The sequence below is a fragment of the Betta splendens genome, chromosome 1 (genome assembly GCF_900634795.4).
Source record: "Betta splendens chromosome 1, fBetSpl5.4, whole genome shotgun sequence".
Taxonomy (NCBI): domain Eukaryota; kingdom Metazoa; phylum Chordata; class Actinopteri; order Anabantiformes; family Osphronemidae; genus Betta; species Betta splendens.
The window spans coordinates 7,385,975-7,443,823 of NC_040881.3; the positions used below are offsets into that span (position 1 = coordinate 7,385,975).

Below are 57,849 nucleotides of genomic sequence, written 5' to 3' on the forward strand. Positions count from 1 at the left end.
AAACAAGACAATTCAGTCACGCTAAGAATACAAAAACACCAATTTGAGAAAAAATCCCATCTGTAGCTTTTTGAAGAGTCACTGGGCTCCACAAATAGGCGACTAACCGCAGTCTGAGTGTGTGTGTGTGTGTGTGTGTGTGTGTGTGTGTGTGTGTGTGTGTGTGTGTGTGTGTGTGTGTGTGTGTGTGTGTGTGTGTGTGTGTGTGCGTGTGTGTGTACCTGATCAAACGTCTAGCTTTAGCTTTTCATCATCGGCCTCTCAAGTGGTCAGAGGGGAGACGAAGACAATTAGACAACATGTCAGCGTAATTACTACAGTGGAACGTACAGTCCTTCACGTATACTGAACCTCTTGGCTTGTTGCACGCAGGGACGCTCTGCTGCGTGTGGACATGCGCCTTATTTTGTCCATCTGGCACCCTGGGCTCCGCAGCTGTAAGGTACAGGGCCTGGCTCATATCCGGTGCTGAGCTGGCAGTGGAAGGAGGGGTGTTAACAGGTCTGGAGTGTGAAGAGTCATCACAACTCCCTTCCTGCTGTACTCTTCCACTGCTTCGGTTTCCTCACACACAGCATGGCCAGTGTGTTGTTGTGCTTATGCGGTCCGGCCTCTGGCTTTGGGGAGGGGTCCGTGTGAGTATTTGTGTAATAATGACTGTATGTATTTACATGAAAGGCGTCCCTCTCTACAAATATAATACGTCTTTCTTTCCACCGTGGGGCCCCTGACAGGTGGTGTCCCCCCGGGTCTTGACAGGTAATTACCCCCAGGTGCTGTGCGTGTAAATATGTATGCAACAACCCGCCCTGGCGACGAGGGCAGATCCAGGGGGCCACCGAGGGCTAATGCAGACACGCTAGTACTGGTGTCACCTTAGGGACCACCGCAGCTTTGATTTGACCCGGGCCCATCAGCCGCAGTCCAAAGTAGCAGGAGGGGAAACACATTCTGCAGTTGAGCAATGCTTTTGTCAGCAAACAATAGACAGAGCCACAGATATGCCGTCTGTTTTTGAAGGCTCGGCGAAAAAGGAGGGCAACAACCCTCCTGGGGTGTTTTTATGAGGAAACCTAAAGAGCAACAAGACAGGAAACGTGCATGTTGGGAAAGATAAAACCACGCTAACACAGCGCTGCTCTCCCTGCACAGGTCGGCGGAGCAGCCGCCTTCAGCGGGACTGGCATCGTTTGCTTGCATTTGACTCCAGGAGCCATGTTTGCAGCAGCCGGCCAGAGCCGAGGTGTTTTCCGTCCCGTCCCTTATCGATCGTGGACCAGGGCGCGCGGGCGTTTCCCAGCGCGCGGTCACATGAGCAGCGAGACTGCGGCGCTGCGACGGCTGCGGGCCTCGGCAGAGAATGTCCCACACACGCGCAGCTGTTTCTAATCGGTAACTCAGCACCGATGGATGACCTACATTCTGCTGCTCGCACGTCTTTGAACCCGTGGCCCTGCCAGACTCAACCATGGGGGAAGGTAGAGGCACGAAGGGAGAAAAACAAGACGGAGCCGGGGCTGGAGTTCAAGAGGGGTAAAAAACAAGAGCGAGCGAGCGAGAGAGAGAGAGAGAGAAACTGGCTCCGTGTTTGTGTTGTTCTGGCTTGTGCATGTGTAGATTTAACACATGGTTACATGCTGTGCAGCTGTGCACACCTAAAAAAGAAAAGGCGCCCTCGTAAAGTCCCGGCCGTCCGTTTTCTGCTCCTCTGGATGCACTTGTCACGCTCTGAAAAACCCTCCTTTTTCAAAATTGCTTTTCTTTGTCGACACCCCGCCGTCCATCAAACTTTCATAAAGTTGTGCTGTGCGCGTCTGAATGAGTGTCCCCTTTCATTACGGCTGCAGTGCATCTCGCTGGCATTCCTTGCATGCAGAGGAGGGGTACGACTGCGTGCCAGGGGTCCCCTGGTAATGATTCGTGGCAAAGATCCCGATCCACTCACACTCCCAAACAGGACGCTTTCCTGGGGTCCGAGAGCGGGTGGGAGGTGTGTGTGTGTGTGTGTGGGGGGGGGGGGGGGGGGGCAGCGCCCAGAATGCTGCCGAAACAAAAGCCGTTAGCTTTACATTTACACAAACTCCGCCTGAGAGAGAGAGGAAGGAACTGGAAGTGGGTCACTGTGTCTCAGGACTCCAGAAAAAAAGAGAAAGAAAACAGAGAGCGCTGGAAAAAGCCGAGCGAGACTGAAAAGTGCAGCGGCAGATCCACGCGAAAGAGCAGTAGCAGCTAAATTTGCTTGTTTTGGACTGAGTCAAACGCGAAAAAGCAAACAGGCGTCTGCAAAAACGAGACACTCTCGCGTTGTGTCACCAAAGGCAGGTGCGACGCAGCAAAGCGCCACGTTTCAATATCACCCGCTCCCTTTTCATAGACACCGTATCGTCACTTTCTCTCTAGAAAATCGCCAACGCGCCACGGAGGCACCAAAAACACAGAGCGGGCCTGTTTTTCTCTTTCGCGCCCGTTTACGCTGCAGCAGCGAGACATGAACCGGTCTTTGAAAGTGTGTCAGTGACCTTGAGCAGGACTGGAGCTGCGTCCGCCCGCTGCAGCAGCCGCCGCCGCTCAGGCCCGACGGGCCGCACGGTTCTGCTCAGGGTTCTCTGTTCCTCTCTGTGCCCTCGCGGACCTTTCATTCTCGGACGCACCGCAGCTGCTTCAGCGCCACAGATTTTTTGGTCTCAGTATGTGGAATTTTTCTCACACCTTTGACCTGGGAAAAAAAAGGATTCTATTTCAATGCATATTTTACTCACAGACGGAATAAAATGGACAATAAAAAGCAATTAAATATGCAAAATTACATTTCCAGACATCCTTATTTCCACTTCTCAGCATTTTGCACTAGCTTCCACTTCCATTGACACTAATGTTTGCTCCAAACAGTTCAGCTCTGGGTGAAGTCGCCTCCAGGGCCCTGATAAGAGGCCTTCTCTCTACTAATACTGCTGATTTCTCCTTCTCCGCTGTTCACGTGTTTCTTTCAAATCCCATTCCCTATGTTTTTAAGTGCGTTAGTCCTTGTGCCGCCTAAACACACGCTGCAGTGTTTACTAGTTCAATCCTTTTTCCACCTCAGAGCAAACAAGAATAGCAAAGCTTAAATCTGTGGATTATCGCACGGCAACATGTTGTTTGCTTTGTTGCTGGTGACTCTGTGAGGTGAAGCTACAGGTTTCGTGCTGAGGTGAGAGACGTCCCAATCTGCCTCACATGTCTCTGATGCCTCACTCATCAGCGTGATCATCACACTGGGGTGGGTGTTGTGGTCTCTCGTGCCCCTATTAAGTGAACTATGGTTGACTTGCAGGGGCTTGTTACGAAGCTGTGTTTGGCTCCTGTCTCCAGTCCGTGTGTGTGTGTGTGTGTGTGTGTGTGTGTGTGTGTGTGTGTGTGTGTGTGTCTGTGTGCGCGCGCTGTCAGTCACACGGGCTTTCTGCTGGTATGTAACCAGCGTTCGTCTCCTGAATGGACTCAGACTTTATGCCTCCCTTCATGTGAAAGCAACGCGGCCGGAGGATTATTTAGTGGGTTTGAGGGTGTGCTTGCTTTTCAAGAGTTAGTGACTCACAATGCAACCGTCGCGTCTTCGCGGAACCAAACACCACAAGCTGATTGGGCCCACACCAGCGCAAATGTGTTTTCCATTGAATTTCACATGCAACCAGATGAAGACGCATCCTGCAGCGATAAGGCAGAGCGGTGTGCACTGTGAGCACCGGGCCGCTGGTTTTCTGCGTATTGACAGCGCGTGGCGTGTTTTGTCTGCGGCACAGGGATGCGCCGCGGCACATATTGACTCATGTTTGCAGCCAGATTAGTGCTGTGATCCTTCACCAAACGCCGGCGGCCTGGTTTGGCGTCCGCCTCCTTGTCGCGTTGCGGAACAGCGGTAGCACGTTGTCTCAGGGACAGCTGATTTACTGGGATCATCACAACATGCCACAGGTACGCTGAACGCGCTGATCCACCTGCGAAACAGGTGGCAGGTGGTGGGGGATTTTCTTGGGGATAAACGCTGTGAGGGTCTGTTGCTCCCTGTCAGGTGCTATTAGGCCCGTTTTACATCAGACACATGGAGGGTCCAACGTCATCCGCTCGTAGGCACCGTTGGACCCGTGTTACTCAGACAAATCATGGTCCACTGTAGCTGTAGATCACAGAGTGAACGCTGAGTATTTAATTTTCCATGAGCTTAGTTACACATGTCTGCTCCCAGTGTGCAGAGCTCCTCGGTCCCCAGAGTTTAAAAGATTCTTATCGTGCCCTCGTCGACTTCCTTTCATACCGAGAGCTCATTTTATAAGGAGGAGCTGAACCGAACCAGTGGCAGCAGGTCAATGAGGGTCAAGACGAATGATGATGATGATGATGATGATGATGATGATGATGATGATGATGATGATGCAAGCAGGTCTGAAAGGTCAGAACGCTAAATTGGCAAGTTGTGAGTTTCAAAGAGGGAAACACGGTTTGGAAATAAGACGTGAGCCGTCATTCGAGCTGCTTCGTCAGGGCTGAGTCTGGGCTGTTAAACTGGACTTGAATGACACCCGTCGCCCCGGCAACACACACAACAAACCTAAACAAAAGCGACAGACTTCACTTTTCTGTCAGACTTCCCCGGGAGAACTTTTCTCACTATATAATAGCCTTCGTGGAACATGTGAGAGACTTGTTTAGGACACAATTCATAAACATGAATAAATACAAACTGAAAACCTAATGAGAAGAACCTGCAAAAACAAATTAATTATCAATGTGTCTGCGTGTAGAAACAACGTTTTATTCTAATATAGTTGGTGGTAACATGTGGCATTCTTTTATCCAGTGAACACAATTACATCTATCACTTTAACTGATGATGGTGCTTTACGTGTACAAAGCCGATTAACAAATTATATTCTGGCCTCTGTGTGAAGAAGCAAATTGGAGTCAACAGAAATTACAGTTTGATGACAGTAAAAGTGCCCGGCTGTGTGCGATGAGCTGAACTTTAGCACCGAGCGTTATCTAGAGATCTTCGGTTGGGCGCTGCGGTAAATAAGGACGCTCGGCTTTGCATGTTTTAGCATACTGTACCAATTACAGCAGCCGCAGGGCGACGGGTTAGCCTTCAACCCGCATGCGTTATCAGAGGGACCAACACACGTGGCTGACGTTAATGCCGCCTTATAGCTGCAGGATTGACGGCCATAATGCAAATATGGAATTCTGCTCTTCCCTTCGGGGACCCGCTGTGCACCATGCTGTCATTTAGAGTGACATTTTTAAATGTCACATGTCCACAAGGCACAGGATGTGACTTGACAATGTGGTAAGTGCAGGCAGATGCATGATGTTTGTGCAGCACCACGCTGCTTTGCATTTCCCAGCAATGGCAAATTAGTGCTTTGCTTCTTTCTCCGTGATAAATACTGTATTTACAGAGAAAAGGGAAGTTTGAAGTTGCATGGCTTGCTGCTTATTAGAGTGACATCATGGCCTTCTGAATTATTTCTTCCTTAATTAATATAATATGTGTTGCACCTGTCCCCCAAAAGCTCTCAATTGTTTATGTTTAGATAAAAATGAATGTTTTTAAGTGGACATTAATGTGAATGTGTGGCACCGGTCTGCTTTGTGCGTTGGATTGTTGCATTGTGCATCAGCTCTGTGCAGAGAGGAGCTGTGACTCAGACAGGAGACGTGCTGCTTCGCCACAGCTCATGTGCCACTTTGCGTTTTGTGTAACCAATACCTCGGGCTGCGGGGAGGCATCAAGCAATTAGCAGCGGCAATTACTCCATACTGTAAATCACATGTCCAACCTCACGGTGGAAAGGAAAACAAAACATAAAGCGGGTTTCATTTTGAATTTCCTCTAAATTAATGTGGCACACTCTGGGTTCTTTTACTGCCAAGCGTTCCTGTTTCTAACTTTTCTGCTTATTACAGTAAGTGGTGACAAACCCATGTGATGTGGCTACAGCCATTCTGCTGCTTCAACACACGCTGACCTGCAGAAAAGTACATTTTTGTCTAAATAGCCAACTTCTATCATCAGGTTGTTGTTTCAGTGTGTGTGTCGGTGGAGACATCTGACCTGCAGTTAGACAGGTGTCGCCCATCTCTACCCTACACACATTGAGATGGCATGTTACAAACCAATTAAAGTCTTTTACTGGTTGTTTACGACGCCTCATAAACACTAACGCGCCTCGATCGTCCATCCTGGTTTGATCCAGGTGCTTTCATGGAAGCAGCTGATCAAAGGTATAAAGTGGGAAAAACAAAAAGCAAAAGTAAAGCGGTGGAAATACTGAATAGCCACACACGTACACGTAACCTGACAGGATACAGTGTCTGTGGATCCAGCCGGTTCCTGACGTGAGCGGTGAAAGCACCAAAGCTTGTGACATGCTGCCCTCTTGTGGCGACTGATAACGATGTCGATAATAATCCTGTGTCAATGAGCTCGTGAAAGTCAAAGGATAAAATCAATCAGGTGCAAAAGCTTGCTTTATATGACCGGTTAATAGCCTCTCAATAATATTGGACATCAAAAAGTGATCCCATCATTCTTCCATGTTTAACTAACCTTGTTTGTCTCTTTCCAGTAGTTGTGTTTTCTCTCTCTCTCTCTCTCTCTCTCTCTCTCTCTCTCTCTCTCTCTCTCTCTCTCTCTCTCTCTCTGTCTTTCTCTCTCTCTCTCGCTGTAATAATAATATAAAAATAATAATAATGCTATACAAATAAAATTAAATTTAATTGAATTGAAATTTTTCTTTACATGTTCAGGTTCAACAACAGAGGATCTATGCAATAATGGGGTCTGAATTGCAACACGAATATGAATGCAGCACTATGTTCCGTGAACTGCTCTAGACTACACGGAGTTCTACTGTTTCCTAACTAGAAGTTTGTGTTTGGGTGCAGTGATGGAGCCTATGGAGCGGCCTCTGTGCGTCTGTTGCTGGGAGCTCCGGCGGCCAATCAAAGCCGCAGCGCTGCCGTACAAGCAGTTTGGGGGCTGGAGGAACATGACATCATGCAGAGTCCCGGCCCTCTCTGCGAAAGCCGAGGATGAGCCGTCGCGTGCCCGCCGCGGCAGACAACGGGAGACGGCGGCGCTGTGCGCACCGATAGTCCGCGTCGCGTCCGTTCAATCCAGCGGGAGTCTGACCGTGGGTCCCGGTGTGCGCAGCGGGGGGGGGGGCTGCGACGCGCATCCGTCCGTCCATCCGGGGAAATGGCGGATGTGGAGGACGCCCTGTGCGCGGAGCGGGACGGTGATGGGAGCTGAACTGCCTGCGCGCTCCATTTTCTCTGTGTAGCTTGGTAGTCGCCCGTCGCCATGGATCCAGAGAAGACGCTGACGTTCTGCCTGGGGCTGAAGAGGGCTGACGAGGTAATGCACGCGCCGCTGCCAACAGCTGGGCTCCGGTGATGCAGCGCAGCGGCACGCGTCCCTCGGCGCACGGCCCGTGCTGCTGTTGACAAACATCTGGGCCAGAGACAGAGGCTGCGGCTTTGGCCGTGTTGTCGAGTAAACAGCTGCATTTTACACCACTGCAGCAACTGTGTGTGTGTGTGTGTGTGTGTGTGTGTGTGTGTGTGTGTGTGTGTGTGTGTGTGTGTGTGTGTGTGTGTGTGTGTGTGTGTGTGTGTGTGTGTGTGTTTTGGGTATTGACAGAACTTTGTCTGCAGGTTATGGTTGTTATGGTATTAATCCCAGTGATAGTTGGGGCCTCATCTTGTCAGATATTAGACTCATTTCTTATTTACAGAAGTGCAGTGTTGGCAAATCTGATGCACTGAGGATTAACACCTGTAGTAAAATACAGTAACATACAGTAGAGTCATGCAGTACTACAGTACATTCTGTGTCAGTGTCTGTTGATAGTCACTTATTTACATATGAATTAGATGATACACAGTAGTGTAAGATGATAATACACACTCAGTTACAGTGTTGGTTGCTTCCATGGCTGCTTCAGTTCACCTCAACACAGTATCAACAGAGTGTGCTGAAGTTCCGTCTGAGCCTGCATCCCATCGATGCCGCACGCTGACCTTCGCCCCAGTCGCGTTTCCGCGGCGGCGTGACGTCACCTCCCCACCGTGGGCTCCCCTCGTTCCTCCCCACGCGCGAGTTCTGGCGTAACGTCGCGGCGCGGCGGCCCGTGGGCCCTGTGGGCCCCCGGAGCAGGAAACCAGCCGCGGTGAGGCCGCGGTCTCCCGGGACCCCTGCACGACCTGTTCACGCGCGCTCAGAGAGTCAGCGCCGTGCGCTGAACCCACCGCAGGGACCTCGGCTACGCGTCGAGCTCGACAGCCTGCAAAAGTAATGAGCGAACGCACAATTTGGGGAAGCTGCTGTTTGTCCGTGTGAGAAATGCAAAATAACGAACAGACCTTGCTTCTCACCATGAAACCTCCGCAGCCTCTGATCTGCATCGGTACCACAGAGCGCTGAACGCGTGTGCGCTGCTTTATTCTGTCATGGATGGGTTTATTTTGCTGTGCCCCGAGTGTCCTTGAGCACATAGTGCTCTTTTTTTTTTTTTTTTTTTTTTTTTTTTTTTTTTTTTTTTTTTTTTTTTTTTTTTGTTTTGTCCAGCAGTTAAGCAAGCAGCATATATTACGCTGAATGCCATATTGTGATGGACAGCTTTGCTTTAACAAGAAGAGTATATATAGAATATATATACTCTTCCTGATTTATGGTTTATTTAATGGTTTATTTAGCTAATCCAAAATGTGTGTGATGTTGCTGTGTTGGTGGACAGGTTAGGTTTCTGCTTTAGGGTGTGTATGCGGGAGGGTGGGGGGGAGGGGGGGTAAGGGGTGCAACCAGCTGCTGAAACCAAGCAAATCTGTTAAGTAAACAATCGGAGCAAAAAAAAAAAAATAAAATAAATAAAATAAATAAGAAGCATGGATGTACCTTAGGCTAACACATTCATAACTAAACAATTTTTGTGCTGTGGTTTACCTTGGAGATTAATACTAATACCAATAATAGTGCTAAGGTATGTGCACATACTAATACAAACATATACATACAATATACATACATATGTGCATTATTATACATATCCCATACTACTTAATAAAAGTCATGACATACAACACCACAAATTCCATATTCACACATTATTCATGTTGGTAGTGATAAGTATCAATAATACTTACAGTTGGATTTGGAAAGTGTCCCACTACAAGGTTAGTAAGGCTGTAGCTTAACATTATTCACCCAAAGGGTGAGGCAGACGTTGGTGCATGAACAATGCCACTTGTGGAAGCCAGGGTGATGTGAGGGGCTCCACCACTACGCCCATCCAGCAAGCAGAGGAAGGAATCCTAGCAGCCAGGGAGCACACACACCTTCAGTTCCAGGAGGGCAGGTGTTGCGACCCAAGCCGCCCACACAGAGCCCCCCAGGCAGAGCTGCAGCAGCCACAGAGACAGCACCCGAGGCCAGAGTGGGCCACCGTGGGTCAACGCTGTCCGCCCCATGAGAACCAGGGGCAAACACTCCCCCCGGCGGGAGGGTCGGCCTGAAAGAGTAGAGCCCGAGGACCCACGGTCCGTAGGGAGCCCGCCAGAAGATGCCCCCGCGCCCAGAGTGGGGCCCGCCCCCAGTCCACCACCCCCACACGGGCGGAGCGGGGCCTACCCTATCGGCCCGACCTCATCCCCTGGCGCTACAGCGGCCTGCAGCACAAGGCCAGCAATTGGTGGGGTCAGCAGAAAAGAGACCACCCAGGCAGACGATCATCGTACCCCGGGCGAAAAACCGGACCCCCCACACTTCAACCGCACCACACGCATACCAACTCACACAAACACAGATGCACATGTGCAACACACATCATCACATCAACACACACACACACCATAGACTCTCTCACAACAAACTAGTCAATCATACGTGAACCAATGCACTCTCAGATACATTCTCCCACCCACACCATTCGCTTGATCACATTCGTGGGGAGGGTAGGTCTCCGGCCTGCCGTCCATGTGGCCCCAGGCAGGGACCGCAGCTCCTCCCGAGCCCCGACCGACCCCCCCCAACCCGGAGGAGGCAGAGGGCAGCAGAAAAAGGCACCCCAGAACCCTGCAACCCAGCTTGGACGTGAGTGTGTGGAACTAAAGTGCACTGAAGGTGGGTGACACCTCCAGGAGCACAACCGCTGGCTGACGGTGTGTCCCCCGGACAGTGCCCCCCCGCGCCCTAAATGTCTTTTTGCAGTTAAAACTGGGTGGTGATCTCTCCATCAGGGCCAGTGGCCGAGGCCACAACTGGCCTCAGCCCCAAGCCCCAGTGAAAGAGCCCACCCCCGGCCCTAAATGTATGTGTATGTAGCTAAGTATGAGGAACTTTAGGAGATACCCAATTCTCCGGGGGGTCCAGCAGACAGAGCCATCAATGGGAAGTCTACTGGCCCTCCCGGAAGGAGCCCCCAGATTCCTGGACAAGTGTGTATGACTAATGCAATTAAAACTGCAGAGCATCCCACTTGGAAGGGACGGAACCACTTCCCAGTAGCCCTGGTCCCTCCATCAGCAGGACGCCCCTTGCAGACCTAAGTGGATGAATGCGGAGAAATGTAGTTGGGAAGCAGAGCTCCAGGGTCCGCAGAGCCAGGTTCCCGACTGGCTCTGCTACCTATCCCACCACCCCCCACAACCCCCAGCCACGAAGGGACAGCCGAGACCCAGGGACCGCAGTACTACTGCCCAGGCGCCACACGCAGCACAGCCAGAGCCATCCTCACCCTTCTTTCACACTTACCCATTCTCTCGCTCAAGTATGCCCATGCTCGCCCCGTGTAGTGTGACACTCAAACCCACACACATACTCTGCGGTTGTGCATTGAGGGCCAGCTTCCGCCCAGGGCCCAATGAAGGTTCTAGCCTGAGTAGTCCGCCAACCCCCCCCTGCAACAGGCCCGAGCAGTTACCAGAGGGCGTCGGACCGCTAGGGCAGGCAGCGCCCCACCCGAGCAGGGGCAGCGCCCCAGGGGGAGAGACACCCCTCCGGGCACAGGCAGGCACCCCCAGAGGGAGTCCCCCGGACGCAGGTTACCCAGGTCTCCACCCCCAGGTCCGCCCCCGCACACCGGCAGGGAGGCCCGCCTCCGGCTCTCCGGAGACAGGCACACGCCAACCCTCAAAATGGTCCCACCCCGGCACAGGGCCGCCGGTCCCAGCAGCCACCCACACCCCCGCCGCAGGGGACCCCTGCGGCCAGCCCTGAGTCCCACCAACCCGTTGTCCCGGTTCTTTAGGCAGGCAGGCACCACCAACCACCAGTCACCCCCCCACCACTGTGCCAGACATGACGCAGCACCCGAGCCCCACGCATCCTTACCTGGAAATGGAATCAATCAGAGTATAGTTTTGGTCATTGATTTGATGAAGCAGACAAATGTGTCTAAGGTGGTATAATCTAACAAGCTGTTCAGGTATTGAGTAATGCTTAATTTTTTTTTAGTTTTCCAGTTCATGAGGATGATTTTCTTTGCGACACAGAGGGCAGAAAGAAGTGTGTGTGATGAGTTTGTCTCTAGATCAAGCCCACTTAGATCTCCTAGAAGACAAAGTGCAGGGGCTGCTGGGATTGGACAGCTTAACTGGGTTGACAGGTGTTCACATACTCTTTGCCAAAATTGCTGCACAGGTGAGCATGACCAGAATGCATGTAGGAATCTATCTGCTGTGTTATCTGTACAGTGAGGGCAAATATTTGAGTTTGTGAGACCCATTTGGAACATCCTTTGTCCTGTATAGTGAGTTCTATGAAGAATTTTGTATTGTATTAGTTGTAAATTTGTATTTTTTGTCATTCTGAATAAATTAGAACATATGTTATTCCAGAATGTGTAATTAGTGGTGATATTGAGATCAGCTTCCCATTTAGAGATCGGAAGGCTCACTGTCTGGTCTACATTGGAAATTAAGATATAGATTTTGGATACTGTCCTTTTCCCTGATATATCAATAAATCGCTCTATTACTGGTGGTGGTTGCATGTGGATGGCAGTATTCTTACTTTTTGCATTAAGTATTGACTTTAGTTGTTGGTATTCTAAGAAATTGGCACTAGTGATTTCATAGTGAGACACTAGTTCTTCAAAAGAGGTAAACTTGTCTCTTGTGAAAACATGTTTCAGATGTGTTATCCCTTTGATATGCCAAGTTGGAAAGTGTATTGCCTTTTTGTTTTGTATGATGTCTGGATTGTTCCAGAGAGGTGTGTTTTGGCAAAGAGTAAGCGAAGACCCATTAATTTTAAGAAACTCCCACCAGGCTTGCAGAGATGCTTTTATGCTAATGTTCTGGTAACAACTATGATGTTTGATTTTGGTGCTGATAAAGGGCAGATCTGCAACTTTAATATTTCCACAAAATGTTTGTTCAATGTCTATCCAGGAGGAGTCTGCTGGCATGGATTTTATCCATTTGTGGACATGGTTCAGTCTATTGGCCAAGAAAATAGTGGTGGAAGTTAGGTAGTTCTAGGCCGCCGCAGCGTCTGGATTTTTGAAGAGTTTTTAAACTAATTCGTGGTGGCTTGGTTTTCCACAAAAACTGTGAGATGTAGGAGTCTAATGTCTTAAACCACGCCTGGGCTGGCTGAGTTGGAATCATTGAAAATATGTAATTAATTTTTGGCAGGATCATCATTTTTATGGTGGCAATTCTTCCCATAAGTGAAATGGGTAAGGACTGCCATCTTTTGAGGTTGGCTTCTATTTGTTTTAATAGTGGATTGTAGTTTAGATCAATAAGCTCTGATAGCCTAGACGACAATTCAATGCCCAAGTATTTAATGTTTCCTGAATGGAGTGTGGTAGAGGAGATGTTAGTCACCTTAAGGTTAAGTGGTAGCACTATAGATTTGGTCCAGTTAATAGAGTACTCTGAAAGTCCTGAGAATTCATCTATGAGGCTGATAGTTGTAGGAAGAGACGTCTGTGGCTCAAGGAGAAACAGTAACACATCGTCAGCATATAAACTTATTTTATGATTTACTGATTTGGTCGATATTCCAGTAATTCCTTCATGCTGTCTTATTGCTGCGGCTAGAGGTTCAATAAATATTGCAAATAGTGATGGGGACAGTGGGCAGCCCTGTCTTGTCCCTCTATGCAGATTAAACCTTGGTGAGATCTGGTTGTTTGTTCTGACTGCAGCGTTTGCTGAGTTGTATAATATTTGGATCCAGTCTATGAATGTTTCCCCAATGCCGAATTTGTGCAGAGTGGCTAAAAGAAATTTCCAGTTTACTCTATCGAAAGCTTTTTCTGCATCTAAGGAGACGATGGCTGTCTCTAGTTTATGGATGGTGACATAATCAATTAAATTAATTAGTCTGTTCATATTGTTTGTTGACTGTCTACCTTTAATGAAGCCTGTTTGATCAGAGTGAATTATATATGGAGTGATTTTTTCTAGTCTTCTAGCAAGTGCTTTACACACTATTTTTAGATCTACATTTATTAGTGAAATTGGTCTATAACTCGATGGGAGTGTAGGGTCTTTCCCTGGTTTTTGGAGCAGGCTTATGAAGGCAGAATTCATATTTGTGGGTAATGAATGTTGTTGTTTAATTTCAGCTAACATTTTGTAAAAGCTGGGTGCCAGCATGGACCAGAACTCTTTATAAAATTCAGTTGGGAATCCATCTGGTCCTGGAGCTTTTTTATTGGGCATCTCCTGCAGAGCTTCATGTAGTTCTGCCAAAGATAACAATGAGTCTAGAGTTGTAGATTGTTCTTCATTTAGCTTTGGCAGTTCTAGTTTATTCAGAAACGCCTCTATGGCTGAGGTGGGTGGATCTATTTGGGACGTATATAACTCTTGGTAAAAGTTTTTAAAGGTATCATTTATTTCATGGGGATCACGAGTAATGTTGCCTTCCTTATTAGTTATTGAATGGATGATTTGTTTCTCTTTATTATTTTTTAATTGGTTAGCTAGAAATTTACCACATTTATTAGCATGGTCAAAATTCTCCCAGCGTAATTGGTCTATCTGAAACTGAGTTTTGCAATCAATTATATTATTTAATTTCAGCTTTAGATTCTTTAGGTCTTCTAGGACATCATTGGTTGGAGAGGCTGCATATTTAATCTCTAGAGATTTTATTTTTGCTCTAATTCTAATTCAAGTAACATGTCCTTTTTTTTCTTGTGTGATGAATATGAAATAATTCTACCGCGCATAACTGCCTTCCCAGTCTCCCAAAGAACACAGGGTGAGATTCCGGTGTATCGTTGATTTCTATAAAGGTTTTCCATTCTCTCCTGACATAACTGATGAAGTCTTGATCATTGAGTAATGATGTATTAAACCTCCAATTCCTGGTTGATGGTGTGGCTGTCTTAATCATCGAAATGGACATTGGTGCATGATCACTGATTGTGATAGAGTGAATATTGGTGTCAGAGACATCTTGTAAGACTGAGTTATTTACTAAAATATAATCTATACGGGAGTGAGAGTGGTGAACTGGCGAGAAAAAGGTATATTCCCTGGATGTAGGATGAAGAGAACGCCATGTGTCACAGAGACCAAAGTCATCCATGTACTGTTTTAAGGTCTGTACTGATTGCCAGTTCCTGTTGCTCACAGCTTTGCTTAGCCTGTCCAACTCTGGGTTAAATACTAAATTAAAGTCCCCTCCTACTATAAGTTTGGAACCAGAGTGAGCAGACAGTGATGTGAAGAAGCTGTGAAAGAAAGAGGGGGTCGTCAGCATTAGGGCCATACACATTAGCTATGCAATATTCAATGTTTCCTATCAAGATATTAATGATTATATATCTCCCTTCTGGATCTACAATGGTATCGTTATGCGTAAAGTTAATCTTTTTATTTATCAGGATGGCGACCCCTCTTTGTTTAGAATTGTAACCGGCTAAGTAAGCATGTGGGAACTCTGCTGATGCCAGAGTGTAATTTATAATTTTGGGAATATGAGTTTCCTGTAGTAAAACAATGTCTGCTTGTAGGGTTTTCAAATGGTTAAATATTTTAAATCGTTTCTCCTTCTTATTGATTCCACGTACATTCCAAGTGACAATCTTCAGTGGTGTCATATCTTACCTGACTGCTGTGGATCACTAGTCTTGTGTGTATGTAGTGTGACAGACTTTAGGTGTGTGGCTAACCTTAAGTACCTGTGTATTCTGAGTTGTGTGTTATCTATGTATGTGCACGTGATTCCCCTGTGCAGTAGATGTTTGTGTGTGGCTGCTGGAGGGCTACATAGCTGGCTGACTACGTGGGAGAAGAATCGAGGAAAGAAGGATGTACACAGTGTGGAGTGAAAGTAGGTGAAGGAAAAAGAGTAAAGGGAAGGAAAATTAAAGTGAAAGGAAAGTGGGTGATTACGTATGGTGAGCGCTTTGCAAAGTGTGTGAGTGAGTGACATTAGAATGACAATAAACATTTATATGAAACATCTGCGAGAGAACGAGTTTGAATACTGGATGTAAAGTTATAACACATAGTTGCATTACATCTATTGTTTTTTTTTAACAAACCTTATACATTAAACCATTGTTTTTACATACCACCTGCTAGTACAGCCACGGAGTTGCTTCCCGGTCCCGGTAGAGCTCTCCGTTGACGTACAGTTTGTCGACGCTGATGACGGCCCTGCAGCCTTCTGCCATGAACCTCTTACGGATGGGGAACAGTCGGCGGCGGCGGTCGAGGATCTCCTTGGGGAACTGGTCGTTGACGCTGTAGTCGGTTCCCTTCAGCTGTCTGCCCCGGCTCTTAACCAGTTCCTTCTGCTTAAAGTCATGAAACTTGGCAACGATGGGTCGAGGACGCTGGCCATCCGGTCGTCTTCCTCCTAGTCTATGCGAACGGTGGAACGCCATCTTGTCGACAACTTCCGCTGGGATCTTCATCTGTTGTTTAATGAAGTTTTTAATTGTGGTTTCCGTGTTTTCCTCCGCCTGTTCTGGAATCCCCGAGAACACCAGGTTGTCCCTCATGCTGCGGGCCTGCAGATCGATGATACCTTCTTTTATTTTTTTATTTTCGGCCGCTAGCTGAGCCACATCCTCCGTCAGGGACTGCACCGTTCCTTTCAGGGCCTCGTTCTCGGTGGCGAGAGAAATCACCTGCTGCTGGCTAAATTCCAGGGAGTCGCGGAGGGCCATAAACTCTTTGTGGAGGAGTTCCACTAGCGCCAGACGTGCGTCGAAACTTGTTATTTTTTTTTCGATGGACTCCAGGATGTCCGTGATGTTTTTGTCCGCCGAGCTAGCTCCAGGTGACTCAGGTGAGTCAGACGGACGGGAACGCTTGTTTGGAGCCGTCTCCTTTTTCCCCATTACCAGACGCTCGAAGCACTCGTCGATGTACTCGAAACTTTCTTCGATGTTATCCAGAATGGTAGGGTGGTTGATTATTTTCCGAAAAATAAGGTAGTTATTTATTTAAATTGGCGGATAGTTTGTCGCGCTGTTGTTTACTACCGGTGTCGCGCCGCCTTGTTGAATTTCTCGTGCTGTTCTCGCAGAGTCTCGCGTTCTCTCACAGCATCGCGTCTCCTCTCACAGCATCGCGTAGCATAGTGCTCTTTGAGTGGCGCGTAATGTTTTGGTATGCAACGGTAGCGGAGCTGTGGGGGTGTGATGTACTACAAGGTGCGTGAACGTCTCCACGCTCACCGGCAGCGACTGCGCTCATGTTTGTGTGGAGTGTGGAGGCTCATTATTACTCGGTGCATTATAAATAACCATTAGTTGTGATTCTGCTGATACACACACACACGCACACGCACGCACGCACGCACACACACACACACACACACACACACACACACACACACACACGCACACGCACGCACGCACGCACGCACACACACACACACACACACACACACACACACACACACACACACACACACACGCTGACATTTACTCAGGCTGCGTCCTAAAACCTGCAGACTGACGGGACATCAGCCTCCAGGCCAGTCTGTGCTGGGTTCTGTCAGAACCTCTGTTTAAAGTTAGTCAGACGGATCAGTGCCGCCCGCCTGCTTTCTTGACCCACAGTGGAGATACAGTTTGTGAAGAAAACCCACTGAACACCTTCTTGCAGAGTGTTTGGCAACGAGCACCGTCAGACCAGACAGCCTTTAAAGGCCCTTGTCCTGAATGTGCTCTTGTTTTGTTGAATCATTTTGTTTCAGTGTTTCTTCTTCTTCTTTTTCCTTTTCTTCTTCTAGATGACCATGTCTCTTCAGGGGCTGCACGGAATCACGACCACTCCGGTAGGAGGCTCAGCCTTTGTTGTACTGTACTGCCAAAATATTTCTAGCGTTGCATAATTAAAAAAAACAACTCTGTCCATATGACTGAAGACAGCCTTCGGGTGTAAATACAGCAGTTGCCATGGTGATGCATAAGCGTTGTTAGCGCTTCCCAGGCTGGTGTAGTAGCGACGTACAGGAACCAGATTCAGCAGCCTCCTCCTCCTGCGTTCTGGAGGAGCCTGAGACGCTGGCTGTTCATGATGTGATACATGTTTAATATTTAATGTTCCTCACTCGCTCGTCTTCTGTGCACTGACTTGCTAATAATGAAGATGTAGCTCACAGGTCTTTCTGTGTCCGGTTGTAGGTGGCTGTTTCTCTGATGATCACTGACACACAAACAGACGATGCAGAGGTGTGACTTTTTCTCTTTTTCCAGATTATCTGCACTAAGCAATGACAGACAGTCAGTCAGTCGGATGAATATCATGAGGCAGCGTTGGCTCAGAGACAACTGCTGTTGTGTGACCCCAAATCCTATTGTTCTGTCAAATAAACTAAACTAAACCGATTCTGGTTTTTCACATTCATGTAAGCGTCCACCACACAGTCGGCTTTAGGATCGATTCCGATCAGAATCTCCAACTTCCAGCTCGCCGTTGACGCGAGCAGATGGAGTCGCTCCGTTGTCATGGAGATGCTGCAGCTCTCCATGACAGGAGCATGAAAATCGGAGGCCTTTGAAACACGCTCGCGTTAAGGGAGACGCCGTAGCCTCGAGTCTGATGGCGATTGGATGCTCGCATGTCATTCATCCATTCATCCGGTCCGTCGGGAGGAAGCGCCGCAGCGTTATCGGCCCCGCTTCCCACCGTGACTCTGTGATTCGTCCACCAGGCGGCGAAGGAACAGGGGGGCTCTGGCAGCCAGCCCGTAGTCAGCCCCAAGTACTGTCCTGGAGTGAACAACAACCCGGGTTACCTGTGTGAAACGGGCCACTGCTGCGGAGAGACAGGCTGCTGCACCTACTACTATGAGCTGTGGTGTGAGTCCACACGCCGACCCCCATCACGTGCTGAATGAACACAGGCTGCACAGGTCACACGCATGTGACCAGGCTTGACCTTATAATAGTGAAGGGTGGACGCTTGCTTCCCCTCAGGGTTCTGGCTGCTGTGGACGGCGCTGATCCTCCTCAGCTGCTTGTGCGCGTACCGCCACCGCAGGGCCAAGCTGAGGATCCAGCAGCAGCAGAGGCAGCGGGAGATCAACCTGATCGCGTATAACGGCGCCTGCAACTACCCGTCCTCCATGCTGGACCTCAGTGAGTTCCCCGCGGGCCGCGCGCTAGTCGCTGTGGTGGGATTGCTTGAGTATTAGCGGCTTTACGCTAGCGGCTCTGTCTCCCGCAGGTTTCCTGGCGTCCTTCAAGTTGCCCTCCTACGAGGAGGTGGCGGCGCAGCCCAGCACCCCTCCTCCGCCTTACAGCTCCATCTTCGCGCTGGACTGCGGTGCCCTGGGGGCCCCGGGCGCTTCCTACCTCCGCCAGCCCCACCGGCCCCCCTGCCCCCCCTACCTGGGCCCCGGCTCCAGCGGCCTCACCTCCTCCCAGAGCTCCGACTGCACCAGCTGCTCCTGCGACTCGTGCTCCCTCACCTCCCCTTCCAGCGCCTCCTTCTCCGTCCGGGTGACGGAGGAGACGACCACGCCCGGCGACGCGGCGGCCGACGGCGCGGCGGCGCCCCGGTACGCGGCGCCTCCGTCGCAGGTTCGGCCTGACGTCATCCCTGCGGCCGCTCCGGATGTCATCCCCGTGCAGAGACGCTCCTCCGGCGGCAGCGACGCGGCCTCGCCTCTGGCTCCGCCCCTTTCGCTTCCTCTGCACTCTCGCCCTCCGCACCCGGCTCGCCTCCCCCTCTCCCCCCTCATTCTGCTGTCAGGCCACCTCCACCCCCTTGGAGTCACGGCGTTTCAGAAAGACAGAGAGGAGGCCCCGACCCGCGGCCCGGCCCACAGGCTGGCGCCGCCTCTGCCTCCGTTCCCCTCGAACGTCACCGCCTTCGCGCACCGCACCAGCAAAGAGGAGCGAAAGCGAGAGAGAGACGCGGACGAGGAGGAAGACGAGGACGAGGACGAGGACCACTTCCGGCACCGGCGGCTCACCGGGGACTCGGGCATCGAGGTGTGCCGCTGCCACGTGAGGAGACAGGAGCAGGAGGAGGTGCAGAAGGGGAGGGCCGACCCGCTGGACTCCCTCCGCTCCACGGCGGCGCCGCGAGGCCGCGGCCGCTCGCCGGCGCAGGGGGCGAGCGAGGCCGTCATCACTGTGGAGTCGTCCTAAAGGCCAAACGCGGGAAAAGTGGGACGTCTGTGCCCAACAGCGTATTTACAGATCGAGACTAGGAGGTGAGAAGACGAGTCACTGAAGGAAGGCCATGTTTCCCAGTGTTCATAGAGTCTGAAGGTCTCCATATACAGCGCTTTGGTTTGTAGTTTAGGAACAGGCGCCTTGTTCTGCTAATGAATTGCGCTTTCTTCTCCCACTCATACGAGTAGCTCTGTGTCAGCACACTTCCCCTCTTTACTTTATATCTGTGTCCTCTGTGTGATGCAGCGTCAGGGAGTAACAGCTGAGCTCCAGCTCCAGTACAGGGGCTCCAATGACAGGTCACAGGGATCATAAGAGGGTTGGTCTATGCTACGTACTAAAACCTTTAGCTTCCTGAGTAAACTGGTCACAGGTTTATTATTCAAATTCAAACATTACTCATAATCATGAGCTATTTATTAATTAACTCAGTACATGCTGTATTTTCAGAAGAGCAGCTCCACATTCGCTGCTACATCGTCCTAATTTACTGAACTTTAACACTGGAAGAGTTCTGGTTCCTCTGATTACATTTTACATTGAATATAAAAAATAATGCTATGACTTCATATATTGTATGTTGAATTTGCTTTCACCAGCCAATTTCTCTGCTCCTCAGAGGAAACGAAGACAGACGGCAACTATTGTAATATTCTGAAGGCGTGCGTGTTTTATATATTGTTTCTTATGTGGTTCCCTTTAGAAAGAGGGACGCAAACACATTAAAGTGTGGTTGGCAAAGCTTTACAAAGGTCTTATGATTATATATTGTTATTCCAGACTGTTAGATGAACACACTTCATGATTACCTGACTGTTTGACCTGTGTGCACGACCGCTCGCTGCCATTTTTCCTCCTCTCACAGACTTTTGAGTTTTTACAAGGCAGAAGCTTGAAGCCTTATTTGTTGGCGTCTGTGGAAGGAAACGCACGGATGTTGTTGGCTGGCAACTTTTATAGCACAAACATTTAATATTCGAGAACCCATCGGGAAGATCTGCCCGATGCGGGATTTAGGAAAGATGACGTTGATTTGGCGATTTCTGCGTGAGTGTGTTGAGTTTTATATCCTCGATTGGTGATTAGAAATGACTACTTTGTAGTATTCGCAGTACACGTGCTCAAGAATAGATGTTTTAGACGGAGAGGAGTTCCCGGTTTGCGCCCGTCGGCCTGTGTCTCGGTGGCGTCGTGTCCGACTTTGTTTTTCTAATGGAAGTCATGGTGCCTACATGAAAACTGACTTTCTGTTCGACATCAGCAGTTCGTTTTAGCCCCGCGTGAGACTCGCTCTTGCAAGTTGTATTTAGCAATAGTACTCACTTTTTTCCTTATTCTAGTCGAAGCTGGTTTGGAGGAAATCAGTCGTTGTAAAAGAAGACACTTACCTCGTCTTTACTGATTCCTGAGCTGCGCTGGCCGGAGGGCCTTGATTGTACATAACACAGCATTTTGGCTTAAGGCGTCTCCGAAGTGCAAACTCAGAGCCTGTGGTTTTGCTCCGACCCCATGTTGTGCCTCTTGAGCGTTACCGTCACAGTCCAAGCGCCCGCGGCCCAGAAAGACGACCCCCGGGCCTCGTTCTGAAGAGAGTTCCGAGGTTCTTGTCCGTCTGTGTAGAAGCGAGAGCATCCGTCCACTGCAATAAGTAGAACATGAACAACCCGAGTCGCATTGTTTCCTCGTTCGTGTGAAGATGACAGATGGGAATGATGTGTTTCATTATTGGTCTTTTACCTCGGTTGTCTACATACGTTGACTGAAGGGTTGTCTTATTCTTCCTTTCAGTAAATTATAATAAACATTAATTACCGTGCTCCATTGTTTGGTAGGCGGAGCAGAAAAACTCTAAAAGGTTTACAAACTTAAGCACCACATTCACTTGGACAGTGATTTATCACCTTTAACAGAAAACCTGTTCTTGTCTTATTAAAGGTAACAGTATGTAGCTCTGTGACTCTAATATGAGGTTTTCTGTGGGAGGCACAAACTGGGGCTTTTACTCTGATTTCCCATTGAAGCCAACCTGGCCTGAGTTCAGTGTATATAGGAATTGTTTTATTTCTGTTGCCTCGTCTGCAGCTAGTTTGTATGTACATGTACAGATAAGAAGCCCAAACTTCACCCTTGTTGCCGCCGTCGGCCAAATGCCTGAAATAAGACTGTTACCTCGCCGAGTTTTGACTGCAAAGGACTGTTTACTTCTCCTTATGAAGATAGTATTTACTCTATATTTGTACTGACTTTATTTTGTAATGGTAAGAACTGATGAATTGAAATTAAACATATATATATGAAAAACAAGCCCGCGTTGGTACGGCCAGAAAAAATAGGACAAACGACCAAACCCTGTTGATTCAGGAAAACTGAAGACTGTTGTCTCCTTTCGCTCCTGCTTCTCCCACGCAGCAGGATTCCAGCAGTATCTGTGCGTGACTATTTGTGGAATAGTTCAGATTAATATTAATACACAGCACGGTGTTCGTTGAGGGTATCTTTGTGCAATTACCTGCAGCTCTACAGTGTGGTGTACGCATGTGCGAGAGAGTTATCGTCAGTTGTGTTGTCGTGATGTTCCAGCGCTGTCGCTTGTTATTGAGTGTCGTTGGTATTTGTTAACGCGATCTTTGTCGATATAAATATCCAGACACTTTTATTGTCATCATGACTATCAAGTTGGTTTTGTATCTTGGTGTATAGCATAGATTTATGATGCGTACCCTGGTGTAAAATGCAAACAATGAGATGCTGTCATATTTTTTTTTACTTATTGTTTTGTTGCACACGTTTCTGTGCCGAGGAGGTTGGGATTTATTTATGTTTATTCCATCGGAGGGTTTTTCACTGACCCTTATTGAGATTTACCACGTGGAACATTTGTGCTACTTTATTCAACAAAAACGATGGAGTTTGTGTCAAAATAAACACTGACAAGTGCTACCAAATGCATGCGTGTGTTCTTTGTCAACGCTGTGCAAACATGTATATGCAGCTGTACTCGGCAGCGTGGAAGGAGCTCAGAGCACCCACTCGGCCGTCGCTGTGACCAGGCTGCTTCGACTTCTCTGGAGTAAGACACAGGGAATGGGAGTCTGACGTGTGAATTTGTGGAGCTGACAATCACACGTCGCATGCATCAAGTCCTCACACACTGCCCTGACAGCACCTGTCTTTCCTTATCGTTCTTCTTCTTCCAGAAATTGCATTTAATATTTTACTAGAAAACATTACTTATAAAGTGATGTTATTACTTATATGAAAAGTTGGTTGAACAAAATTCACCCAATCAAATTTTTGGTTACTGGTCTAAGCATGAATATTAGGTGGGCCCAGGTTTATTACTTGGGGCCTGTTAAATGGGGCATGCATGTTGCAATAGAGGTGCAGTATTTACTGTGATTCAGTTTTTATTTTTCCAAAACTAATATGCATTTTAGCCACATCATATTGTGGAAGGGTATTCCAGGCCTGGTTAAATTATAATGGGTTTAGACTAAATTCTGACTGAAAAAAGGAACCAGTAGCTCCTGTTCTGAAAACGCTGCAGATGACGTAAAATCATGGCAACTGCTTCTAAAATTTAAATGAGCTTCATAAATTTACAGATATGTGAGTCTAATAAATTACTCCGTGCTAATGAGGAACACAGTAAGGCACTGCCTTGCGTTCATATGAAGGCAGCGCCACCAAGTGGTGAGGGCTTTAATGACAGCACGAATCGTATTTTGTCTCCCGTGTTTACACATAAACAGGACGATCCAGCCTGAGAGGTAATAATGAGGGCGAACACCCAGCAACACGAACAAGGATAATGTGTACGAAGTCACAAAAATGTAAATAGAGTTCATACAAACTCCACGTGTGCGCTTATTCAGCAAGTAGAAGCTAGTGCTTTCAACGTAATAAAATAATTCACAGAAGTCATTACAATTTCATGTTCAAGCCGTATATTTTCATTACGGTGTAGTACATTCTAGAGTTGACGTTTCCTACGCAATCTTGGTGCTGCTCTCTGATTGGCCAGGGAGGACCAGCACCCACCCCCCTACCGACCACTCCCCGTTCGCCTTTCCTCCACGTGACTCCGCTCGGCTCCTTCTGCAAAGTTAAAAACACACTTTGTTTATTGTGCAGGCTGTTTGCTGGGCTGCTCTCCGACTAATTAACCTGCGTTTTTCAACTCATCGCTTTGTGATTTTTTTTGGTCGTCCCAGTCGTTGAAGCTGAGAAGACCGCTCGTTGACATCAGCGTTTCAGGCTGTGTAATTCATTTTGAGCTTTATTCCCGTTTTTGTCCTGGCGGAGACCGCGCAGCGCAGAATAAAGCGATCCCATCTATTACCTGCCACTTGTCCACGAACTTCTCTGACAACACCGTTTGTTGTGCGGACGTCTGGCGTGCAGGTTTTTCGGGGTGGGGGGGATTTGTTGCAGCTGAACGCAGCTCGACGGGAGGAGCGCGTCGTGAGGACTTTTAAATCGAGCGTTTGGAGAGCGCCATGGCGACCGAGGTGAAATCGTGGTCCGCCGCTCCGCAGGCAGAGGGTGAGTGAGCGATCGGAGGTGCGCTCCGCCTGGTTCTTTTTGGTGCAAACCCCGCTGGGCCTGCAGCGCTCTCCCTTATCTATTGTCCATGCATGCTCCACCATGTGCTCGCTTAACGCCAGACGCACGCACACACACAGCGTAGCGCTTGCGCAACAATCCGTGCACATTGACGCAGCTTTGCGCACTCGACACAACAAGCGTGGCCGAATTCCATTTATTTCCCGAAGCCTTTTAGCAACTTTTATTCGGCGTTAGTTGACGTACTGCTTTTGCATTTAACCCTTTCGCGTTTCTGATTGGACGAGGCCAGAACGCTTACTTCCGCCTTGACAAGTCGTTGTTTGCACACACAGGCGCTGCTGCTCGGCGCATTTTTATACAGCGAGGCTTGTTTTTGAACCAGTGAACGCAACAAAACACAGACATGTTACGGACCCAGTTCGTCCTTCACCTGAATGTACCCCCTATGTGTCAACTTCTGTCACCTGAGGAACCTAAACCTTTATGTACACAGGAAATATTTATCGCATGAAATGGGATCATTTTCTGATGAGTTAACTGCCCGTAGGACAAATGGGCTCTCCATTTCATGATCAAGAAAACGAACAACAGGATGCCGTTTATTAGCAGATAAACACGGATGTGTACTTCCACCGGTCACAGTCACACAGTCGTCATCATTGAGCATTAATGAATGTGAATAATTATCTCGATCATTCATATCGCCTCTTCGCGGTGGCTTTTGTGATCGTGGCATGCTGGGATCCGAGCTTTCCTCCGTCTGGTGGTGACGTAGACATTTAACCTATAAGAGCCAGGAGGAAAGTCTTACATAATGTGTGCTGTGCGTTTAAATGTTGCATAAGATGAATATGGCGAGCTCAGTCCTCCAGCAGTTACAATGTATGAGGTGTGGTAAACACGACTGGACGACGAGATCTGCACAGCGATAAGTGCCTGTAACGCACCATGTGCACACAGCGCATGGTGCGTTGCAGGCAGGTTGTTAAAGCGTGTATGTGGGTCTAAAAGCAGCCAGTGCACAGACGGGCTTCGCTGACCCTCTTTCTCAAGGAGGCACGGCCACGCTTCATCGAGCTGATGAGTTGATCCACGCAGCCGGTCAAAGACTCCATTGTCTGGGCTGGAAGCGCAGCCGATTCTGAAGGAAAACAACTCCATTAGTTGCGAGTCTGTCTGGTCACTGAACTCACCAGTGTGGTACGAGATGGCATAGAAGGCTTTCTTTACTCACGCTCACTGAACCTTCCATTCAGGGGTGTTTTGGTTTCTAATTGTTTAATTAGGTGAACACTTCTATGAAGAAAAGACAATTGCGACCACCGATTTGTCGTGAGCAGACTCTGTTTCAGGTGTGAAGCCACGTGTGACCTGTGTCAGATAAATACATTTACTGCTCAACTTGGAAACCACTGGAGTCGTTGCTGATCTGCTCAACGAGATGGTGTCATCTGTTGCGAACCATCCTCCCCCATCAGTTTGCATTGAGGCTCAAGTTTAAGGACGCGACAAACCACCTGTGGGGAAGCGGCGGTGATAGGCTGATTGTTTGGATAAAGAAAAACGCTTATCAGGCCCAACGAGTGCACTGAGCAGCTGTAATCTGGGTTGTGCACCTCCCTCACTTTGTGCACTTTGTGCTGTTGCTCTGCAGCAGTTTCAGACGTTGGTCAAGAAGCACAGTCAGCGAAAGCTTCCATTAAATTAACACTGAGAACAGTTGAGACACTGTTATGTTAGAAGCGACTACCTTTAGTTTTAGTTCCTTATTGTGTGTGTGTGTGTGTGTGTGTGTGTGTGTGTGTGTGTGTGTGTGTGTGTGTGTGTGTGTGTGTGTCCATACTGTATGCACATTTAGGGTTTGTTTCTAGACCCAACGTTGGACGAGTCTCCTTTCATTAAATCAAATGACCGTTAAACCTCCTGCAGGTCCACACCCTTTTCTCCTCCAGCAGATAATCACATACCGAGGCGCTGTTCTGTGATTCCCCCCCCCCTCATGTCAAACTGCAGATGCTGAGTTGACCTTAGGAGGCGTCACACATGGGTTTTGCTCATGCATTTCCGCGTGTGGGTTGAAATCCAAACATTCGTCTTGTTTGTCTCCGTCTAAGCGTCGTGTTGCACAAATTAGCTTTAACCGGGTAATAAGGAGAAGGAAGTGTCTAAATGCGCAGCGGCGGGCTGTTGTGCCTTCTGTCGCGGGCGCCTCTCGTTGCAGACAGACGAGTCCGACAGGGCTTTTGCTCTGTTTACATTAAGTCGCCGTGTTCACCTAGTGACTGTAAGAGCTGCAGGAGCGTCAACGCAGAAGGGGGAGGTTTCTTCAAACAATAAGTGTGTGTGCGCTTTGTCTCCTGTTTCTCCAGCATTTGAAAACAAGTGTAAAAGGTCAAAGTTCAACGATCGTATGAAGCTTCACGCATCACACGTCACCTTATTGTAAATATGACCCTGACACAAAGATTTACTGACCTCTGACTGAGACCTGAGCTGTGCCGTTGTTACCTGCGTTGCACTGTAGACGGAGGCTTTTCTATTGATTATATCAGTCTGAATAACAAACCGCCCCATTGCCAAAGCCAGTTCCTGACTTCAAAACCTGTCCTGCAAATTTAATCCAACACTTAGTGTCTTACTTAGCTGTGTTCGCAGTGCTGGAAACTGGGTGTGAGTGTATGAAGCCACGTCCACACTGTCGCTCTCATTCATAAACCCTGCTACCGTGTGGACACCCACAACCAAACCCCTCAGCGCTGCCGTTCAGCCTCCGTGGGTGTGGAGAGCTCCCACACAGCATGTGGGCCAGAGGTCTGTGGGTGTTCCACTGGTGGGGGTGGACGTGCACGCTGACGTGCACGCTGACTGCGTTAATGCAGGTAATGCTCGGCCTTCAGTCGATCCGTGGCTTTAAAAAGGCGCTTGTTTTGCAACTCAACTCTTGGCACGCTGCTCCGCTCTTTATGCCTTCTCATTTTGTTGTGTTTTTTTTTTTTCCCCCTGCTCTCCTCCCATTGGCCGTCGGAGCGCTCGGCCGGCAGCCATTGGTTAGCTCCCAGTTTACAGCGCTGGCAGGCCCCGTGGCCTACGAAGGGGAAGGAGGGGATGACACATGGGCGGCTGTTTACAGACTTTGTCGAGGCCAAGGGCGCGGTGCTGCCCTCACAGGTCCACTCAGGGAGGCATCCTTCTCGGGCTAAACTCCGCTTCCTACATTCGGAGACTGGACTTCCCTACGTGTGCGTGTGCGTTGTGTTCCTGTAACCTCCAACCCGTGCGGTTCCTCAAACTGCTATGTGGCCGTGTGCACGAGGGACCTCGGTATTCATTACACCCCAGGGCGTCGCTCCCGCGCTCTCCTGCGGCCCCGCGGCATGTGATCGGTCGTGGAACCAAGAATACCATATGTAGTCACGTCCAATGCGTTCGCCGTGGACTCATCGCGAGACCGAGGAATAAAAAAAAATGACTGGTGTCAGCGTTTCTGCAGCATGTGTTGGCTCCCTCCTTTCCCTCACGCCTGCAGGAACACTCCTGTCCCAGCTCATGTTGTTGCTGCTCGACTCTTCCCAGACTTTCTCCAGTAATTAATTTGAGGTTCCTATTCCTGTAAATATCGGTTTTCCAAAACATACTGTGCATTACTTGAACCTTTGACCCACTTTGCAGCTGGTGAGTGTTGCACGTGTGTGTGTGCGAGTTTTCTCCACCGTCTTCCTGTTATGTTTTGGGTGGTATGTGACCTTAGGGTTATACATGGGGACGTGGCTCTAGTGCTCACAGCAGGAATTGGGTTTTGGTCTGAGCTGCACTTGTAGTTTAATGTTGTTGCTGCAGTTTTATTAACAGTTGTATAGTGAGCATGTTGGATCCAATCCAGACATGATTGGGAAACCAGTCCTTCTTACATAATAACACCACTTTCTCCATCCATGAAGCACCACCTGCAAACAGCAAACAACCCTTGTTCAGCAGAAGTGACTTTGCCTGTTGTTGTTGTTGTTGTTGTTGTTGTTTTGAGCACATTCAACTCTCTGACTTCAGGCATGTTCTCGACCGACGACAACGCGGCGCCGCCGGCGACCCGTCCCTACAGCGACGACGAGGATGCGCTGAACGAGGCGGAGGTGAACGGCAACTGGACGCCCCAGGAGAAGGCGCTCCACGAGGCGCGGCTCAAGGCCAAAGCCAAGCGCCGCCTGCGCAAGTCCTCGTCGCGCAACTCCACCAGCGAGTCCTTCTCCGAGTCGGGGGAACCGGCGGCAGGGGACCCGCACAGCCCCAAGGGCAAAGTCGCCACCAACGACCGCAAGTCCAGGACGGGCAAGGGTCGAGGCCTGCCCAAAAAAGGTACGAGCAGCCATTTCACGACGCGGTCGAGTTTGGGCTATAGCTTAGATGCAGACCCCTCCCCTGTCTGTGACCACAGAGCAGATCACCTCAATATAAACAGTGATTGTTTTTTGTCTAGAGTGGCAACTAGTTTGTCATAAAACAGCATTTACAGCCTGCCTTTCATCTATAACATAGTATGTAGAATATATAACATTATACTAATGTGATTGTCTGCAGGAGGAGCCGGAGGTAAAGGAGTCTGGGGGGCTGCTGGGATGGTTTATGAAATCGAGGAGCCTGATGCCAGAGACCCCAACTATGATGAATCTGCCCAGGTGAGTGAATGGGCCGGACATGACATTCATGCTGTGTCCAGTCAGTGGACGTGTGTGTGGGTTCCAGTGGGAACTGCCAGACTGTTTTGTAGAGGAGTCAAACTAGCTTTTCCAACATGCTTATACAACACGCCTGCTCACATGACGTCCCCTCCAGATGGCCCCGTCCCATCACAATCAACAGTATTTTCAATCTTTAACCCCGTTATCAGGCGAATGCTCTGCATGGTGCAGGAGGCAGAGTTTGTTTGACCCCGTGAATTGTCACGTTGTCTGAATGTCACTTGTAGGAGTAACAACCGACTGGGCCTTTAAACAGGAGGAGAACTGTAATGGAAAGGTGTCGTGTTCAAAGGGGAAGTGGAACAGAGTGGTACAGAAAAATACATGGGGCGTGTGAAACTGGAAACACACTGAGGGGGATCACCTGATGAGGGGGCAGGTCGTCCTGCTGGAGAAAATGACACGAGACAAGAATGCTTTAAGACAACTTATATGTCTTGTTTAACCGATCCTCAATTTAAAAGGAAAAAAAAAGAAAACTGATCTCCATTTTAAGCTAAATTATTGTGTATGTCTGCAGAATGTTTGAGCACAGTTGCCTCTTTGTCTGCTTTGACTGGTCACTGTTCAGCAGTGACTGGACTTGAAAACAGACACAGGAAATCAACATGTTGGAGTTTAATGTTTTCCAAAAGGTGCAAACAGTGGAGTAAGAGTTTATATTTTTGTTTTTTACTTAATAAAACTGTACAAAGGAATTGAAAGGTAGTTCTACTTGTGTTGAATTAGTTTTCCTGGTCAAGCAGAAACTTTAGACCAGTGAGTTAGACCAGTTCATGATTCCTGTTGTAGACATCTGACTGATGGTGTTTGTCCTCAGGGAGACACGGTGTATGAAACGGTTGTGCCAGAGGTGGATGAGAGGGAGCTGGAAAAAATGGTCAACCCCATCGTACAGGAGTACTTTGAACACGGAGACACGAAAGAAGTGGAGGTTTGTGGCTTCAGATGACGCTGGTTTATTTGTTGCAGACTATGGATTATTAGATTTTTTTTTTTGAGGCCAACGTTCTCTTCTGTTCTCAGATGCTGCTGAAGGAGCTTAACCTGGGCTTGCACAAATTCGAGTTCTCCTCCCAGGCTCTGTCCCTGTCCCTGGAAGGCAAGGCCAGCCACCGAGAGCTGACCTCCCGCCTGCTCTCCGATCTGACCGGCAAGCTGCTGTCACAAAGCGACATGGCCCGCGCCTTCGACAAGATGCTCAAAGAGCTGCCAGACCTCATACTGGACACACCCGAGGCCCCTCAGGTAGAAGCGAAGAGCCCACTAGCGGTCTGTTGGTGTAGCTATGATTATGCTGTGTGGAGACATGCGCTAAATGAGGTTCGGTTTTTAACGTGAACACACATCTCGGCCTCAACGACTGTCCGGTCTCTCTCTTGATGCTTTCAGATGTTGGGCCAGTTCATAGCGAGAGCCATTGCAGATCACGTCCTCCCCATGTCCTTCTTGGACTGTTACAAGGGCAAAGTGGACTGTGATCACGCCAGGTGAGTCAAGAAAAACTGAATCCGCCTGCAACTTCTGGAAAAGAAAACCTAAAATGCGCCACCTCTGTTGTTTTAAGGTGAATGTATCCTGCTAAGTGTGTGGGCAGGTGATTTAACAACTGATTAAAGAAGCAACAGAAACGCTTCTCTGGCTTTTGTGGAGAAACAGATGGAGGGACAGTCTTTTTTTTTTTCTTTTTTTTTTTTAATACATTTGATGTTGATATATTGTGTAGCTTATTTGCATATACATAATGTAGTAATTGTGTTCTCTATTACTTTTCCCAGAGTGGCATTAGACCGTGCTGCAGTTCTCCTAACTATGAAGAGGGAGATGGTCCGTCTAGATAATGTCTGGGGTGTGGGTGGAGGCCTGAGACCTGTCAAACATCTCGTCAGAGAGGTGGGCACCTTGTCCTATTGAAAATAATAGATGCAGATGCAACTATGAGCTGTTGAAGGACAATGTTGTTTTTATTGACCATCTCATTTTGAAATCATGCTGCATAAACAGAAGGCAGAGATGCATGCTGGGTAGAGAGCCACACGCCAGCCCTCTGCTGTGTCAGCAGAACATGCCCCCCCTTACAAACACACACACACACACACACACACACACACACACACACACACACACACACACACACACACACACACACACACACACACACACACACACACAGTGTGGTTTATCATTATTCCTCCATGATCTTCTAGTGTTTCTCTGCTCATGTGGGTGACGAGAGTGTGGGAGTTTCAAGTGTACATGTTGTTTGAAAGTGTAAGTTACGCAACATTGGATTATGTGACTGTTTAGAGATGCGAGACTGGTGCATCTGTATGTCCTCAGTCATACAGCCTTATATAAGCCTCGGTATCCCTCAGACCCTCTGGCTCCCCTGTCCACTTTTGATTTCCTGCCTGGATGTGCAGCCGCAGGGGGAGAGTGGGTAACTGGAGGAAGCACGGGACCAATTCACGCCCTCTCATTTATTGAGTGTCTTCATCGTTTTTAGTCTTAATTATGCATCTCCATCTTGCACCTTCCTCCTGTTGTTCTATTCTTGATGCTCAGAAAGTTGAACATTTCCTACGCACAGCAAATGTGACACGTTTGTGTAGTCTTTTCATCTTATTGCTCCATAAATAGGTATAATTGATAGAGTGCCTGTTGTTGTACGTGCAGCTCAGCAGTGAGTGGGTAATAAATAAACAGGTAGAGCAGACGATTGAAGCACAGTTCTGAATTTTCTGATGTATTTTTGATGCGTCTGCCAGCTCACATTTCTCCAGGTAGTTCAGGTTATTGCTGTACTAAAGCTCCTCTTATATAACTTGATGAAAATACTTGGGAAGACATGCAGTGTCACTCTTCATAGAGCAAACAGCCCACTGTCTGTTACATTACAAATCACCACTCGCTGTCTGTTACTGGCTTTGTACAAACGCCTGACATGCCTTGGTTTGTGTGTTTCAGATGAACCTTTTGCTTAAGGAGTACCTGGTGTCAGGAGACGTGTTGGAGGCTGAGCGCTGTCTGCGGGACCTTGAAGTCCCCCACTTCCACCATGAGCTGGTCTACGAGGTACAGAGGAAAACTAATCATCTACAGCCTTGAACGTGACCAGTTATCTAAGGAAGAGCAGCCCCTCAGGAAATTCTTATATTTCTATTTTAACAGTTGAACCAAATTCAACCAATCCCATGAAATTCAGTTCCTCAATTCCGATTAACTGAAAGAGCTGTAAGAAAAGAAAGTTCCTCTATCTGTCGTTTAATTTATATATGTATAAGTGAAATAGACAAATTCTCTTCAGGGACTGGTGCTATTCTTTGAAATAAACGGTGTTAACAGTTGAAAGTGCAATAATTCTTTTACTTTTGCAGTCGGAGCCTGATTTGTATACATATTTTAATAAAATCAGGCCTCCTTCCTTGTTCTGCATCATGTCTGACGTCTGTAATGTGGATGCAAACACTGCCACCATGTGGTCAAATATGCAAGGTCACATCTCCAGAGGACAACGGGCGTCGCAGTGTACGAACCTTTCCACTTGTGTAAAAACGCGCCTCTCATCAATGTTGTGTTGTTGCAGGCCGTTGTGATGGTGCTGGAATCAAAGGGAGACACTGCCAGTCATGTGATGATAAAGCTGCTGCAGTCCTTCTGGAAAACAGGCCTCATCACTGTGGATCAGATGAACAGGGTCCGTAGACATTTTGAAGCTCACAGGACTAGAATGATCCATTTAATAAAGACTCTAACGCTGACACGCTTACACACGTGTTCCAGGGGTTCCAGCGCGTTTATGACGAGCTGCCTGAAATCAGCCTTGACGTGCCACACGCCCACTCCATCATGGAGAGCTTTGTGGATCTCTGCTACCAGGAGTCCGTCATCACCAAACAGCTGAGGGATGCCTGTCCCTCCAGGTGGGTTTGTCAGCCTTTTATAACTTTGAATTAAACTACTTTTTAAGATTTGTGGGGTTTTTTTCTGATAACAAATTTCATTACTGGATTAAAATCATCATACCACATGTCTTAATGACCCAAATGCAAATATGTAATGATCATAAAAGTATTAGAGATTTGTTAAAATTTGCCCAGTAATTTCCTACACAATCAGTTTAAGGAGAATTATCCAGATGTGTAGAAATCCCAACAGAGCTTTAAAGAAGTGATAAAAGAAACTGTCAAGCTTTTTGTACATATTTGACTCAATCGACCAGTGTTGGTTTAGGTTTTTTTTATTCTTCATACGTTTCAGTGTCAGTCAGATGTGCATATCATATACTAACATGCCTCAAACTGTGTTTCTCCATCAGAGGACGAAAGCGTTTTGTAAGCGAAGGAGATGGAGGACTGATCAAGAACTAGAAGAGGAGCTGAAGGAGGGGAGGGGGGCGTCTACGGCCGCGCCGCCGGTTTAAAGTCCCTTGTTCCTCTCCTGATAATGTTGTCGTAACACAAACCAGCATTGACGTTCAGTGAAAGTAGAAGGAAGAGTGGCCTGGGTGTTCAGTTCTCTTCACCTTGTTGATCACTGTTTGTGATGGTTTTTTTTCTTTTTTGTAAGAATATTTTTTTTATTTTGGAGGTTCTGCCCCTCTTGCCTCAGTCTTTGTACCCATTTGTCAAAAAGCGGACAGGTTGGGTTTGACGAAGACGAGTCTGTTCAGTTTTGCTCTTGCTTTGTCTTAGCTGTTGCCACACCTCTGTTTTACATGTGCTACTTAAAAAAACAAAAAAACAGAACCTAAAAGTCAGATCATATTGTTTGTGACCACTTGACAGTGTAGCTTGACCAAGGATCTTACATGTATTGTCCCACAAATGAATTGAATTTATTTTGATTACTTGGTTCAAGTGGTTCTATTTATCATTTATACATTTTTTTGTTTTTTTTCCTCCATTTGCATTTACTTTGAAAAAACAAAGAAGTTTAAGCAAGAGGCAAAAAGACTTGTAAAGAATAAACTGGAGTTATTATATTTAATAATAACAATTAAACGAGCAATATTTTGAGCACTCTGATTTTGCTTGCACTTAATGAATCTACAGCCACGGCTAGCAGTGGGTTATCTAAAAATTACAAAACCAAACCTACTGCAGGGGCAGGAAAAAAATTATCCAGAAAGGTCCTAAAGCTTCAAATCTGGCAACCTCAGTTTTTCTTGAAAAGCATCTTCTTAAAACACATTCAGATGTTTCTGTCATTATCTAACAGATTTAAACGTTGACCTAAGTTAATAATGTGGATAAGAAGTATTTTTCATTATTAAGAGGCAACAGTACTTGTGAAATAGTAAACTTGTTTTACTTAGGGACTTCGGTCGGAGCAGGTGTTCACATGTCACACGTGTCAACGAAAAGCGGCTTAAGGCCAAGTTATGGTACGTGCAGTTGGACGCCTGTGTCCTGGTCACAGCTTTTTGCCTACTGTGTAAATAACGGATAGAGGGAAATTTGTGAAATGGTTGACATTCAAACAAGTGTAACTCAGTACACGGTCATTCATGCATGCAGCTATCCACCATCAAATACAGACTATATTGATGTTTTGCATTCAGTCATATTTGTACTATTGATTTATTTTGGATCAGCAAACTGTTCACAACACACTGCCCCACAGAATAGGTTCATTTTATATATTTCAATAAAATGACATTTCCCTCTAAAACGTTACGCTTCTGTTTTTTTCCCTTTTAATTATTTTTCCTTCGGGGTTTTGCACGCGCAAAAGGTTAGTTGGTGAAGACCCAATCGTGACGCATCAGTTCTCCCCCAGCGGCCAAAAAACAGAAGCCATTTTGTCTAATACGTCACAACGTGAAAAACAACATAATAAAGCATACACTTCTGACCTGAAACTTGCTGTACCAATGTATTTTACTAATAAATAATAACGTGTGGCGGATTATCGGCTTTGATCTATGTTAAAACAAAAATTAAAAGCCAAACTAAAAATTATACAGTACCTTACCGAAATCGTGTTCATGTACTTTCAAATACTGTTTTGTAGGTTGCTTGTGGAATAAACAGTGTAAAATCTAGACGTTAACCCATATTTTTTTTTTAAAAAAAGGTTTACCTTGTTTTTTGCCGACATTACGTGAACGCAGCACAGAGAGCGGAGTACACGTCAGTGGAAGCGAGCGTAAACCCGGAAGTGGCTGGTAAGCTAGCAACAGAGAATGGTCATCTGAAATTCTGTTGTTTTGACAGGTTAGTGGTCGTTTGCTCAATGAACATAAAGCTGGAATTGCGTGCGGGTGCCATATTTAATAACTGCTAGTCCATCGAAGCAGTATTATATCGCGACAGCCGATCTTTATCGCTATATCTAGTGACAGCATTGCGATACCAATCCTGCTAGCGTGCAGCCTGCAAGCAGCGCTGCGATGGTGGGGCGCAGCGGGGAAACAGGTGTCGGTAAAGGTCCCGTTATCTGTGCGTAGATAAGTTAAATCGATCAGATAGTCGATGGTGTCAAACCCAATGTGCGCCATCAAACACCAAGGTCCATGTGAGCTAATGCGAATTTCATGCCTCAGCTGACGATATGTATGTATATGTTAACGTTACAGCGTAAATGCACAAATATAAGTTTAGAACAAAGCTAAGCTTTTATCGCAAGAATAGAGGAAATGTGTAATATACGCACTTGAAGGAGTTACTATACAAGTTACTCTAGTACTTACCATTTGAATGTCTTTTTGTCTGTTTCGTTCTCTACAATAAAATAGAACAGCACAGGTCATGTCCCACATTAGTCAAATTTTAAAACACAGCTCATGCGTTACACTGAAACATTTCCTCCTGTTGTCTCCAGCACCAGAAGTGCAGGATGGGTAGGCAGAGGAAGAGGGTTGGCACCGTTGAAACTGCTCCTCTCCAAAGGAAAGATGAGAAGCTCTCCACGTTTCACCGCAAGGACAAGAAAAAGAAAGTTGATATTGGAAAGGTCTTCATCAACATCTCCATTGGACTTTGCATCTTCAGCCTAATCTGGTTCTTTTACGCACTGTACATGCGGTCCAGCCTGGCCAGGCGGGTGGTGACTCTGCACCCGTCACCTCCTGTCCTGGATGCAAATAGCACAAGTGCCAAGGTTTCCCCAGAGCGGTTCTGGGGCTCGTACAGACCTCAGGTCTACTTTGGCATGAAAACCAGGAGTCCCAAGTCAGTTGTGACAGGTGAGTAAAGATAATTTGACATATGGGCAGTTTTTCTGTGATATAGGGTGCATTGTTTGTACTGTATTACCAACTTTAACCCTTTTCCCTTTTCCATCTTGACAGGGATGATGTGGATGCGTCAGTTTTCTGATACAGACGTAAACTTGAGGCACACTTGTGAGCAGGGGGATCGTTTGCAAGGCTATGGCTGGACAATGCATGATGGGATTAATTTTGGTGTGCAAGAGATCCGAGACAATGATTTCACTCTCACCACAGAGTTTGTCAAGAGAATGGGAGGGGATCATGGAGGAGACTGGACCTGGAGAATCACTGCCAAGCAGCATGTGAGTTGATGTCTGATGTTATCTACACATCTTTACTTATGTGCGCTTGCTTCCTTACATGAATTAAACTCTAGCCAAAGGTATCACAGTTAATAGTTGTATGTAAAGTGCTTATATGATGCATAATTCATTTATTTTTACCCACCAGAGTGCTGCGCCTCAAGCACCAGTGATCTCCCTGATGTTCTATGCAGCAGCAGACACACAGGGCTCACTGGAGGCTCAAGTGGAAGAGAGAAACCGCCTCGCTTCAATCACTGGCTCCTCAGAGGAGCTTGGGAACTTCAAGATCACCTTTCGAAAACCTGTAACAGGGGAACAATCCAGTGCTAAATATGCCAGGTAAATGCATAAATGAGTGAGTGTTGAGTGGTAAAGTTAGCAGTACCATCAAAAGTAAGCATTCATTAAAAGGAAGATGACAGAAATAACCTGCAATACATATGAATGACCCCAAAAAAGGTTTACATGACATTTCCAGCATCAAGGTCTGGTCACACTGGTCACACTGGTCACACTGGTCAAACTTTGCACAATACCAATTTTTTGATGTGCTGTGATCCTACTTTACTAATAGAGTAAAAATCAATGCAACCGCTAGATGGCAGCAAAAGCAGAATTGTTACCCATTGTCTTGTAATTTTCCTGCATTTAGGACAGTAGATTTTTATTTATATAATACATTCTTATTGTTCTAAGATATTTAGACCATGTGCCGTGATCAGCTCATTCACACCTCTGTGTTTTGACTTTTGGGTCTACCTACTTGAACAACCACTTCTAGCGATAGAGGCCACAGGAAAACAGGTCTTTTATTAACCAGTGAAGGTTCTTGAATACCTTTAGGAAAAAATAAATAATATTACATGTGTTAGTCACAGTCACTGCCAGCATTTCACACTTGTGCGAGAGCCAGGGAAGACAAGCAGAGCAAAACAGAAAGGTAAAGTATGCCCTGCTAGAAATGACAAGAATTCTGTGAATTATCATAGGAAGACAGGAGACATGGTGTAAGTGTCAAGTTAAAATTTTCTTACTATCTTAACCTTCAAGTAATTAATATAGCATGAGATTAACACCAACATACAGTGTTACAAGCCTATATAAAAACTCTTTACTACTATTTCTTTTACTGTAGCTAGTGCCCTCAAGATTACTTCTATGGTAGTAGCTGAGGTAAAACATACTTTAAAGGTAAGTCTCTTTGTCATATTTCCAAACACTCAAGAGTTAATGTTTTATCTTTTCAGTTACAACCACCTACAGACTGTGTCTCCAGGTTTGGAGAAGCTGACAGACATTGTGAAGCACAGCCTAAACCGTAGGTTTGTCTACAGCCCCCCCTCTGGTGAGAAGAGGCATTACATTGCTGTAGACACATACAGACCTCCCCATAATCCAAACCAACAGAACCCTGCTGACCCGAGGAAAGAGAGCGACTTCGTGGTCCACCAGGTGACTGTCCAAACACCGTTTCAGATTGAAGTTCTGTTTGAGTCCGGGAGCTCTCGCGATCGTCCCAATCAACTCGTGGGCTCTGTCATGACTGAGGAACTGGAGAAGAGGAAAGCTGAGTTTGACTCAAAGTTTGAAGAGACATTTGGACTTAAGAGCAAAGGTTTTAGCCAGGCACATATAAAATTTGGCAAGGCAGCACTGAGCAACATGCTTGGTGGAATGGGCTACTTCTATGGCCAATCAGTGGTGCAGTCAGTGTACAATGAGTACCCGCTGCTGTATCCTGAAGGTGCTTTATTCACGGCTGTCCCATCACGCTCCTTTTTCCCTAGAGGATTCCTCTGGGATGAGGGCTTTCATCAGCTACTGCTGAGTAAGTGGGATCCCCAGGTGACACGGGAGTCTATTGGGCACTGGATAGACCTGATGAATGTAGAGGGCTGGATTCCCCGTGAGCAGATCCTGGGAGATGAGGCTCTCAGTAAAGTCCCGTCTGAGTTTGTAGTCCAGCGAAACGAAAATGCCAACCCCCCTACTCTCTTTTTAGCCCTTCAGGAACTTATTGAACAGCACTCTGCTAATCTCGACAAGGCATCATCTCAACCAACGATGCACTTCCTCCAACGCCTCTTCCCCAAACTGAAAACATGGTTTGAATGGTACAATACAACACAAACAGGACCCAAACCCAACTCCTACCGCTGGCGCGGTCGGGACAAGGACACAAATCTGTTTCTCAATCCAAAAACCTTGACCTCTGGGTTGGATGACTACCCTCGAGCATCACACCCCTCAGCAGAGGAGAGGCATGTGGACCTATACTGCTGGATGACCTTGTCTTCAGGCATCATGGCGAGCATCGCTCAGCTTCTAGGTGAACCCCACCAGGACTACGACATCTTGCACCAAGTTCTCAGCGACAACAATCTGCTCAATGAGCTGCATTGGTCAGAGCAGCTGCATGCCTTCAGTGACTTTGGCAACCACACCGAGGACGTGTCCTTGAAGCAGGAAAAGGTGTATGTACCCCACGGACAACCTCGTCATCAGATCCCAGTGGCTCGCATAGTGCGCTCGGTCCGTGGGAAACCGGAGCTGCAGTACGTTAACGCTTTGGGTTATGTTAGCTTGTTCCCCTTCTTGCTGCACATCCTCCAGCCTGACTCACCAAAACTCGAACATATCTTCCGAGACATGAGGGACTCCAACAAGCTGTGGACCCCCTACGGCCTGCGTTCGCTCTCTAAGGTCGATCCTTTGTATATGAAGCGAAACACCGAACACGACGCTCCCTACTGGAGGGGCCCTGTGTGGATTAACATCAACTATCTGGCAGTGAGAGCCCTCCATCACTACAGCAACACAGAAGGGCCCTACAAAGAAAAGGCCTCTGCCCTTTATGAGGACCTCAGGACTAACATTATCAACAATGTTTACAGACAGTATGTCGAAACAGGGTTTATCTGGGAGCAGTACAATGACCGAACCGGTAAGGGCCAAGGAAGCCACCCCTTCACTGGCTGGTCAGCTCTGACAGTTTTAATGATGGCTGAACAGTATTGATACTGTAGCCCCCCCAAGCCTTGTTTTTGGAGATATTGGCCTTTATTTGTCTTGATGTGACTCCAGCAGCAACACAATGAGGTTAGAATGTAGAACTATGTCCATTAGAAAAACAGACTTCCATGATGACATCAGCCTCTCTTTACAATAACAGGGTTCACACTGATGCTCTCAGTAGTGCAGGTGCAGCTACCCCGTCTTTGCCTCCTGTGGAGCCAAGTACTGTCTAGTGCTACGCTTATGTACTTGAGATGCATTAGACTTGATGAAATCACAATCCTGACCAATTCGCACGCCTGCATCTGCTTCTTCAGCAGACAGACGTGTATTTCTTCCTAACAAGCAGGGAACTGGGACATCAGATTATTTTTAAATGAATATGTTTTATGAGTTTGGTCAACTGGCAAAGAAAAGGCTTTAAAGTTCACTTTCACAAGTTTCACTTGACAAATAAGGGTCATTATCTTTTAACTGTGCCATTTTTGTTTAAATCTTATTTGATCTTCTTCTTTTTTCTCTTCCTTAAAGGTCATTTTGTTAAAGTCAGCATTTTTAAAGCTACTGCTTTATATGGCAGCCATATTTTGTATACATATCACCTGTTGTTGACCTGCCAAGAAGCACAGCACTGACTGTAAAATTGGCCCTGCTTTGTTAAACAATAAATGGTTTCAGTAATTTAGTCTTAATGTGCTTTTTGAGGGAAATTTTTACCTATAAGTTATTATCCAACCCTGTAACTGTAATTTGTGGCTTGTGCTCTACTTTCTAATTAGAGTCGTTACGGCTTGAACCCTGACACTGTAATTGGAGATGTCCGGATATAAGATGAATCTCTTGCAGGTTGCTCCCTATTAATTGCTCTTTGCACTTTCCCACTTGTCAGTTAATAATTTAGAACTGGCTTTATGGGAAGTCATGGTTAACCTAAAATGCCCCGTCTACATGAGCAAGCAATGAGTATAGGGTTTGAGGGGAATGTGTAAACAGCCGGAATAGTAAACAGTTGATATACAGTTAGAAAATATGAAAATGACTTGCTTTAAGTTCCAGTAATTGGCATCAACAGTCCCTATGTTGCTAACGAGTTGATGCTAGAGGGTATTTTTTTGCAGCATGTAGCTCCTCACCTGTTCAATGCAGATGCAAGCTCCCCACTATCAGTCAAAACAGCCTGTAGATTCAACAGTGCCCTTAAGTACAGCGTCCTGGTCCTCCTCCTTTTGTCAGATGGCACATTTGAAGGCCTCTAGCTGACGTCAATCTGTTGCAAGTGTTTTTTTTTTCCTGCAGGGTTTCCATGGAGCGCACTTGTGCTGGCTCGGTGCTTAATTAGCTAACATCAGAAAGGATGGAGTGTACATGGTAAATTCTTTTCACTCCTTGACATATGGTGGCATACATTCACGGACCGGGCTGTGCGGTGGCAATGTTCTTATTAATACTCTGACCCCAAACATAGACGGCGACACTCAGCACACTGGTGCCGGCTCTCCGTCCGTGTGCACGACCACTGGGTTCCAACCTCTGGACGTTTATGAATCCTTTGAATGGGCGAGATGTGTAGTTGTATAGTCGAAGGCTTAGCGTGGTGCATTGAGGTTGCATGACTAAAAATAGAGCCTCTGTCAGTTAGCAGAGCAGCAGATAGCCTGTGAAGCTGCAGGCTGGTAGATCCAGTCACAGTCTCGGTTTTCTCCTTTATGTCCAATGTACGTTCTATAAATGAACTCCAAATTAACCAAAATGACGAAAGGTAAACTCTTCCAGTATTTTTATATGAGGTATATTTTCCAGACTTTTTGTGAGTTTAGGATCCACAAACCAGCGTGCAATGTGTGTAATTACCTTCTGGCTCAGTCGTGGGAGACACGAGTTCATCATTTGACCCTCTGACCTGTTAGCGCAAAGCGCTGTATCAGGAGACTCTGACACAGATGAGCCATATCCTCTGCCTTTTGCCGTGTCTCTCACAGGAAATGGATTCCACATCCCCTCAATGCAACTACAGTCGAAAATGCATTTATTTCTTTGAAGAGTGTGGACAATCTGTGTGACTAAAGCACTCAGTGCGCAATCCATCCCCCTCACCCAAGACCCTTTTTCACAGTGAGATGGGATAATAGCCAAACAGCATCAGAGCTAACTAATGTGACTGCATAATAAACAGATGAGTCAGGGACTGCTTATTTGCATATCATTCCAACCTTATCAAAGCGTCCATATTCTGTGATCGCCTGCTACCAGTCAACTGACCAGTGTCCGAATGGCCTCTGTGCTACAAGAATAGATTTTTGGAACATTGTGCATCTGCGGAGTCATTATAAAGTTGTCTAATATTTGCAGGAACCCCCGTTGCCTCTTTAGTGCCGACTCCCGTACTGAATGTAATTACTGGGAACTTATGCTAGAGGGAGCTAATTAATAAGGCATTTGAGAGTGGGAAAGAGGGTTTTTGAATACAGCTTAGCTATCATTTTACTTACAATGGAGAGCTACTTAGAATTAAAGCAGTATAAGTGGATAATTATGCTAATGGCTCGGTTTAGATAGAAGATATGTTGGCAGGCTGTATTTCTAGATGAGCGCGGCTCCTGCATTAGAGCCGCTCTCACACAGGTTCTCAGTGCGTATGTGGGCTTGTATGTTCATATTATCTGGAGATGTCAGATGTTTTGTCCCGAAGCAATGTGATTATATGTGTGTTCTTTTTTTTCTGCTCTCTCACTCGAGTAAACAAGGCTTCTGGGTAAACTGACTATGAACTTTTGCTTCTTGTGACGTGTGCATTTTATTCTGTCTTCTGTGAGCCCGGTGGCCATGAACTGCTTAATGTGTCAATTTTGATTAGCTCACCGCATGTCAGCGTTGATCACGGAACTCCGGCTTTGACATCACTGGCCTCTCAGGACCGCGCAACTGTGTTTGAAACCAAAACAGCGAGCCTTCCCGTCTTTATTTAATTCAGCCGCCATCAGCATCATCATCCACACTGTCCTGATTGCTGTTTATACTTGTGTCCTTCTATAATATACCCTCCAGGATCCCGCATCTCCTGTTCTCCGTACCCTGTCGCTGCCCCCCCCCCCCCTCGAAGCCTGCTACTAAGCACCAACTCAGCCAACATAGGTCTATGCATGTTATGTAAGGCCCACTATAAATAGGTTCACCCAGGATCTTTTGTCTTTACCTGATTCGCTCTTAGCCCAACAGTTTTTATTTCTGGAGAGAGCTGTGGAAGCTAGTGCAATGTAGAGCTGGCCGTTTCCATAGTTACTTTTGTTAGCTGCAAGCTCTTAAAATTCTTCATCTGTTTCCTCACATGTCTGCTGTTAGCTATTTGTTTGAGTCTGTTTGCATTGCACGTCCCCATAATGAATGTATGTGCACCAGTAACGTAGTGGTGGAAACAGGGCTTTGTAATTATTAACATTCATATTTTTTGTTGTTGTACACGGTGTGGTGTGACTGGATGGAAGAAAGAGCAACAAAAAACAAAAAAGAAATCAGTGTGGGTGCAGATGAGTCACAGACTAGAATATGTAGACCTATTAACTTCTGTTGGTCAAAAGTACATGCAATTAGTCCAGTGCTGCATGCTAATGATTTGGTGTAGTGGATGTTATTGAGTTTTTAAGAGGATTGTTATTGTATCTGCTAAATAATCAAATAACCTACATGTTTGCATTTTATCCAGCCTCAGGCAGTGAAGGAATCCTTTAGCTTCAATCAAATTGTTTTTTTTTTTCTGAATCGCCCATGGAGTAATTAAAAAAAGCAGGAAAATGCACCGTTTCACTTTAGAACGCAAGCAGTTAGGTAACAGCAGGTACAGAAGCTGGATCGGGCCCAAGAACCGGACTGATCCACCAGAGAAGAGGGCAAGGTGGGAGCAATGCGAGTGCTGTGCGTGTGGAGGAGTCTGGGGCCACGGCGAAAGAAACACTGGGGCATTCTGAAATCACGATCGCAGAGCCGAGTATGATTCTCACCCTTCCCTGTTGTAGAACCAAAGAGTACAGGCGGCTGGGGACCAAAGTGGGCGAGCGCGAGAGTATTTTTGGATCGCACGGGAAACCTGCCACACCAGCAGCAGCAGCAGCAGCAGCAGCAGCAGCATCGGGGCCTGGTACCGGGCTTCCCTAACCCACTCCCACTCCGAGAGGAAGAACAGCAGAGAGACGTTCCTTCAAAAGAAGAACCACGCTTCCGCTGCATTTCTTTTTCTTATTTTTGCTCTCTTTCCTTCAATTGCCCGGCGTTTGAATGATGATGTAGTATATATAACTATGCAGAGCCCGACATGAGCGGGAGAGGGAGAGAGAATAACGAACTTGGCAGCTTAGGCGAGTATCCTGTATTTATAGAAAGTCGTGTTTCTGGCAGAGGTTTCTGTGGTTTTTAGCTCTCCCAATTCATTTGGTCGTGTCTTACAGGCCCTATTGTATCCAGGTTTAGATTGAAGATGTTCCCTCATCTAGCGCCTTGGGGGGAGATTTGACTCGGAGACATGTCAGGATGTGATTTGGGGGAGGCAGATGGATCTCTCCAGCTCTTGTGCAACCCTGGCTTTCGTAGTAAAAAAGAAATCACGTTGCATCCACGAACTTAACAAGACAAAACAACACAGGACTGAAGGCTCAATGCAAATGTGTGCAGCACAGATGCATTTGATTGCTGTCTGGGTGCAGGCAGCGCCGTAACCTTCCTTGTATGTGTCTTATAGGTTGTGTATAACCTCTCCACATCATGGGAGGTTTGAAGTGCTTTTTTATTCCAAACAGCAAGGACAGCCTCGGCATCTCGGTGGATTTCCTGCTATGGATCAGGTTCTTCCATTATTTACTCTCAAACAGTGTGGGTTGCATAGTTTTTTGACAGATTGCCAAGGCATTGAGACTTTGTGGAGCTACTGTACATCAAGTGAGCTCCATTTCAATCGTGCCTCGTTTTATTAGTGGTGTGTTTTTGCCGTTTTCCAGGATGTAACGCTTGAAAAAGGCTGCTGGACAACCAATGGTCATAACTGGCCCAAAACATCCACAGAATCCAGTACTTTGACTGTCCGTTGGATGGCTCTGCAGAATCAACACGCCACAGCCCGTAGATGATGTTACATCAGCTTCGTCTCAACCCGAATGTAGTATCTTGTTGAAAGTAAAATACCTGGTTTATATTTTATGTGATTATGATTCATAAAGCCCTCCAAAGAAAATATAGAACAAAATCTATGCAACAGACATGACTGTCCACCTTGCGCTTCATCTTGCAGGCTCTGATCTCAGAGGGCAGTCGCTCCTCACTGCCTCTTCAACTCTACCGGGCACCCACCTGCAAGCAGAACTCCCACACCTTGTCCAGGAGTGAACCTGAAAATAACACGGCCAAGAGGTTACACATACGGCAGAAAGGGCTGGATGTGCCTTCCCCCGGCACCGCTGGAAGTTGTGGAAGGCGTCGCTCGGATAATTGATAAAGCTGGAATAATGCAATCAAAACATAATCAGCAGTGGCAGCTGTGACTGGATCCTCGAGCAGCTCTGCCAGTGTTGCCTTAATAAAATAACAAGTAATTAAGTAATTGTAGATGGGTAATTAAATGTGTTACCTCGTGTAGACAGACAAATTAATTGGCCAGTGACTACAGTATGAGACTATCAAGGCTTTCTTAAAGTATCGCACGATATTCTTTGATTAAAGCGCTGTTTCATCTCACTTCCACAGCCAGCGCTTTGAACCTGGTTGAAGCCACTGCCCTTGTTAAAGCATGGAGGAATCGCCCGTATTCCTCCTCCCGCCGCCCGACGGTTCCCTAAGAAACGGGAGCGTTTTGTCTCTCAGTGCTCAGAAGCAAGGGAATAAAGCGAAAGCTTTCATTAAACTCTCCCAGGTATGGCGTTACCCCCGTGCTATAATGTCAGTAAGTGCTAACATTACATAAATCCATTACTTAGTCCCCGTGATGTGGCATTTTATAGAGGAGAGAGGTGAGCCACGCTGCCGTTATCATCACAGCTTTCCATGATCTGAACTCTGTGTGATCAGATTGGTTTTAATAGACTCTGGATTACTTGGAGGCAGTTCCTCAAAGCTAAACATCTCTGGGCCTAGAATTAGAGTGCACATCTGAGGTGAAAACGATTTGTTCTGGAGAATGTCACTGCTGCAATGAAAGAGCTTATACGCTATTATCATACACTACCTTAAAAAGATGACAGGGTAGCGGCTCAGCGATCCTTTGATACATTTTCCACCACGCAGTATTGAAGGAAATAGCATCAGATTTGAGTAGTCTCGCATAAGCAGGCCATTTATTATCTCTAATAATGTCTTTGCATTTGTATTTTATTCCCTATAGCCCACAAGCTTTTTTATCTTCCGTTAATGTTGTCTGCAACAAAGCACGCTCCGAACCTTTTCGAACAGCTTGAGATCTGAGTGCACAGGAGCCCTTTCGTGACATTTCAGAATAAGAATAAAATCCGGTGCTTATTGGTAAAGTGCTGTCTGTAGTGATGTGAAGCGTGTGATGTTCTGGGTTTGGCCCACTTACCTTTTAACATTTTTCTGCCACGTGCACTTGTGACCCCTCGACAGAGGTTTGTTGGCTGCTGTGAAACGTCCAGATGAAGAGTGACTTCGTCTCCTCGCATTGTTTTACTTGAGCTGCTTTTACAGAGTGTAGTGTTAAACCTGTTTGTCGTTCTCTCCACAAAGAATAAAATTCCAACTTAGATCCTTCACTTTAGTTTGCACATCTGTGTAAAACAAACATGAATGAGACTGGCTTCAGTGTTACGACAAGGACGTTTTATTTACTTCAAGACCCACTTCATAATTTGTAATGTAGCAATATGACAAATAAACAGTAACACGATAAGTAAGTAAACGAGTAAAGACTTTGCATTTAAGGTTCCACTTCCAAGATAAATATATAAATGACAAAGCTACACGTTGTCTTTGGTCTCTGGTTTGGATGTTGTGTTCTGTAGACTTTGTCCTCGGAGGTCGTATCAGCTACAGCATTTATTATATTTTCATTTGTGTGTTCATCTTTCACATTGGTTAAACGCAGCAGTACAAATGTTAATATATCAGTTACTGGGTTAAATGATTTTAGTCTTGTCACCTTATAGCAGCTTAGTTTTTATTATAATATAAATGAACATCAAAGAATAAATGAAAAATAAATAATATATGGAAATGACATGACCATCACCTCATCTTTCATCATCTAAAAATAATAATCATAATATCATTTCATTCATTATATTTTCTGAAGCACATTTATACTTTCTACCTAATCAAGATGAAGCTAAAAGTAAATGTATTTTTTTTCAAAACATAATGTGTCTTTGTATGTGTGGAGTAAAAAGCACAGTGCTTTCACCTTGTGTTCCTTCAACTTAGGCAAAAATGATATATTCTAGTAACATTACATTTACGTTTGAGTACATTGCTTGAATAAATCTCCACACCATTGCAAAGCACTGATAACAGAATAAGATTTACACATCGCTGCTGAAATATTGATTTCCACAGCTTGTCTGGAGTGATTATGTTTGCATATTACAGTATAATATCACACTGCTTAAGCTACAGGCTCTGTTCATGTTGCATCAACAGGATGAATATAATTGTGTTGCCTATTGCTTCTGCAGAAAGTACTGCACGATGCCATTGTGGCAGCACCATTATGTTAGTAGTTACTAGTGTTATCGCACAGTCCTCTGCGGTATGATTGGATTGATTTCATGCAAAAGAATGCCATTCACATGAATGCAGAGCCGCGGGGACCATTCAGGGCTGAGTAAAAAGTAAAGGGTTTGTGTGCTGCCGGATCATGTGTGATTACTCTGCTGAATGCTGCACCGGCGCTATCCATGGTCCTGAACCTCCAGCCGGTGCCAGAGGTCTGCTGCAGACTGCAAAGTCCTATGAAAGAGTATCGACTTCTTGTAATAGGAAGTGTGACCGCGGAGTGCACCCAGCAACACATGCGAACCAGAAAAAAAATGCTTTGGGGATTGAAATGTCATGTGAACAGTTGGGTTCAACCACTGAACACCTCAGGGGTGATATCGACTCCCTTCAATGCTTTTAAAGGCCAAGGGTTCGTTTAGACTGGGCTTTGCCGTTATTCGCGCTGATGGTGTAAGCAACCACAATTTTCAGCGGCCACGAGAAGCCAGTTTGTGAAAGTGAATGTTAGCGGTGTGCTGCCTGAAAGAGGTGCTCGGGGTATGACTGCCCAATCTAGACCACGCAGTCTGGCCCACAGATGGAGACAGAAGTGTCAGGAGAGACACTGAACTGCGAGCTATTCCTGTATTTGTCTCAATTAAAGGATTTATATCAAAAAAACAAACATTTGTCAGAAACGATTGTTGCTTTTATGCTTTTATAATGTGAAATGAAACTCAATGTTTGACTAAGGCCAAGTAAGTCTTACTTATCAGGCAAAAATACATCCCTATTTATATATAGTTATGATTTATGTGTTCAGGGTTGTTTTGCTCTATTTACCTTATTACAAAGCGTTTTTATATCCTAAATATATTTATAGGCCCAATAGATCAAACATTTAGCCTTAAGGTGGAATTTTTTTGACCTTGTGATGGAATATTCATTATATGGGTGCTGTCTTAGTGCTTTACCTTTAAATACTCGAATATTCACTAGTGAGTGAAACAGTGTCCATCCCATATATCAACATGACAAACGGCCTGAACGAACCTGCGGGTACATGTACAGCGGCTCACGGCGCAGCGTTCGGGATCAGTGGAGATATTCTGGGAGCTACGAGGCCGGAGAGAGAGAGCGACAGAAAGGATCCGCTTTCGTATTCGTATTTGCGTTCGCTTCACTCTGACGACCTTTTAATTGAGACGCTAAAATCGTTCGTGTGTAGAGAAATGCCATCATTACGGCGTTTTACCACCCAGCGCTGGTCGCCACTTGTTGCAACGTCAGACTCCATCTCTCTGCTATGGGAGGAGGGACGATGGGAGGGGGGGGGGACTCCGTCACATCCTCTGTCCATATATGGGCATGAAGTTTACACGCAGCGGGGAATCCTCTCACTGGAGATGATGAATGGGGAGGAGGGCCGAGGGAGCTGCCAAAGTGTATATAAGGAGAAAGAGGGGAAGTCGCTGATGTGAAATCCACAGCAAGCAAATACCTACCGAGGAGCAGAGACGAAAAGGAATATCTTTAATTGCTTTTTACACCCTTTGACACAGACCACTTCGGATCATTTGTTTGAAAGCCATCAAACAGGAGGTTGAAAGGCAGCAATCATCTGCATAATTTGGTCTTACATTCTCTCCCCTTTTACCTTTTTCCCGGGAAGAGGCGGACTTCCAGGTGCACCACTATGTTGAACAATATGGATTTGAACGCGAAAGATTCTTTTTACCCCCAGTTTGAGAATTGCAACAGTTCTTCCCTGGGAATGGAAAACGGCGCGCGGAAGGACAACCAGGAGGTGTACGTCGAGGCGGAGCGGGGGGCACCTGCCCAGTTCGGCCACGGTGAGTTCGCGTCTTCGCCGATAAAATCCACGTACGCGTTGGACGCGAGTGTCACGCGAAGCAACTCTTTCCGTGCAGGTGCCGCGTCCTGGCGCTCAAATTCCGTGCCAAAATACGCATTGGTGTTTATGTAACGCTCGTTTCTCCCGTCGTATAATGTGCAGTCGTTCTGTATAAAACCGCCCGCAATGACAAAGTTTTGTCTCTCTCTAATCCAACAGAAGGAGCACCCGCAACCCTCAAAACCGAAGCGTCGAACTCGGAATTTGCTTTTAACCCCTGCGAGTGCCCAAAAGACACATACACCCCCTCCTCGCTCTCCTACTCCGGCAGCTTCTACGTGGAAGCATCTCAGGGAGCGCCGTGCAGCACGGAAACACTCCTCAACATGATCACCGAGATCGTCGGCATCTCCACGCTGCCGCTGTCAGAGGTGCAGCAGAGCGGCAGCGGCCGCGGAACCTTCCCATCGCCGGCGCCGATGCACAGCGGCACTTTCGGGGACCCCAAGAGGCAATCCTACACCCCCGGACCCACTCCTCCTGTATATTCCCCGAACCAGACGTGCCAGAGGTATGCCGATGAGCAGGCCGGCAGCCAAGCCCAGGACCCGTCCACTTCCCAGCTCAGCTTCGGGTCCCCCAGACCTCCGAGCCAGAAGAAGGCCGAACCCAAGTCCGAGGCCGCCTCGTTCCCCGTGGTGGTCAAGAACGAGTTCGAAAGCAGCTGCTACGAGTGGGGAACGTTTAACAAGTCCGATTGTTTGGAGACGAGTTTCCACACGGAAACCTTCCCGATGTCCAGTGACTTCCCCCCCGACCAGCAAATGGACGTGAAGGAACTTTTAGACACGTTCCCCCCAATCTGCCCCAACGCCGAGATGGAGTTTAAGGTCGAAGGCGGGATCAAGCAGGAGCCGTGTTTCCCCGACACCTGTTCCCAAAGCTACTCCAGCCCCCTGTACAATAATTACCTCCCACCGCCGCCCATGGGCCTCTCCTCCAACCTCAAACCCTTCCCCGAACCCCAGCAGCCGTCCAACCAGTGCGAGTCCCTCTACACGTCCCCGGCGTTGCCGAGCACCATAGACTCCATCCTGTACTCTTCCTTGTTGCCAGATTCCTTTGCGCAAAGTTACACCACCCGTGCGACGAAGCCGCCGAGGGCGAGGAAGAGCCCCGCCGCGTCCCACGGCCCGGCGAAGGAGAAGCCCTTCACGTGCCCCATGGAGAGCTGCGACCGGCGCTTCTCGCGGTCGGACGAGCTCAACCGGCACATCCGCATCCACACGGGCCACAAGCCCTTCCAGTGCCGCATCTGTTTGCGCAGCTTCAGCCGCAGCGACCACCTCACCACCCACACGAGGACTCACACCGGGGAGAAGCCGTTCTCCTGCGACGTGTGCGGTAAACGGTTTGCCCGCAGCGACGAGAGGAAACGGCACGGGCGCGTTCACCTGAAGCAGAAGGAGAAGATGGAAATAAAGCCACAGGTGACGGCCGGCGCGTGGCCGTTCACTCTTCCCGAGGGAATATGAAGACGCGGCCGCGCGCCCCCACGCATCAGGATCTTTTCCGTCTTGGAAGATGAACCAGCTGACTACAAGTTGATGTCTGAGTTGGTTTGACCCGCAAGCCAATGCCTGACATATACGGTTTTTGCAAATACTGCAGTTTTTGAGGATCGGAGCTTTGGCCTTACTGCCAGCTGCTGACGCTGCTGACTTCATGCAAAGATGCATACGTTGTAAAAGTCGGTAAACGGTGACTTGTTGCTGCCGCTATAGTAGAGCCGTCCTCTCTGCTGCAGCATCGCATGACTGCTGTTCAGCACCTCTTCATCTGGACAGCTCCAGCCTCCACCCGCCTCTGAGCCTGGACGGATTGCACTTATTAATATCTCCATTTAAGATTCTTATTTTCTGCTTTTAGCATTCCTAGAGCAATGGTTTGGACTATGTTTCTTAAAATGCATGTTTATGTCAGTGTTCTTTTCCTTTACCTGGAATATCAACCACTGTCATTGTACTCCTTCACAGTACAGTGAGGGCTATTGGATGAATGTAGGCTAACATACTTTTATGGCTTCGACCATCAAGGTGTCCATCTTTGATCAAATTTAGTGTTTGTTTAACTTCTTATCATTTGGCTGTCGGTGTGTTTTGTCATTGGTCTTTGTGTTGTGTTACAATAGTTTGCATTAATACAATTGTGAAAGATATATCATAAATGGAAATAAATATATTTGTATTACTGTATTTCTTTGTATTTTTATAGATAACTGAATATTTTACATCTATCACACTTGAGCGTCATTTCTAAGGTGAAATGTATTCTGAGTCATTTCTAATGTCTTGGTTTTTGAGGGCTACTGTTTAGTAACACAATATTTTAAATGTTACAATTTAATATCAGAAACATTTTCACAGGTCATTCCGTTGTTGGTATGATAAGAGTTATTTCATTGAAGTGCTGATCTAGATTTGAAAAGGGACATGAATGTACACTAGTTGTGTTATGGCTTTTCAACAGAAGTGGTTTTACAGTATGTACAGAAGTATATTTAATCACGCTAGAAATGACTAGCAAATCCTATAAACATTGCTTTTGAGTAATCAGGTAGCACACATTGCTGCGAGTTTCTGTGGACTTTACCTTGGTGATGAAAGGGTGTTGACACCTTGTATGTTTGGCTGGAGATACTTTTCCTTGCTCACAAAAAGACAATGTGGAGAGTTTGGTGAAATTGTCACCGACAGGGTTCTGCAAAAAACGAATTTAACTCGCCTTAAGTTATATTAACTGTCGAAGCAAAGATTTTGTACATAAACACTTTCTACAGTACTTTAAATTAATATTGATGTTGTTATTTTTATGAAAGAAAATATGAACAAAATAAACATTTTCTGGAAGCATCAAGTTTCTTGTGCGTCTTTTGCCTCGCTTAACCCCCCCCCCCCCCCCCCCCCCCCCCCCCATCAGAGCATTGATGTGACTTTCAATAATACACCATAACTGTGCACCAGACCCTCACTGCCTGTAAATCACCAGGCTTCTGACTCCAACACACAGCAGTTATTACCCAGTGCTGTGATTCTGAATCCCCTCAACTCCAAGCATCGCTTTTCTCGCGATGTAAATGTAGAGACGAACACCATCATAATCTCCACGGGAAACCTATTAACGGGACATTTTCTTGCCGTGTCAGTAAGACGATCTCATGCTCTCAGTTCATTCAGTCCTTTGTTCATTGACTCATCCATTTTTTGCAATAAAAGGATATTAATTTCCACTCAGTTGCTGAATGTGATTATGGTCTATTATCGTTTTGTCGACTCAAAGAATCATTGCTCTAAAGTCCCCTCTTGTCTAAACTGTCTGTACACTTTTGTAAATGCAGACAATGAATTCTATGCCTTAAACCTTGGTGGGCTGAAAAAAAAAGAGAAAACCCCAAAACCGCACGGCACTGACCCGGCCCACAGCTATAACAGGTGACTGCCGTGATATTTAATAAGCCAATGTGTTCTATTTATAGGGCGAAGGCTTCATGCAGCAGAATTAGTGTAGATGAGTGTCGATTCCGTACTCAGCATCCCAACATGTGTGGCGCCCTGCGCGTCCCTCCACGGTGCCGGGCTCTTAGTGTGTCTTTGCATGGAGGCATGTGTTAGCAGGGGCTCGGCGGTGCCACGTAGGACATGCATGTGCCCGTGACGCAGTCGCCTGGCAGAACAGCGCTCGCTTGCCCACGGCAGTGCGTAAGCGCCTGCGTTGTCTGCATCTGACAAACATACTGTACGAGTGTGAAAATGCAGGCTGCCACATGGAGCACTGTGAATAGTATGTACCCATCCTCTCCTGTCCATCACTCATCATCGCGTACAATAGCGCGGGGCCCAGCCAGCTGCAAAACACACTCTCCTTTATCTGTGTTGTTTTAGTGGCAAACATTGTCCAGTGATGGATAGTTGAAGTTCTGAATTGCAGCGATGTGCAGTCACAGTGACCATTATCCAGACACTTGAAGATTGAAGAGTTATTGAACTCTGGCCACTGATGGAATTTCTGCATTTGTGCATGTGGAAGCTCAAATTCACATTTGCATACTGTAAATGGTCCTCGATATCTACAGCATGTGAGCATGGTTCCAGCTATGTGCTCGCTCTCTGCTACTTCTCCCATGTGTAAACCAATGGTCTGAAACAGACAAAAGACATAAATCAGTTCTTTTTCACCGACTGACATTTATGTTTTTTACTCCTCTGGATATGTGTAATTGCTGAAGCCATTAAGTAATTGTGCAGGGAGGGCTCCTGGCTGCCACTGACAAGCGTGCTTTCTCAGAACGTGGACCTCTGCTGTGAATGGTAGCACATCAAGTCCATTAAATCCTTGCCAGGCTATTACTAATGCAAACATATTAACATTAGGGTTGCTGGATTGGAGGTTATCCACCGTAGTGTTCCTGTGTGACGGACAAACTCACATGTGGAAAAGCGTAAACAGACGGGATTTCACTTCTTCATTGTCTCATCCTATTAATCGCTTGATGTAGGATTGCTGGATAAAGCAATAGGACTATTTATCTGCTGTGCCAAATGAGTCCGTTGGCTCAGGATTAAATAAAAAGAACCTCCAAATGACAGTGAAGGATTAGAAGGGTCCAAATTTTGAGGATAAGTGTCACTGCAGAATGATATGTACTAGCATGTTCTTTACTTCCAAGCACAGGACGCTCCCTAATCTGATCGCTCCATGAAAGTTGTTTTCTGCGTGTTTCTCTTGCATCAGCCATAATTAAAAGGCGACCTGTGGCGTGCGCCGCTGCGCGTCCACGCGTAGATGTCTCGAGTCTGTCACAAGAGGGACAAGTGCAGCCTCAGTCGTCCCCTGAAGAGCCCGACGTCCCTTTTGTCCGTGCTTGAACTCCAAACAATCCCACCTCTACAACAATAATCCAATAATGACTTTCAGAATGTACGAACATGAATTTTATTTGCTTATATGAAGGATCAAGCGGTTTCCACGGTTCCAGCTGCGGGTGTCAGGTCACCTCAAGTGCCTATTAATAATCACAGTTCTACTTGAGACGGTCCATATGGCTGCACAGACTCATTCACTTGTGGATTGATCCATTGTGGGGTAATCACCACATAATTTTATGCGCACCTTTAAAAGTGTGCACAGGGCACGTCATGGTCCTTGGGGTGGGCTCGGTAATCAGGGTGCATAATCGCATGGCGGTAATGGCAATCAGGCTTAGCAGATTAATTCCTCAGATCATGCATCAACCTGTCGGCCGTGTATCTGATCATGAAGAAGGGTGTAGGTGGTCTGGAGAGCGCAGGTGATTAAGAAGAAGAGAACTATGGCAGCGAGAAGGAGCTCGTTATGCAAACATTTTAAAGTGCCTAATTCTCGCCATTGTTCTGACTTCCAAATTCCTCATTTATATTACGGCTCAGATGAAGCGCGAGGCTGAGGAAAGAACTTTGTCTTTGCCCCCTTTGTAATTTATACATGAACTCTAGGGCCAAACGGCGGAGACCACTGCGTTTAGCGTCTCTATGGTAACTACATTATACTATGTGCTGCACTCCGGCTCAACGGCTCCTGGAGATATTTAGAGCTACCTTTGAAACATTTCAGGTTTTTATTCTAGCAGCAACCTGCAGGAATCTGGACGCAGTGCGAATGTTCACTTTGGCCTCAAGAACTCAAGATGACGTTTCCCGCATCCACGGCGGCATCCCAAGTTAAAGCAGCGATGCCTCAGTCCAGAGGCTGAACCCAGACATTGTGAGGAACGGTGCTGAAGGTGGTGATCAGCTGATCAGCAAAGCTCAGGCAGCTTTGCTCTTTGATCCTCGTCTGTTCCGCTCATTCGGACCCAAACAACACATGTATATGGATAGTTTTTATTTTACTGGCCAAGTGTCCGACTCCCTTAGTGGCAGCAGCTAATGTACAGGCCAAGGACAAAAATAGTGCAGCTTCACTGGAATAACAGCAGGGGGTCTGTATGCAGCCCAGACACATGACACGGACTAAGTTCAGCTGAGAGGGCAGATGTTTCTCTCTCGTGCTTACTTTCTAGGAAGAAGTGAGTCTTATTTATTAGTTATTGCACCTTTAAACCTCTCGCCACTGGGATTCGACCATCGAACCCCTTTAAAACGACAGAGGAGAAAAGAGGAAATGCCCTCAGATGGTCTCCGTCCTGACAACTTACTCGACGACTTCCGCGACAACAGACTCATTAGCCCCGACTCCCCACATGACAATGGCGCGGTGGCTGCGGTCTAGTGCGGTTCAGATGGATCTGACGGCAGCTTGTAGCGACAACAGGATCAAGCATTAACCATTAACTTCATCAGCGGGTGGCGCAGTGCTGCAGCTTCCTCTCGCAGTGAATGATGGTTCCCATCAGTCATGATAGACGTCGGCGGCTGCAGTAGATGCACACGCTGACCTGCGGCCTCATTACGTTGTTGTCCTGTGCAGGAAAGCAGCTCCAGCTACGGTGCAGTGCGCATGTGACACAACAGAACAGCGGTTCAGATTGACAGTAATGACTCTGAAGGAAGACTGTGCTTGAGTAAAAATGTTCGCCGTGCTATTACTTGTTGGAAGTAGCTAGAAAACCTGCTGTCACATTAGCATGTGACCGTCTCATAAGAAATGTGTAAAATGCACTCAGCCGCGCGGCATCATCATATACGCACACAGCTGTTAACCTCGCTCCCCATAAAATAAATGAACGCGCGGCCGCGTGTCCAGTGCAGCTCTGACTGATTACTTTAGTGCTTTGACATTTGCAGCGGCAGTAATGAGGCATGTCTGTGACAGCTGTGTCACTACCAGCAGCCTGTGTCTTGGCTGTTCAGTTCAACGCTGGGAAGGAGGCATACTGTGGCCAAACACTGGCACTCTCTCTAGATAATGATGGTTCACCCATAGAGAGGCGCCGAGACAATGTGTCGAAGTCTGAGGAAAAGCCGCGCGCATGTGTGTTTAGTGAGAGAACGAAGTGAGTGAGGGTGGCCGATCGAGAGCGTGTGTGAAGTGCATTAGTGTGTGTGTGTGTGTGTGTGTGTGTGTGTGTGTGTGTGTGTGTGTGTGTGTGTGTGTGTGTGTGTGTGTGCATGGCTGTCATTGCCAAGATGGAATCAGAGACTGGGAGAGGAGGCTGGGCTGGGACATAAAGACTAGTATAAAAAAAAAAAAACGAGTGGGCTGAACACGCTCCGCTCATACAGTGCACCCTCCCGTCATGCAGGGCGGCAATTTGCATGTGCACACCAGCCTCAACTCTGTGTATTCCGCATCTGAATTAACCATCAAAATCAAGCGACACTCCTCGGCGCGCCGTGAAATGTATGCAAAATATAGCTACTTCAGCGCCCCCCCCTCCACTCGCACACACACACACACACACACACACACACACACACACACACACACACACACACACACTTGTTAGAACGTCCGCCAGGTTCTGATCGTTGAGTGAATTGGAACCATTAGTAAAGGAAAAGGAGAGAATCATGCACATGTTTATGAAAGGGTCAACGGAGCTGTTGTTAGTTATTAGGACAAATGAATGCACACATGCTGTGAAGGAGTGAACCCATTATATTATATTTGGTTTCCCAAACTCAGCTCTGTGACTTAAAGCCCTGAAGTGTTGAATTTCAGATAATAACCCGCTGCAGGTTTGCAGGTTTGAGCGGAGCAGAGAAGCCTAAACTCGCCCCCCTCTCTCTCTGCCCCCCCCTCCTCCACGGGGCATGATGGCCGGCTCCTCCCCCTCCGTGGTCCCGGCCGTGACGGACCATCACTTTCACGGGTGGGGGGGCCCACAGACACTGACGTCCCTCCTTGTGTGAGTGTATAGGAGCCCTGCTGGGGTCACAGAGGGGCGTATGCAGTGCAGTATGCTTCCCAAGCTCAGAATGGGCCCAGTCACACATCAGACTGAAGCTGTCTCTGATCTCAAACCTGTGGAGTGTTGGAAACCTATAGAGACGCGTTTCGCCCCCCCTCCTGTGATTCTTGGCCCTTTAAATGAGGCCTTTTCTTATGTATGACTCAGATCAGCAGCACACATTTAAAAATCAGAACACCTTCTCTTTCTGCTGCTCCCCAGAGTCCCGCTGCCTTGCGTCGCTGTATGCAATCACCCTGTGAATTAACAGTGTGATTTAGGTTGGAATTTTTATAATTGCCTTTGTGGCTTTGAAGAGCGCGGCCACGTGGGCCTGGAAACCGAGACACGGAGCCGCGTTCGTGCTTAAAGCTCATACGTTGGGAGGATCTAGTTGTTTCATCCCATTTTAAACTCCGGTGCCGGCGGATTTAAACAAGGCTCGCGTCGTCTTTGAACAATTAGCAGCACAAACGCTCGGCGAGGACACAGAAAGAAGGAGTCAGTGCTGCTGTTGTTAGTCATCTGTGATCCTGTCACTCAACGCTGTGGCGGCATAGGGTCTGCTTCCTGTTAACAAGATATGTTTACAGCATCAGCGCTGGGCTCCCGCTGTCTGTGGATTTCTGCATTTATCCTCCCTGTCACTCCTGAAGATTGATGCGTCCGCGCGTCTCTGAACTATTAGCTGATCGGCGGCGTCCGTCTTCCGGCGCGGCGGCCGGCGGCTGAGGCAGGCCTTCCTTTGTTATGGAGCCAAAATGGTGCCCGGCGTCAGGATGCTGCGTCTAACCATTAACCAGAGGCTTAAGACTGGGGCTTAACAGCGATGTGACACTTTGCAGTGTTGACTGGACACATTAACTCCGTCACAGCTGGGGCTCTTCCTCTGTCGTCCTG

At 47.0% G+C, this 57,849-nt stretch overlaps 4 protein-coding genes and 1 long non-coding RNA gene across 10 annotated transcripts; all 5 read left to right on the plus strand.

The window, feature by feature from the left end:
- Positions 1 to 1,363: 1,363 nt before the first annotated feature.
- LOC114858399 (uncharacterized) lies at positions 1,364 to 22,588 on the plus strand. 3 transcript variants are annotated; one of them, XM_029155587.3, is made up of 6 exons: positions 1,364 to 1,533; positions 17,249 to 17,293; positions 17,643 to 17,690; positions 18,173 to 18,320; positions 18,438 to 18,599; positions 18,688 to 22,588. In XM_029155587.3, the coding sequence occupies exons 2-6, from the start codon at positions 17,249 to 17,251 to the stop codon at positions 19,614 to 19,616; spliced, it is 1,332 nt and encodes a 443-aa protein (XP_029011420.1). In that variant the 5' UTR covers positions 1,364 to 1,533; the 3' UTR covers positions 19,617 to 22,588. The 3 variants fall into 3 exon arrangements, with proteins under 3 accessions (XP_029011420.1, XP_055365331.1, XP_029011411.1); XM_029155578.3 differs by lacking the exon at positions 1,364 to 1,533 and adding an exon at positions 6,811 to 7,393; XM_055509356.1 differs by lacking the exons at positions 1,364 to 1,533; positions 17,643 to 17,690 and adding an exon at positions 6,807 to 7,393.
- A 1,150-nt stretch (positions 22,589 to 23,738) lies between these two features.
- On the plus strand, positions 23,739 to 34,618 carry pdcd4a (programmed cell death 4a). Of its 2 annotated transcripts, none has more exons than XM_029148866.2 (11): positions 23,739 to 24,188; positions 28,257 to 28,562; positions 28,785 to 28,882; positions 29,766 to 29,879; positions 29,972 to 30,193; positions 30,338 to 30,435; positions 30,724 to 30,838; positions 31,913 to 32,020; positions 32,532 to 32,642; positions 32,729 to 32,868; positions 33,264 to 34,618. In XM_029148866.2, exons 1-11 carry the CDS (start codon positions 24,143 to 24,145, stop codon positions 33,313 to 33,315), a joined length of 1,410 nt encoding a protein of 469 aa, XP_029004699.1. In that variant the 5' UTR covers positions 23,739 to 24,142; the 3' UTR covers positions 33,316 to 34,618. The 2 variants fall into 2 exon arrangements, with proteins under 2 accessions (XP_029004699.1, XP_055365330.1); XM_055509355.1 differs by lacking the exon at positions 23,739 to 24,188 and adding an exon at positions 27,365 to 27,884.
- A 431-nt stretch (positions 34,619 to 35,049) lies between these two features.
- On the plus strand, positions 35,050 to 40,274 carry mogs (mannosyl-oligosaccharide glucosidase). 3 transcript variants are annotated; one of them, XM_029148845.3, is made up of 5 exons: positions 35,050 to 35,114; positions 35,771 to 36,134; positions 36,240 to 36,463; positions 36,612 to 36,805; positions 37,714 to 40,274. In XM_029148845.3, the coding sequence occupies exons 2-5, from the start codon at positions 35,786 to 35,788 to the stop codon at positions 39,482 to 39,484; spliced, it is 2,538 nt and encodes an 845-aa protein (XP_029004678.1). In that variant the 5' UTR covers positions 35,050 to 35,114; positions 35,771 to 35,785; the 3' UTR covers positions 39,485 to 40,274. The 3 variants fall into 3 exon arrangements, with proteins under 3 accessions (XP_029004678.1, XP_029004666.1, XP_029004687.1); XM_029148833.3 differs by having other exon boundaries at positions 35,056 to 35,163; XM_029148854.3 differs by lacking the exon at positions 35,050 to 35,114 and adding an exon at positions 35,230 to 35,370.
- A 3,163-nt stretch (positions 40,275 to 43,437) lies between these two features.
- Positions 43,438 to 46,815, plus strand: LOC114856136 (uncharacterized). Its single transcript, XR_003786018.3, has 3 exons — positions 43,438 to 44,313; positions 44,467 to 44,641; positions 44,757 to 46,815. It is a non-coding gene; the product is annotated as an uncharacterized LOC114856136 (long non-coding RNA).
- Positions 46,816 to 48,633: 1,818 nt separating this feature from the next.
- Positions 48,634 to 51,938, plus strand: LOC114861490 (E3 SUMO-protein ligase EGR2). Its single transcript, XM_029160769.2, has 2 exons — positions 48,634 to 49,020; positions 49,242 to 51,938. The coding sequence occupies exons 1-2, from the start codon at positions 48,864 to 48,866 to the stop codon at positions 50,555 to 50,557; spliced, it is 1,473 nt and encodes a 490-aa protein (XP_029016602.1). The 5' UTR covers positions 48,634 to 48,863; the 3' UTR covers positions 50,558 to 51,938.
- The last annotated feature ends 5,911 nt before the right edge of the window (positions 51,939 to 57,849 follow it).

Bases quoted from the DNA above. Each gene is read 5' to 3' on its own strand.
- LOC114858399 (XM_029155578.3), top strand. From the start codon at position 7,340: ATGGATCCAGAGAAGACGCTGACGTTCTGCCTGGGGCTGAAGAGGGCT. The intron at 17,294-17,642 runs GTAGGAGGCTCA...GTCCGGTTGTAG, and splicing joins ACGGAATCACGACCACTCCG to GTGGCTGTTTCTCTGATGAT. The intron at 18,600-18,687 runs GTGAGTTCCCCG...TGTCTCCCGCAG, and splicing joins GTCCTCCATGCTGGACCTCA to GTTTCCTGGCGTCCTTCAAG.
- LOC114861490 (XM_029160769.2), top strand. From the start codon at position 48,864: ATGTTGAACAATATGGATTTGAACGCGAAAGATTCTTTTTACCCCCAG. The intron at 49,021-49,241 runs GTGAGTTCGCGT...CTAATCCAACAG, and splicing joins ACCTGCCCAGTTCGGCCACG to AAGGAGCACCCGCAACCCTC.
- pdcd4a (XM_029148866.2), top strand. From the start codon at position 24,143: ATGGCGACCGAGGTGAAATCGTGGTCCGCCGCTCCGCAGGCAGAGG. The intron at 28,563-28,784 runs GTACGAGCAGCC...GATTGTCTGCAG, and splicing joins TCGAGGCCTGCCCAAAAAAG to GAGGAGCCGGAGGTAAAGGA. The intron at 28,883-29,765 runs GTGAGTGAATGG...GTTTGTCCTCAG, and splicing joins ACTATGATGAATCTGCCCAG to GGAGACACGGTGTATGAAAC.
- mogs (XM_029148845.3), top strand. From the start codon at position 35,786: ATGGGTAGGCAGAGGAAGAGGGTTGGCACCGTTGAAACTGCTCCTCTC. The intron at 36,464-36,611 runs GTGAGTTGATGT...TTTACCCACCAG, and splicing joins GAATCACTGCCAAGCAGCAT to AGTGCTGCGCCTCAAGCACC. The intron at 36,806-37,713 runs GTAAATGCATAA...TTATCTTTTCAG, and splicing joins TCCAGTGCTAAATATGCCAG to TTACAACCACCTACAGACTG.